At 45.8% G+C, this 72,089-nt stretch overlaps 1 protein-coding gene across 1 annotated transcript; it reads right to left on the bottom strand.

Annotated features, from left to right (window-relative positions):
• Nucleotides 1–42,831: 42,831 nt before the first annotated feature.
• Nucleotides 42,832–68,610, bottom strand: VDAC2 (voltage dependent anion channel 2). The gene is made up of 8 exons (XM_073581032.1): nt 68,464–68,610; nt 67,758–67,807; nt 53,644–53,796; nt 51,510–51,562; nt 49,021–49,248; nt 47,418–47,568; nt 46,885–46,942; nt 42,832–43,425 (listed from the first exon to the last, which is right to left on the bottom strand). Exons 1-8 carry the CDS (start codon nt 68,582–68,584, stop codon nt 43,334–43,336), a joined length of 906 nt encoding a protein of 301 aa, XP_073437133.1. The 5' UTR covers nt 68,585–68,610; the 3' UTR covers nt 42,832–43,333.
• Nucleotides 68,611–72,089: the final 3,479 nt, after the last annotated feature.

Genomic DNA, 72,089 nt, shown 5'->3' with positions numbered 1-72,089 from the left:
CTCCTTTTGTAACAGAGAGGAACCCTCCTGCAAGAACATATATTTAAGGAGATGGGAGACCGACCTTGGGACTGTTGTTAAGATTGAGCAATGGGACATCACCATAAATACGTATAAATCTACCATATCAATGACTCTTCACGAGTAGTGTTGAGCATTCCGATACCGCAAGTATCGGGTATCGGCCGATATTAGCGGTATCGGAATTCCGATACTGACTTCCGATACTTTTGTCATATCGGATACCGGAATCGGAATCGGAAGTTCCCATCATGCTATGAGCCTGCTTGCTTTGATTAAGCCAATGGGAATCCTCCGAAGTGTGGGCACATCCTGTTAGGCATGTAGGCATGTTAACTATTGGCATGGCTGTGATTGGCTGCTGAAATGATGTCATGATGCACTATAAAAGCCACCGCAGCCGCCATTTCTGGTTCACTCTGCTGTGAATTCAGTTAGGGACAGGCTGCTGTAGAAGACTGTGAGGGACAGTTAGAAATAGCGATTCCACCAAACATCTAGTGCTTTACCCAGGCTACATAAACCACCACTGTAGCCTTCTTTGCCCTAGCAGCAGTGTTCACAGCTGTCTGCAAGGGCTGTGTGAGTGCAGCTCACGCTGTGGAGTGGGTCCTGCAGCCACGTCAGGTTGTAGGCTGCCCAGCGTGCCTCACTGCTGCCTCATACATCTTTTAATTTTTGAGCTGCATTTTTTACATAATTTCAATCTAGTGTGCTTCCATCCATATCCATATACGTTGGTTGCAAACACTAGTAGTAGACAGCGGAGCCTTTCTGCAGCCTTTCAGTGCTAGTGTCCACTTTGCTGCACTGTTCACGGCTGTCTGAGAGGTCTCTGACTGTGTGTGAGTGCAGCTCACGCTGAGTAGTGTGTCCTGCAGCTACGTCTGGTTGTAGGACGCTCAGCGTGTCACTGCCTCACACATTTTTCTTTTATTGCAGCTCATTTTTTCTTCTATTAGTGTGCATCCATCCGTCTCCATCTACGGTGGTTGCAAACACTATATAGGAGTACACAGCGGAGCCTTTCTGCAGCCTGTCAGTGCCAGTGCCCACTTAGCTGCACTGTTCACGGCTGTCTGAGAGGTCTCTGACTGTGTGTGAGTGCAGCTCACGCAGAGTAGAGTGTCCTGCAGCTACGTCTGGTTGTAGGACGCTCAACGTGCGTCACTGCCTCACACATATTTGTCTTTGAGTGCAGCTCATTTTTTCTTCTCCTATTAGTGTGCATCCATCCGTATCCATCAACATTGGTTGGTTGCAAACACTATATAGGAGTAGATAGAGGAGCCTTTTTTTCTGGCTTCTGCCCTGCCGGCGCAGCCAGATTAGTATTACCCAATTTTTTTGGAGCCTCATCTTTTGCATTGTAGGTTACCTGCCTGCATTGTAATAGCTCCAAAAAGTTGGTGATACTATCAGTTTCAATTCTTTGTTCACATACTTTGAGTTTGTTTCCAACAAAGAAACCACAAAAAAAGTTCACCAAACACTACATTTGGAACTTGTGTAGGCCACATCAGCTCCTATTAAAGTGTAGTCCACACACACACACTTCATAAAATTAGTGTTTCTTGTACCTGTAACCAGCTGTTCAGGAATAAGCACACTAAGGCCCCCTTTGTACTTTTCTGCCTATCTTAAGCAGTCTTGCAAGATGAAGAAGGCAGGGAGTAAGGCGCGTGGGCGTGGACTTTCAGCAGGGAGAGGACGTGGGGATTCTGCAGGGAGAGGACATGGGGATTCTGCAGGTAGAGGACGTGGGGATTCTGGGCCTGCTGCGGGCACCAGTGGATCAGCATCCCCCAGTTTTAGCAGGCAACAGTCCTTTATGCGCAGCTTTGTAGGACCTCAACGTACCCCACTGCTGCGGGAGGAACAAATTGAAGCCGTTGTCGGATGGATGGCAGCTAACGCATCGACTTCAATTACTTCCACAGCCTCTCAGGACCAGAGCACCGAAGAGCAACCATCTGTCTCTTCACCACCTGCCAAAGTGCCCAGGCAGTCAGAGAGACATGGACAGGAGCCATCACAGTCTCTACTTCTGTTCTCGGAATCTGTTGGCTTGGAAAGAGGGGGCCAGCCAAGCAGCATTCCTGAATGTGAAGAAGAGGGAGTATGCAGTGATGCGCAACTTCTTTGTCCCTCTGAATCTGAAGAGGTGAGTGGGCCAGTGCCTATGGTCAGCACACCTCAGTACGAATCAGATGATGATGAGACTCAGTTGCCACTTTCTGGTGCGTACGGTGCTGGCGAGACAACCCTGGAGAAGCAGCTGTTTGAAGAGGGGAGGGAAGATGATGAGGTCCTTGACCCATCATGGCGTGAGGAACAGGAAGGTGGTGGGAGCAGCTCGGAGGAAGAGATTCCCCTACCGGCCAAAACAGGAGGCAGAGGGAGGGGGAAGACTTGGTTGCCTGTACCCTCCACTTCGGCACCCTTTAGGAGCATTCCTCATTCCAAAGGCAAAACGGGCGCTCCCAAGACTTGCAGTGCGTGGTCCTTTTTTGACACAGTTGCAGATGACATTTGCTTTGTCAAATGCAAGCTGTGTCATCAGATAGTCAAAAGAGGGAGAAATGTCAGCAACCTCAATACCACAAATATGTGGAAACATGGAAACCAAGCACGAGTTGGAGTTGGAGAGACACCCTGAAGACGTAGGCCAACGTACAGCACCACCTACCACCTCTTCAGTTCGTGTTGGGGCCTCTTCCTCCAGCTCACACACTGCTGGTTCGGCTTCCTCACAGGATCGCCAAGGAAGAACCTCTGCCACTGTTGTCCGGAGACCCTGTCAGATTCCACCCATAGCAGCATATTCCCATCCATCACAGCCATCGGTAGCACAGGCATGGGATAAAAGGCGCCCTTACTCGGCAAACCATCCCCGAGCACAGTCTCTGAATGCTGGCATTGCCAAACTTCTGGCAGTTGAAATGCTGTCATTCAGGCTGGTGGACACTGACACCTTTCGGGACTTAATGGCATTGGCAGTCCCCCAATACAACGTGCCCAGCCGCTTTTATTTCAGCAGGCGAGCCGTCCCTGCCCTGCAGAAACATGTTGAGGGCAAAATAAAACATGCGCTACTAAACGCCGTTAGTAGCAAGGTCCACCTGACCACCGATGCGTGGACCAGTAACCATGGACAGGGACGATACCTTTCCCTCACTGCCCACTGGGTCAATGTTGTGGAGCCGGGTACAGATCTGGAGAGTGGCGCTGTACGTGTTCTTCCAATGCCACGGATTGCAGGACTCCAGTCTGTACACATAGACTCCTCCTCCTACTCAAGTTCCTCAGAAACAGCAGAGCAGGAGCCTGTTACGACCGATATGAGCACAGCCGTGGCCAAACGTCAACAGGCTGTGCTCAAATTAATTTCTTTGGGGAATCGAAGCCACACAGCGCAGGAGCTCTGGAATGCTATCAAGCAGGAGAGCGATGTGTGGTTTGGGCCAGCGAATCTCCAGCCGGGCTTGGTAGTGTGTGACAATGGCCGAAATCTGGTGGCAGCTCTTGGCCTAGGCAACCTCACACACATCCCATGTCTGGCACATGTGCTTAACTTGGTCGTGCAGAGCTTTCTGAGGGACTAACCGGATCTTGATGCACTGTTGCACAAGGTCCGCATAGAGTGCGCTCACTTGCGGCGTTCCAGCACGGCAAGATCGCGCCTCGCTGCTCTGCAGCGACGATTTGGCCTTCCGGAACATCGCATCATATGTGACCTACCCACCCGGTGGAATTCAACGTTACATATGTTGGAGCGGTTGTGTGAGCAGCAGGCAGCAGTCATGGAGTACCAGCTGCATCAGGCGCAAACAAGTCGCACTGTGCGCCGTTCACACTTCAGCACCATTGAGTGGGCCTCTATGAAGGACATCTGCCTCGTTTTGCGTGCCTTCAATGAATCCACGCGGATGGCGAGTGCAGATGATGCACTAGTCAGCATGACTGTCCCCCTTATCTGCCTGCTTCAACAAACACTGCAAGCACTAAGGGATGAGGTTTCGGAAGAGGTGGAGGATGAGGAGTCCCAAATGCCATCTGCTTCTGGACAGTCTGCGCTACGTGTTTCCTCACAAAGGCCTAGGCAGGGGACACTTTGTGAGGAGGATGAGGAGGAGTCGATGGAGGAGGAAGACATCTCTCCAGAGGAGGGAGGTACACAAACCTCTACTCAGTATGTACAGCGAGGATGGGGTGATGCAGAGCAGGCCGAGGTCACGCCTCAAACAGGGGACAGCGGTTCTTTGACAGTTGGGAGTCTGCAGCACATGGTTGATTTCATGCTGCAGTGCCTGAGAAACGACCGCTGCATCGCCCACATTCTCGTCTCGGCTGATTATTGGGTGTACACCCTCCTAGATCCTCGCTACCGGGACAGCGTACAAAGGCTCAAAGACCAACGTTGAACCGGGAGCTTAAACTGCGGGAGTACGAAGAGTCACTGGTGCAGTCCATAATGTTTTCCATTCCACCCGACAGCATTGTTGCTAGTGCTTTACAAAGCAGCTCTGTGCGTCGAGGCAGTGGAGGAAACTTTGCACAAAGAGGGAGCAGAGGCAGTGCCGCAGCACAAGGCAAGACCACTATGGCCCAAATGTGGCAAAGTTTTGTGTGTCCACCACAATTGTCTACACCATCAGCGACGCCTCGAGTCAGCAGGAGGCAACGCTTCCGTCAGATGGTGTCAGACTACATGTCTTGCCCTGTCACTGTACTCCCAGATGGCTCTTCCCCCTTCAAGTTTTGGGTCTCTAAGCTGGATACATAGCCAGAGCTTAGCCAGTATGCATTGGAGGTGCTGGCTTGCCCTGCTGCCAGTGTATTATTGGAACGTGTCTTTAGTGCCTCAGGTGGTGTACTAACAGACCGTCGCACGCGACTATCTTCCGATAATGTTGACCGGCTGACTTTTCTGAAAATGAACAAGGCCTGGATCTCCAAAGACTTTGCCATTCCTCTTACACACTAAATTAGTGGTTGGCAACTGTATCCAGGTCTGCTGGTGTGTTCATTTTTCTACCACCTGAACTATAATCCCTGTGCTTCAACACAGCCAGTTGTCGCTCAGATGTGTCGTCTGCACAGAGAAACACACTAGCTCCTGTGTTAGTGGGGTTCAGTAACGCCAGCTGATCCCCTGCTGTGTGGACGGCAAAGTCACCAGCTCCATCAACATTCAAACCACTACTGATTTTTAACCGTGCCCAACTTAGGTCTCTGGCTCCACTGTCTCTACTATTTCCCCTGACCACCAACCCCGCCGTCTACATCTCTGAAGTGGCGTCAGCACAATCTACACTTGTTCCTGTGTTCCTGTGGCTCAGTCCCATCAGTTTATCCCCTGATGTGTGTCCGGCAAGGTCTCCTGCTCTGTCCACATTCCACTACACCAGTAGTGGGAATGAGGACAGAGCTGGTGAACTTGCCGGACAAACATCAGGGGATCAACTGACGGGACTGAGCACCAGTAACACAGGAACAAGTGTAGATTGTGCTGACGCCACTTCAGAGATGTAGCTGGCGGGGTTGGAGGCCAGGGTAAATAGTAGAGACAGTGGAGCCAGAGGCCTAAGTGGAGCATGGTTAGAATCAGTAGTAGTCAACAACCTCCATAAAAACCGCTGCCCATTGGCCTCTGCATGCGGCATGCGTAATCCTGGGCTCCAACAGTGTCAGTTGGTGTTCAGAAGTGTCGTCTCCACAGAGCCAAACACATTCGTTCAAGTGTTAGTGGGGTTCAGCACTGCCAGCTGTTCCCCTGCTGTGGAGATGGCAAGTCTCCTGCTGCCTACACCTGCCAAAATCCAGTAGGCCCCAGCCTGCTCCACGCCTGATCCTGGGCTCCAACAGCGTCAGTTGGTGTTCAGAAGTGTCATCTCCACAGAGCCAAACACATTCGTTCAAGTGTTAGTGGGGTTCAGCACTGCCAGCTGTTCCCCTGCTGTGGAGATGGCAAGTCTCCTGCTGCCTACACCTGCCAAAATCCAGTAGGCCCCAGCCTGCTCCACGCCTGATCCTGGGCTCCAACAGCGTCAGTTGGTGTTCAGAAGTGTCGTCTCCACAGAGCCAAACACATTCGTTCAAGTGTTAGTGGGGTTCAGCACTGCCAGCTGTTCCCCTGCTGTGGAGATGGCAAGTCTCCTGCTGCATTCACCTGCCAAAAGCAACAGGCCCCAGCCTGCTCCTCGTCTAATCCTGGGCTCCAACAGCGTCAGTTGGTGTTCAGAAGTGTCGTCTCCACAGAGCCAAACACATTCGTTCAAGTGTTAGTGGGGTTCAGCACTGCCAGCTGTTCCCCTGCTGTGGAGATGGCAAGTCTCCTGCTGCCTTCACCTGCCAAAAGCAACAGGCCCCAGCCTGCTCCTCGCCTAATCCTGGGCTCCAACAGCGTCAGTTGGTGTTCAGAAGTGTCGTCTCCACAGAGCCAAACACATTCGTTCAAGTGTTAGTGGGGTTCAGCACTGCCAGCTGTTCCCCTGCTGTGGAGATGGCAAGTCTCCTGCTGCCTTCACCTGCCAAAAGCAACAGGCCCCAGCCTGCTCCTCGCCTAATCCTGGGCTCCAACAGCATCAGTTGGTGTTCAGAAGTGTCATCTCCACAGAGCCAAACACATTCGTTCAAGTGTTAGTGGGGTTCAGCACTGCCAGCTGTTCCCCTGCTGTGGAGATGGCAAGTCTTCTGCTGCCTTCACCTGCCAAAAGCAACAGGCCCCAGCCTGCTCTTCGCCTAATCCTGGGCTCCAACAGCGTCAGTTGGTGTTCAGAAGTGTCGTCTTCACAGAGCCAAACACATTCGTTCAAGTGTTAGTGGGGTTCAGCACTGCCAGCTGTTCCCCTGCTGTGGAGATGGCAAGTCTCCTGCTGCCTTCACCTGCCAAAAGCAACAGGCCCCAGCCTGCTCCTCGCCTAATCCTGTGCTCCAACAGCGTCAGTTGGTGTTCAGAAGTGTCGTCTCCACAGAGCCAAACACATTCGTTCATGTGTTTGTGGGGTTCAGCACTGCCAGCTGTTCCCCTGCTGTGGAGATGGCAAGTCTCCTGCTGCCTTCACCTGCCAAAAGCAACAGGCCCCAGCCTGCTCCTCGCCTAATCCTGGGCTCCAACAGCGTCAGTTGGTGTTCAGAAGTGTCATCTCCACAGAGCCAAACACATTCGTTCAAGTGTTAGTGGGGTTCAGCACTGCCAGCTGTTCCCCTGCTGTGGAGATGGCAAGTCTTCTGCTGCCTTCACCTGCCAAAAGCAACAGGCCCCAGCCTGCTCCTCGCCTAATCCTGGGCTCCAACAGCGTCAGTTGGTGTTCAGAAGTGTCGTCTCCACAGAGCCAAACACATTCGTTCAAGTGTTAGTGGGGTTCAGCACTGCCAGCTGTTCCCCTGCTGTGGAGATGGCAAGTCTCCTGCTGCCTTCACCTGCCAAAAGCAACAGGCCCCAGCCTGCTCCTCGCCTAATCCTGTGCTCCAACAGCGTCAGTTGGTGTTCAGAAGTGTCGTCTCCACAGAGCCAAACACATTCGTTCATGTGTTTGTGGGGTTCAGCACTGACAGCTGTTCCCCTGCTGTGGAGATGGCAGTCTCTCCTGCTGTCTCCACATTCCAAATACAGTAGGCCTCTGCCTACACCCTCCTATTTCCTGGGCTTCAACACAGCCAGTTGTAGCTCGGAAGTGCCGTCCACACAGAAAGAGACACTTGCTCCCGTGTCTCAGTGGGGTTCAGTAACGTCAGCTGATCCCCTGCTGTGTGGATGGCAGTCTCTCCTGCGGTCACCACATTCCAAATACAGTAGGCCTTTGCCTACACCCTCCTATTTCCTGGGCTTCAACACAGCCAGTTGTAGCTCGGAAGTGCCATCCACACGGAAAGAGACACTTGCTCCCGTGTCTCAGTGGGGTTCAGTAACGTCAGCTGATCCCCTGCTGTGTGGATGGCAGTCTCTCCTGCTGTCTCCACATTCCAAATACAGTAGGCCTCTGCCTACACCCTCCTATTTCCTGGGCTTCAACACAGCCAGTTGTAGCTCGGAAGTGCCGTCCACACGGAAAGAGACACTTGCTCCCGTGTCTCAGTGGGGTTCAGTAACGTCAGCTGATCCCCTGCTGTGTGGATGGCAGTCTATCCTGCTGTCACCACATTCCAAATACAGTAGGCCTCTGCCTACACCCTCCTATTTCTTGGGCTTCAACACAGCCAGTTGTAGCTCGGAAGTGCCATCCACACGGAAAGAGACACTTGCTCCCGTGTCTCAGTGGGGTTCAGTAACGTCAGCTGATCCCCTGCTGTGTGGATGGCAGTCTCTCCTGCTGTCTCCACATTCCAAATACAGTAGGCCTCTGCCTACACCCTCCTATTTCCTGGGCTTCAACACAGCCAGTTGTAGCTCGGAAGTGCCGTCCACACGGAAAGAGACACTTGCTCCCGTGTCTCAGTGGGGTTCAGTAACGTCAGCTGATCCCCTGCTGTGTGGATGGCAGTCTATCCTGCTGTCACCACATTCCAAATACAGTAGGCCTCTGCCTACACCCTCCTATTTCCTGGGCTTCAACACAGCCAGTTGTAGCTCGGAAGTGCCGTCCACACGGAAAGAGACACTTGCTCCCTTGTCTCAGTGGGGTTCAGTAACGTCAGCTGATCCCCTGCTGTGTGGATGGCAGTCTCTCCTGCTGTCTCCACATTCCAAATACAGTAGGCCTCTGCCTACACCCTCCTATTTCCTGGGCTTCAACACAGCCAGTTGTAGCTCGGAAGTGCCGTCCACACGGAAAGAGACACTTGCTCCCGTGTCTCAGTGGGGTTCAGTAACGTCAGCTGATCCCCTGCTGTGTGGATGGCAGTCTCTCCTGCTGTCACCACATTCCAAATACAGTAGGCCTCTGCCTACACCCTCCTATTTCCTGGGCTTCAACACAGCCAATTGTAGCTCGGAAGTGCCATCCACACGGAAAGAGACACTTGCTCCCTTGTCTCAGTGGGGTTCAGTAACGTCAGCTGATCCCCTGCTGTGTGGATGGCAGTCTCTCCTGCTGTCTCCACATTCCAAATACAGTAGGCCTCTGCCTACACCCTCCTATTTCCTGGGCTTCAACACAGCCAGTTGTAGCTCGGAAGTGCCGTCCACACGGAAAGAGACACTTGCTCCCGTGTCTCAGTGGGGTTCAGTAACGTCAGCTGATCCCCTGCTGTGTGGATGGCAAAGTCTCCTGCTGCCTACACAGTCGTACTACTACTGATTTTTAACCGTGCTCCAATTAGGCCTGTGGCTCCACTGTCTCTCGTATTTCCCCTGTCCTCCAACCCTGCCAGTTACAGCTCCGAAGTGGCGTCTGCACAATCCACACTTGTTCCTGTGTTACAGGTGTTCAGTCCGGTCAGTTAATCCCCTGATGTGTGTCCAGCAATGTCGCCTCCTAGTTATGGGAATGTGGACAGAGGAGGCGACATTGCCGGACACACATCAGGGGATTAACTGACCGGACTGAACACCTGTAACACAGGAACAAGTGTGGATTGTGCAGACGCCACTTCGGAGCTGTAACTGGCGGGGTTGGAGGACAGGGGAAGTGCCGTCCACACGGAAAGAGACACTTGCTCCCGTGTCTCAGTGGGGTTCAGTAACGTCAGCTGATCCCCTGCTGTGTGGATGGCAAAGTCTCCTGCTGCCTACACAGTCGTACTACTACTGATTTTTAACCGTGCTCCAATTAGGCCTGTGGCTCCACTGTCTCTCGTATTTCCCCTGTCCTCCAACCCTGCCAGTTACAGCTCCGAAGTGGCGTCTGCACAATCCACACTTGTTCCTGTGTTACAGGTGTTCAGTCCGGTCAGTTAATCCCCTGATGTGTGTCCGGCAATGTCGCCTCCCTAGTTATGGGAATGTGGACAGAGGAGGCGACATTGCCGGACACACATCAGGGGATTAACTGACCGGACTGAACACCTGTAACACAGGAACAAGTGTGGATTGTGCAGACGCCACTTCGGAGCTGTAACTGGCGGGGTTGGAGGACAGGGGAAATACGAATATCAGTGAAGCCACAGGCCTAAGTGGAGCTTGGTTAAAATTAGTAGAAGTCTACAACCGATCTTAAAATTTCTTCAATGCAGCCTCAGCCTGCTCCGTGCTTGTCCCTGGGCTTCAACACAGCCAGTTGTTGCTCGGAAGTGCCGTCTTCACAGAGTAAAACACTAGCTCCTGTGTTTGTGGGGTTTAGTAACGTCAGCTGTTCCCCTGCTGTTTTGATGGCAATCTGTCCTGCTGCCTCCCAATTGACAGCACATCAGGCCTCAGTCTGCTAAGTGCTTGTCCCTGTGCTCCAACATCGCCAGTTGCTGCTCATAACTGACTTTGGCACGGGTACTCCCTCCTGCCCAGCTTGGTTCCAGCCCTGCCTGCTGTTTCCGGGAAGTGTCAATGTCAGTTTGCCACCCCAAGTTGCCATGTCGTGTTGCGGTTGGGTTAGCCGAGGCTAGGGTGCCAGCAGTTTAGGTGCTTCCTATGTGGACTGCGGGTTCTGGTAAGAAAGGCTTGTTCCGTAGTGCCAGTAGGACAAGCACCCCCTGTAGGACTGTGTGATTCGGTAACTGCGGCCAGCTTGCGGCATGCCAACTTTGCTTTTCAGGGGTAACTTCAGCTGCCCCTCCGGGTTCCAGCACCGTCAGCTGGTTCTCGTCAGCCTTTGGCCTAGGTGCCTCCATCTCGGTATCCGAGTTCCGGCAACGTCTGCTGGTCCTTGGTAGTGCTTTGTAGCACAGGTACCTCCTGCTTAGTAACCGGGTTCCAGCACCGTCAGCTGGTCCTCGGTTGTGCCATTGGCTCTTATTCCTTCTGCTGCCCCTCCGGGTGCCAGCACTGTCAGCTGGTCCTCGCTATTTCCATTTGCTCTTGCAGCTTATGCTACCCCTCCGGGTTCCAGCACCGTCAGCTGGTTCTCGTCAGAGCCTTTGGCCTAGGTGCCTCCATCTCGGTATCCGAGTTCCGGCAACGTCTGCTGGTCCTTGGTAGTGCTTTGTAGCACAGGTACCTCCTGCTTAGTAACCGGGTTCCAGCACCGTCAGCTGGTCCTCGGTTGTGCCATTGGCTCTTATTCCTTCTGCTGCCCCTCCGGGTGCCAGCACTGTCAGCTGGTCCTCGCTATTTCCATTTGCTCTTGCAGCTTATGCTACCCCTCCGGGTTCCAGCACCGTCAGCTGGTTCTCGTCAGAGCCTTTGGCCTAGGTGCCTCCATCTCGGTATCCGAGTTCCGGCAACGTCTGCTGGTCCTTGGTAGTGCTTTGTAGCACAGGTACCTCCTGCTTAGTAACCGGGTTCCAGCACCGTCAGCTGGTCGTCGGTAGTGCCATTGGCTCTTGTTCCTTCTGCTGCCCCTCCGGGTGCCAGTACCGTCAGCTGGTTCAAGAGGACAAAGAACAGGAAGACAACCACCAAGATGCAGAACAACAAGAGAGAGAAGACAAAGAAGCATAAAAAAACAAAGCAGAAGAACATTAAGCATAAGACTAATACTCTGAGCAAATGATATTATCTTATTTATAAGCAGAAGAAGACTAAGCAGTGTATGGGGGTGAGTCCGTTCCTCCTCGTGGTGCCCCTGGAAAAGGCCTGCTGCTGCAGGCCAAACTGAACGCGGACAAATCCTGTTGTAAATCTTTTGTGACAGGCAGAACGGAAGGTGTAAACTTCTAACTTTTCTAGATAACAACTAAAGGAATGCCTGACACAAACAAGAATATGATGAAGAAGAATAGGAAGAAGATGAAGTTGAATATGTAGAATAATAATTGTTGAATAAGAAGAATATGAAGAATGTAAGAAAAGGAAGAAGAAGAAGAATGTAAAAAAAGGAAGTAGAAGAATTTAAAAAAAGGAAGAAGAAGAAGAATGTAAAAAAAGGAATAAGAAGAAGAATGTAAAAAAAGGAAGTAGAAGAATGTAAAAAAAGGAAGAAAAAGAAGAAGAATGTAAAAAAAGGAATAATAATAAGAAGAAGAAGGTAAAAAAAGGAAGAAGAATAAGAAAGAAGAAGAAAGAAGAAAGAAGAAGAAGACATAAATGTCTGGCAAAATATAAATGAGGCTAACATAGTCAATATCTTTGTAACTCCTAACGTCTTTAAAAAAAAAGTTTAATTCCTGCTATTCCATTTGATTGGGCTAAACCTCTATGGCTTTAATGTCTCCTCCACCTCCCACAATACATTCTACATTATTCTTAGTTGTTTTTCTTCATGTAGAATTAACCTACAAGGAAAGAAGGGTTTTTTTTTAATTCCGATATTTTGGCCCCATTGACTTGCATTGGTTCCCGGTATCGGAATTGGCGATACCGATACTTTTTTTTAAGATCGGCCGATCCATTCCAATCCGATATTTTCAAGTATCGGCTGGTATCGCTCAACTCTATTCACGAGTCTTATTTCAAACTACTTACCAGGTGGTATTACACGCCTATCAGACTCTCCCACATTAACCAGGCCCACTCGCCCCATTGTTGGAGAGGATGCGGACAAGAGGGGAATCTTTTCCACATCTTTTGGTGTTGCCCGAAACTAAAACGTCTGTGGCTCCAGGTTTCTCGTCATATTGACTCATTTACAATTTTACCCTGACTCCCCAAAAAGCATTGCTTTATTTGGACTTGGATCAATTATACCCGTTGGTGAGAAAGGTAGTTATTCACATCCTTTTGGTAGTTAAATATAACTTGGCTTACTTTTGGAAGAAGCCTGACCCTCCTAAATTTTCAGATATCCTAGACAAAATCTACCAACATAATGCTTTCGAATGGAGGTTTGCAGTTAGTAACAATAATATTCTCACCTATACTAATAAGTGGAAGGTCTGGAACAGTAAATTTAGATGAGTTTAAATTTCCCTCATGCACCTCCTTAAGTGGTTGGACTAGACTGCCTTCTTGTATCTCCTCCTTAAAGGTTCAGCATTATTGTTCCTCTTATTGACATTATTATTTTGTATACTTATTAATGTATGCTTTGTTACAAGGGTTCTCTATTTTTATGACCCTTACCCTTCCTATGTACATTTACCCTTTTCCCCTCCCTTTTTCTTGTTCCCCCTCCCTATCCACCTCCCAGCTTTATAAAAACTTTAATAAAAATATTTAAATACAAAAAAAAAAAGATGGATGCTGCTTTATAATAGGCCAGTCTCTCCATCTGCCTCATTATAGTGAGTGTTATGTTGGGGGTTCCGCCTAAATCGCATATTTCAGAGATCTACAAGGAAACTCGACACAAGGTAAATGTGATCCAATGTTTACTGCAATCTTTAGAAGGCAGTATGAAAAAATCAACAGTAGGTCAATAATTTTTATCGTTCCTTTGTTTGGCGGCTGTCACACACTAAAAGCTTTATTTAAAAAAAAAAGTTTGCATCATCATTTTTTTGAGTGGGTAATGGCATCCGCAATCCAGAACAGTCAAATCTGCGCTACGATATAGCGCTTCTTCCCTTATGAGCTTTCTACTGTGCCTGAAAAGTAGTGCGCCAATAATACCCTACATTTAATCGGGAACTAAGGAGAAATTGCACAAACGGGAGGTCCGTTTTTTCCACCATCCGCCTTTATAAAATTTACAAACTTGGTACCAAAACTAAGTTTTAGTTGTAAAAATGTAACTATTCTCTTTCTTCACCACCTAATGGTATAAAATTCTATGAGGCACATGTGGTGTCAACACGCTCATTGCACCCCTAGATGAATTCATTGAGAGGTGTAGTTTGTAAAATTGGGTCACTTTTGGAGGGGTTTTGCCTATGTAACATGGTACCCTCAAACCATTTCAGAAAAATCTGAACTCCAATATGCAACTACAAAAGCAATTTTCAACCACATATGGGGTAATTGTGTACTCAGGAGAATTTGTACAGTTCATTTTCTCCTATTATCCCTTTTGAAAATTGAAAGCTTGGGGCCAAAGCAACATTTTAGTGGGAAAAAATTAGGGATTAGTCCTACTGGTAATTATATTTCCAGGAGTACATCATGACAGCACGTTAGGACATAGTCCTACTCATCCTCTAGGGACAGGAAACACAAAAAATTAAAATTCCCACCACCCCCTCCACATCACCCTCAATGTCTTTACCAATCAACACAGCAGGATGGATGCAACTCTATTTTATTGAATTCTTACATAACAGATGTTAATCTCACATAGTTTTCTGAATTCAGGGGAGGGAACGTAATGGTGTTGTCATGATGGACTCCTGGAAATATAAATACCAATAGCACTAATTCATAATTTCCCAGGATGTCCCTCGTGAGAGTACATCAGGAGGAATACCAAATCAATGGAATCTCAGGGCAGGATAACTGCCTGAAGGACTTTCTGTCCGTAAGCTAACTGTTGACCTGATATTACGTCTAGCTTGTAATGTTTACAGAATGGTGTTATATTTGACCAAGTTGCGGCACTGCAAATTTGGTCTATGGATGCTTATGCTCTCAGCCCAGGATGCTGAAATGCTTTTCTCAGATTCAAAAGTCAGGGAAATGGCTGAAGTTATCAATCTGGCTATTGTTGATTTTGAGTCTTTCTTGCCTTTATGCTTTCCTGAATGCTGTACAAACAGATTTGAGTCTAGTCTCCAAGCCTCAGTAGTTTACGCATTATGGATCTCCTTATGTCCAGAGTATGAAAAAGTCTCTCTTTATCATTGCCAAGATGTTGACAGAACAATGGGAAGACAATCTCCTGGTTCAAGTTTGCCCTTGATACTACTTTTGACCAGAAAGAAGGGTCAAGCCTGAGTAGGAGACAATCCTCCAAGATTTGCAGATAAGTTTCTTTTACTGATAGTGTCTGGATCTCCCCTAATCGCTTTTTAGAGGTGACTGCTTTCAGGAAAACAGTTTTCATTGACAGAAACCTAATGCTAGCCTTCTCCTATAGTTCAAAGGGTGATTTACATAAGGCACTCAGCACTAGATTCAGGTCCCATGGTGGACTTGTCTTCCTGATCGTGGGTCTCAACCTGGTAACTGCTCTAATAAATCTTGTACCCCATGGGTTATTTGCTGAGCCCTTAAAGGGGTTGTCCACTAGTTTAAATTAACCCCCCAATGTATCCCCCCGGGGCCCCTAATGAATTTTTTAAATACCTCATGTTGCCTATACTACCTGTGAGCGGCGCTATCGCTGGCAGCTCACAGGCAGCATGTGACGCCCGGCTGCAGCCGGCTCTTGCTTCCGCTGACGTCCCTTCATGTTCTGGCAGCAGCCGGGGGTCCCTCTTTCTCCTTCAGTGCTGGCTGCCAGGCTGTGGGTGGGGTTATCCCGTGTCACACCCGGCATCCACCACACGCTCATTCATTGAGAAAGCGCACGGTGGATGCTGGGTGTGATGCGGGGGGTAACCCTGCCTACAACCCAGCAGCCATCGTGGGGACCCAGCTCTGAGTCACGCCTTACTTGATGTGACGTTAGTGCTGGGTCACGTGCTGCCTGTGAGCAGCGCTATCCATGGCAACATATATAGGCAACATAAGGTATTTACAAAATTCATTAGGGGTCCCAGGGGGATACATTGGGGGGTTAATTTAAAGTAGTGGACAACCCCTTTAATGTGCTGGGTTTCAAACCCATATCAAAACCTATCTGGAGTAACTCTAGGATCTGAGGAATTTATTGACAGGATGATTCTGTGATGGATTCTCCCATATATATGAGCAGAATTACTTCCATATTTTGGAATAGATGGCTGACGTTACAGTTTCCTGCTTGCTTGCATAATTGTTATTACCCTAATAACCTTAGGATCTGCCTCTCAGGATCCAGGCTGCTAGGTGTAGAAAGAGTGCATCCAGATGTAGAAGGGGACGCGGAGACGTCTGATCTGTCCGGTATGGGAACTGGATCTTTAACAGCGAAAACCAACTTTTCTTGGGGCCCCCTCCACCAATGTCACTGTGGCTTGGTCTTCTTGGATCTTTCTTAGGACTCTCGATATAAAAGGGAATGGGGAAATGCATAGAGAAGATCTGCTTCTCAACTTTGAGACAAGGTATCTACCACTTCTGAGATGTCCCTTGGGTTTATGGAAAAAAATATTGCTACTTTTGCATTCTTCCGTGTTGTGAACAGGTCTGTGCTTGGAACACCCCCATCACTTGTGTGAGCTGGAGAAATACATCTTGATTTAGTTCCCATTTGGAGGCCCAGAGCCTTTCCCTGCTGAGAAAGTCTTCCACTTTGAGCTGGAAAGACTCTCTGCCCATTTAAATATTTGTCTTGCCACAGCCTGTAGGAGTCGGCCTCTCAGACCTCCCTGGTGACACAGGAAGGACACCAGCTTGACACTGTCTGAAAATATTTTGATATGACAATTCCTAATCAGACCCTGATATTGTTGCAGAGCTTCCCATACTGCCTTCAACTCCCTGTAATTGGATGGTCTTTCTCGATCTTCCGGGAACCATGTATCCTGAAAGTATAGACCTTTCATCTTCCGTTCCCCAGGCTGTCTAGCTGGTGCCTTGAGTGGGCTTGGCTCCAGCGTACGCTGGTAATACAGGACGTCATCAGGCCTAAAATACCCATAGCTTATCTGCTGGAAACTACCCTCTTCCTCTGGAAGGTTCAGATCCTGTGCTTGACTTCCACCTGTTTTAAGGAGAGTAGGAAAGACATTCTGCGATGTGAATTGAAGAGGACTCTTGGATACACTTTCTGAGTATCTGGTCTCAAATCGGACTTCTCCGGGTTGATACACCAACCTACGGCCTTTATTGTGTTGATTGTATGGGCAAGCTGCTGCCTGAGGATGGTTGAGTCTGCTACTAACAGGATGTCGTCCAGATATGGAATAAATTCCCTTATGCCTTAGGAATACTGCCACCTCAGTCATTATCGTTGCAAAGATACGTGGTGCTGAGAAAAGGCTGAATGGTAGACACCTGTACTGGAAATGATGGACTAAACCGTGATGATCCCGCTCAAATCTCAGGAACTGCTGGTGGTTGGGCACGATAGTAAGTGTCTGAAATCTAGTGTACACATGGATGACTCTGTGCTTATTAGGGGGATACATGATTTTACTGTCTCCATTTTGAACCTCCTGTACCTGACCCATTGATTTAGGAGTATCAGATTTCTGCTGGTATGGTATTTGCCCGAAGGCTTTTTTTAATGGAAAAAAAGGGTAGAATAGTGACCCTGACCTATAATCAAATATTTTTATTAAAATTATTTTTATAATACAACAGTACAAAACAACAACCATAAATGGGTCCCAGTCCCTTTTCCATCTCCCCACAACTTGTCACCCGTTTAAACATAACATGTAAAGATAAATATTTCACAGTTCTGTCCACAGCACTGCACTATGAATAACCACTATCATAAATGGGAATTTTTAATCGTGCCAATGGCCTCACATATAATAATTCGATCCATGAAATAAATTCAGCAACCATACCAAATTTCTCCAAAACTACTCAAATATTCCCATTCAACAGAGTCAAACGCTTTAGCAGCGTCAAGCGAGCATATGACCCCATCTCCTACATTATGCACTGGTAGCTGGAGATTAAGAAATAATCTACAGATATTAATGGTTGTAGACCTATCAGGCATAAAAAGCCTGATTGATCACTACAGTTGTGCTCAAAAGTTTACATACGCCGGCAGAATTGTTTTCTTGGTCTACACTCATGGTTAGTGGTTGGGTGAAGCCATTTATTGTCAAACTACAGTGTTTTCTCCTTTTAAATCATAAAGACAACCCAAAACATACAAATGACCCTGATCAAAAGTTTACATACCCTGGTGATTTTGGCATGATAACATACACAGAAGTTGACACAAATGGGTTTGAATGGCTTCTAAAGGTAACATCCTCATCCTCACCTGTTTGCCTGTAATCAGTGTGTGTGCATAAAAACTGAGTGAGTTTCTGGGATCCAGACAGACTCTTGCACCTTTCATCCAGCCATTGGCGTTTCTGGTTTGTTAATCATGGAGAAAGCAAAACAATTGTTAGCGAATCTATGGGAAAAGGTAGTTGAATTGTATAAAACAGGAAAGGGATACAAAAATATATCCAAGGAATTGATAATGCCAGTCAGCAGCGTTCAAACTGTGATTAACAAATGGAAAATCAGGGGCTCTGTAAAAACAAAACCACGGTCAGGTAGACCAACAAAAACTTCGTCCACAACTGCCAGAAAAATTGATCGGCTGCAAAGTAAAACCCACAAATATCATCAGCTGAAATACTGGACTCTGAAAAGTCTTAGGTAACGGTATTTTTCGGAGTCCATGACAGCACCACCTGAGAGAGGGGATCCGCCCTTCAGGAACAGGAAATCCTACAGATACATAAGGGCGGCATCTCTCCCACGCATCAGTCGGTTTACAGAGCACAAAGAGGACCACCAAGGTTAATAGCATAATTTATGTACAATACTCTATTCAAATATTTATTACCAGTGTACATATAAGAGGAAGAAGTGCACACCCAAATTTAAACTAAAGCGAGGGAATATACGGGTGCTGTCTTGGACTTCGAAAAATACCATTAACTGGTGAGTAACTAAGACTTTATTCGGTCGTCCATGACAGCACCACCTGAGAGAATTACAGAGTAATAATTACTTAGGGAGGGACTACAGTCTGCAGAACCCTTACACCAAAGGAGAGGTCTGAGGAAGCACCCAGGTCTAGTCTATAATGGTTGTAAAAGGTGCTTGGAGAGGACCAAGTAGCTGCCTTACATATTTGGTCGATCGAGACTTCCGATCTCTCTGCCCATGAGGTTGCCAAGGCCCTGGTGGAATGCCCCCCCAGCTTGCCAGGAGCCGATCTGCTCTTTGAGGTGTATGCTAATGAAATGGCCTCCCTAATCCACCTCGCTAGAGAGCTTTTTGAAGCCCCAAGGCCCTTCCTAGTGCCTTGAAAAGAGATAAACAAGGCATAATCTTTTTTCCAGGGGTCGGTAACTGCCAGATACTCTAGGAGACGTCTAACGTCTAGAGTGTGTAGTTTCTTTTCCTTTTCGTTCGTTGGATTAGGGAGGAAAGATGGAAGGACTATCTCCTGTGTTCTATGGAAACTGGAGGCTACCTTAGGCAAGTATGCTGGATCGGGTGTAAGTATTACCCTGTCGTCCCTGAATTATATGTAAGGAGGAAGTCTAGATAACGCCTGGATGTCACTCTACGAGCTGATGTCAACGCTACCAGAAGAGCCACTTTGAGACAGATTTTTTTTGTAGAGGCTGATGAGATAGGCTCAAACAAGGCCTCTGTCATGGCCGTGAGGACTAGGTTTAGATCCCATGGCATAAATTTATTTCTTACTACCGGTCTGGACCTGCCTGTTGCCTTAATATATCTATTGATCGAATAGTTACTGGCGATGTTGCAGTTAAAAAGGGCCCCTAAGGCTGACACCTGTACTTTAAGGGTGCTGGTGGAAAGCCCCATGTCCAGACCTCTTTGTAAGAATTCTAGGATCTGCGCTATCGGTGTGGACTGCCCAGCTACTACCCCTGAAACCTGAAGGAATCTTTTCCAGATCCTAACGTAGATTCAGGTTGTAATTGGTTTTCTGCTCTTAAGCAGGGTGTTAATTAGGGCAGGGGAGAAACCTTTCTCCTTTAGTAGTGACCGTTCAAAATCCACGCCGTCAGATGTAGGCCAGCCACCTGAGGATGGTAAACTAGGCCCTGGGATAGGAGAACTGGGATGTCTGGTAGGACCCATGGGTCGGACACCGACATGGTCCTGAGGCATGAGAAGCATGCCCTCCTGGGCCAAAACGGGGCGATCAGTATAATCTTCGCCTTGTCCTTCCTGACTTTCCTCATCACCAAGGGTAGAAGAGACAGGGGAGGGAATGCTAGCCTGAAGTCCCATTTTATCAGAAGAGCATCTACTGCCAGAGGCCCTTCTCTGGGATTTAGAGAGCAAAACTGAGACACCTTCCTGTTCTCCCTGGTGGTGAAGAGGTCCACTTCTTGCTACCCCCATTTTTGTACAATCAGGTAGGAGATGGAGGTTTTCAAGGACCATTCCCCTTGTCTTAGAAGGTTGCGGCTTAGGAAGTCTGCTGTGGTGTTTTCTCTTCCTTTTATGAGTAGAGTTGTTAAAGACAGATGTTGCTCTGCCAATTGGAACAGCTGCTCTGCTACCTTCATCAGGGGTCTGGAACGAGTCCCACCTTGGTGATTGATGTAAGCCACTGTGACCTCATTGTCGGAGAATATTCGAACATGGTGACCCTGTAGATACTCAAGAAGGTTTTTAACTGCCTGCTCTACGGCTGTTAGCTCTTTCAGGTTGGAGGACATTTCCATCTGATGGTAATCCCATAGGTCCTGGATTAAGACCTCCCCCATGTGGGCCCCCCAACAAGTAGGGCTTGCGTCTGTGGTGACTACTCGGGTTGCGTTATATTTCCATGGCACCCCTCTGGCTAGATTGTTTTCTTCTAGCCACCAATCAAGGGATTTTATGGTATGTTAGGACAAAGTCAACTGGCCCTCTAGGTAACCCCCCAGGATTTTTTGATGAAGTAAAACCGCGCTCTGTAGAACCCTTGTATGGAACTGGGCCCACCGGACCGTGGGGATGCAGGACGAGAGAGGACCTAAGAGGGACATTGCTTTCCTAAGAGACATGGTGGGGTTATTGGAGGCGTTCAAGACCTGATGACGTAGGCAAACTAGTTTTTCGGGTGGCAGACGACACTCCTGATCCTGCGAATCTAGGATTAGGCTCAAGAACTGCTGAACTTTCATGGGCTGTAGACAGGACTTCTTAATGTTTAGTAGCCACCCTAACCGTTCCAGAGCCGATTTTGCTTTTTGCAACTGATCCTGACAATGGTCTGCTGTTTTGCCTACAATAAGGAAGTCATCCAGGCAGGGGATTACTAGGATATCTGCTTCGCGTAGATGGGCCATAACCTCCGCTATAACTTTAGTGAACACTCGGGGGGGCGACTGCAAAACCAAAAGGGAAGGGCGACATATTGGAAATGCTATACCGACCCCTCTAAATGAACCGTCACTCTGAGGAAATGCTGATGAGACGCATGGATGGGTATATGGTAGTAGGCGTCCTTTAAATCCAACACCACCATAAAGCAGTTTTCAAACAGTAACTTTATTGTGGAATTAATCGTTTCCATTTTAAATGGGCGAATGATCAGGAATTTATTGAGTGCCTTCAGGTTGATTATGGTCCTGTAAGAGCCATCCAGCTAACGGACCAGGATTAGACAGGAGTAGAAGCCTTTGTCCTTCACTGCCTCTGGTACCTTTATCTTTTTAAAGCATAGGTCACGGATTTCGGTCTTTAGGGCAGCTTGTTCCAATAGGGAAGACCTGAGCTGGGTGACCTTAAAACTGTTCTGGGGGGTACAGGAAAATTCTAGCCTTAGACCTGAGGCTACCAACCCCAGGATCCAGTTACTGATTGAAATCAGTGACCAGGCTTGGTAGAAGGCCAATAGTCTACCTCCCACTGGAGCCTCTAGTCATTGGGGAGGCTTCTTGGTCTCACGGGATGCTTCCTGGCGTCCCCCTCCAAACATAAACCCGGTACCTTTCTTCTTATCTTCCCATCTGCCTCGGTCTCTGGATGACCTTCTACGGAAAATTCTCTTCCTAGTGAAGGAACGTCTTTAGGAAGGGGCTGGCAGGGTAGGGAATTTCTTTTTATCGTCCCCGGCTTTCTCCAGAAGTTCATCTAGAACTGGACCGAAGAGATATACTCCCTCACACGGGATGGAGCAAAGCCGGGATCTAGCCTAGATATCTCCGGGCCAGCATTTCAGCAATATAGCCCTTCGGGCTGCTTTCGATAGACTTGCGGCTTTAGCCGCCATCCTTGTAGGATCTGCCGAAGCGTCGGCTAAAAAGGCTGCCACATTCTGGATGGTAGGCAGGGTCTTCAAGATAGAGGACAGACTCGAGAGAATCTAACTGTGACTCAAGCTGGTCCAGCCAGACCATCATAGATCTGGCTGTGCAGGCAACCGCTACTGCCGGCCTTAGGGCGCCAGCTGACATTTCCCATGTCCCTTTCAGGTAGGAGTCTGCCTTTTTATCTAGCGGATCTTTCAAGGAAGCCATGTCGTCAAAGGGAATAGCAGATTTTTTGGACGCTTCAGCCACTGCTGCGTTCAATTTCGGGGCTTTATCCCATCTGTTCACCAAGGGGTCCTCAAAGGGATATCGTCGCTTAAAAGGTGGTGGTAGGGAGCCTTTTCTTTCTGGTTTCTTCCATTCCCTACTGATCAGGTTTTGGACCTTGTTGTTTAATGGGAACGATTTACGTTTCCTGGGGTCTAAGCCGCCGAACATCAGGTCTTGCGCTGACCATTCTGGTTTTGCGTGTTACCCCCATGGTGGTCCTAACTGCCTTGACCAACTTATCCACCTGTTCTAGACTCAAGCAGAAACGACTGGAGTCCTCCTCTGAAAAGGACGCAGAAGAGGTTGAGGGCTCTGAGGAATCTACATTTCCTCTAGGGCCAGCTAAGGAGTCCGACCCTGAGAAACTCGCTTTCTTTTCTTAGATGATTCCCCTTGGGATATGGACATTAGAGCTTTAACTTCCGTCCTGATAATTTCCCTTAGACTCATAGCGAAGTCAGGGGTTTCTTCCGCTACCTGCAGAAGTGGGGAAAGTGTAAGGGAGTATTTATGGTAATTTTGGGACTACCCCTTTTTTTTTCCCACCCCTACGGTCTGCCGTATACATGACTGAGTTTTTAGGGTAGGCGTCTGGCAAGGGAGAACTGCAAAGGGCGCACTCCCTGTTTTTTGCTTTATCAGCGCACTTCTTCCCCTATAGGAGAAAAAAAAATATAAGGGGAACACTGCATCAGGGCACATTAATGAAGATCTCTAACCCGAGCAGTAGGAGTAGGTACCGGATCACGGGGGGGGGTGAGCTGGATCCTTCAGCCTGGAGGAACTTCTGTGGCTGGATTGTCCAGTTTGTTTTTTCTGCTGGGAGCTTGTCTGGGACCTCTCTGAGGTACATTCCTGCTCTTGGTCCAGCTGGGCCACGGGACCTTGCAGCTCATCCATTGCTGCAAATGGGCCCAAAGCAGCCCTGCAGCGTTTCTTTGGCCTTTTATGATCCTCCCCCTGGAAGTCCTCCGGACCCCACCCCCACCTGCTCCGCACACTGTTGTGGAGCCCTACCCGGACCCACCGTGGTGCTTCCAGGGACCCCGCACTGACCGAGGTAGGAGACCCCCCTGCTACCTGAGTCGGACAGCCGGCCTGGGGATTCCTCATCCATGATGATACAATCTGTAGGGAATCCTGTCCTTCAGGAACAAGAAATCAACTAATGCGTGGGAGAGGTGCCGCCCTTATGTATCTGTAGGATTTCCTGTTCCTGAAGGGCGCATCCCCTCTCTCGGGTGGTGCTGTCATGGGACGACCGAATAAAATAGTGGTGTGGCTGTATCAAGATAAACAATAAGGAGGCACTTTAAGAAAAAATGGGCTGCATGGTCGAGATGCCAGAAGAAAGCCATTACTGCGCAAATTCCACAAAGTATCATACGTGCAATATGCAAAACAGCACAGAGACAAACCTGAAAACTTCTAGAACAAGGTAATTTGGAGTAAGGAGACCAAAATTTAACTTTTTGGTCTCAACCATAAACGTTACACTTGGAGAGCGGTCAACAAGGCCTATGATGAAAGGAACACCATTCCTACTGTAATGCACGGAGGTGGATTGCTGATGTTTTGGGGATGTGTGAGCTACAAAGGCACAGGAAAATTGGTCAAAGCTGAAGTAAAGATGAATGCAGCACATTATCAGCAAATACTGGAGGCAAACTTACTATAATCAGAATAGAAGCTGCGCAATGGACGTACTTGGACTTTTCAACATGACAACGATCCAAAGCACAAGGCCAAGTTGACCAGTCATTGGCTACAGCAGACAAAAGTGAAGGTTCTGGAGTGGCCATCTCAGTCTCCTGACCTCAATATAATTGAGCCACTCTCGGGAGATCTCAAGCTCACAGTTCATGCTTGACAGCCCAGGATTTTACAGGAACTGGAGGCTTTTTGCTAAGAAGAGTGGGCAGCTTTACCATCTAAGAAAATAAAGAACCTCATCCACAACTATCACAAAAGACTTCAGGATGTCATAGATGTTAGAGGGGGCAATACATGGTATTAAGAAATGGGGTATGTAAACTTTTGAACAAGGTCACTTGGATGTTTTGGGTTGTCATTATGATTTAAAAACAGAAAACATAATAGTTTGACAATAAATGGCTTCACCTAACCACTACCCATGAGTGGAGAAAACATTTTGGTGTTATTCATATTCTGTGAAAAAAGGCCAAGAAAGCGAAAATTCTGACAGGGGTATGTAAACTATTGAGCACAACTGTATGTATGACATTAGATATGTTATTTAACCTGGAGGCCAGAACTTTTGCTATAATTTTAACATCCATAGGAAGCAAAGATATAGGCCTATAGGAATCAGGAAGCAATGGATCCTTGCCCAGTTTGGGTATAACGACAGTGACTTCTCTCATTGATAGGGGCAGATTGCCCTCCTTGGCTGCTTCCTGAAGGGTGCACAACAATTGAGGTAGTAATACATCCCCGAATTTGTTGTATATTTCCACAGGGAACCCAACCAACCCCGGTGATTTATTATTTGCCATTGATGCTGTGGCCATTTGCAACTCCTCTAATTGCAGGGGACTATTCAGGTATTTTTGATCTGCCTCAATGATAGTTGGAAGATCAATCCCCTCCAGGTAAGTCAGGATTTGTTCTCTGTTAAACTGTATTTTGGTTCCGTTTAAGTCCTGATAAAATTCCCTAAAATATTTGAGATTTGATCGGGCTAATTAACCATTGCACCTCCCTTGTCTTCTAAAGCTCCAATAAAGGATGTCCCTATTTGAGCCCTTGCGATCAAAGCCAATAAATGCCCTGCCTTTTCTTCATAGATATGTATCTGGGAAAATAATCGCTTATTCTTGGCCTTCTCCCTAAAGTGTGTTGGGTATGCCTCTTTCACCTCTTTCCAAGTCAATAGGTAGTGATCTGACAATACTCTGGGGACGTGCTCCATCTTTTCCACTAAAGGGAGAATATGTTCTGTTCCCAATGCTAATCCATGCGCGAGAGAATATTATGTGATTTAGAGTAGCAGGAGAACTGTTGTATTTTGGGATATTTAAGACACCATGTATCAGTCAAGGATAACCAACAGAAGCTCACCAAACTTGGTAATGGGGGGTGACCTCTGTTGCTGTATCTGATCTAAATCTATCCCATTATGGTTGTATAATATTGTTAAAATTTCCCATGCATAGCACAGGGACTCCGGGTATTTTGTCTATAATTGATGCAATCTCCTTCATAATGGTATTATAGGGAGGTGGGATGTAGACGTCCACAAGTAGGAATTCTTTTGCAAATATTCTACAATGAGTGTCAATGAATGTTCCCTCCCCTTCCACCTTAGTGGATATCAATTCAAAAGGGATAGATTAATGTATTAAAATACCGACACCCCTCGAGTAACTCGAAAAGGTAGAATGCAGGTTGTGACCGATTCACAAATGCTTCAGGGTCGCTATATTTTTTTTTTCTGGATGCAGGCATATTACTGCTGTTGAATTTCCTCGTATATACTCCATGCAGCCGCCCTCTTTAAGGGGTCTCCCAACCCTCTTACATTCCAAGAGATGAATTTTACTTGGTTAGCCATTAGGATATTGCACATAGGGGATGGACAGGATATGTATGGCAAGCATTATCATGACTCCAGTTCCCAAATGCAAGGCAACATTAATACCCCATTTTCCATGCAAGATTACTGTAATTCATACAAGTAGCAGAACTGAGCAGCACATTCTATAAGCATTCAACTTAAAAAAAAAAAAAAAAATTACAGATCCATCCATAAGAGCCAGATGTATGGGGGTACCAGTTCAACTCCCTTCGGTACATAATGCAAGCAAGCAACCTAGAAAAAGAGAAAAATAAACATTTCTTGGGAGCCAGTCAATATAGGATAAAGGACAAAATATCGATTTTTCCACTGGGTTCACGCGATAGGAAATATAACTCCAACAGTCACAGATATTTTCTGATGGCACATGACTTAATTTATATTTAATCTTTCAGCGCTGTAAATTCTGGTGAAGTCGCTGCTCATTCAGATCGAGAAGTGCTTCCTTAGGATTTTCAAAAAAAAAGGAGGTCCCTCCCAGGGCGGCCACTGAGTTTCACGTTGTAGAGCATAGAATATGCTATTTGTAGCTGGCATAAACGATGTTTCACATCCACAAATTGTGCTCTGCATTTTGATACTTCAATGGAGTAGTCAGCAAAGAAAGGACACCTTTTGGCCATTGACTGATATGTTCCCTTCATCATGAGCTGCCTTAAGGATGTGGTCACGGTCCTTAGAATGAATCAGCCTCATTAGGACTGGGCCGGAGGGGCTCCCGGTGGTAGTGGTTGAGTAGGTACTCTGTGCGCCCTCTCCACAGCAAAGAGGGGTCAAGTGTTCTGCCGCAAACAGGGAATGCAGCAATTTCTCAAAATAATCAGTAGGATCGCTGCTCTTAGTTTTTTCATTTCAATTACCCTTTTCAATTTTCTTTTTTTTTTGATCAAATAGATTTTTATTAATCAGAATTCAAAATACAGAATATACAGTAAATCTTCCACAAACAATAGATTTACAAATTGAACATCCCTGTCCCCCCCTCCCACCCCCCCATGTAGACAGCATAACGCTTTTCTCCATAAGATTTCTCTTACGCCGTAATTTACCATTATTCATCCTCTTTACCCATATTGTCAATCAAACCATACAAAACAGAAATGTTCCTATGTCCGGGTATTAATGGTTTATCCACAACACCAGCATTGTAAAACAGAGCACATTCCCATCAGTTAACTGTACCGTATTGTAACCAGGGATTCCACAACCTCTCATAGGTTTTAGAATTACCGGTACCTCTTTTAGTATATATCCTTTCCTCCAGCTGGGTGATACAAGACACCTGTTTCACAAACTCTCTCCCAGAAGGTGGTCCTTCCTGACCCAGTCCCTCACAATCAGCTTCCTTGCTACATATAGTAGTCTGGCTATAGCAAGCTTTGCACTATTAACTATTTCAATTTCCTCCACATATCCCAGTATGCAGACCAGTGGGTTTTTGGGTATAACACTTCCATAAGCCCCTTCTATTCTGTTAATGACATTAAACCAGAACGCAGATAGCCTGGGACAAGTCCACATCATATGAAGGATTCCGGCATCAGACCCCCCACATCTTGGGACAGTCAAAGTTGTCCCTCAGCCCCATTTTAAACATCAGAAGGGGGGTACGGTACACACGATGGATCACAAAGATGGATCAACCTAGTTGGTTCACTCATAGTGAGTTTGGGGACATATTCTAGGACGCTGTCCCATACCTCGTCAGTCATCACCCCAATCTCTCCCTCCCATTTGGATCTTGCTTTAAGTGGGAACCCCATTAAATGTGTATGCAATATATCTTTGTAGGTGTTAGAAATTACCCCTTTCGTAAGTCCAGCACCACCACATATATAGTCCAACACTATGTCAGATTGTATCTGCAGGTTTCTGGAAAGTTTTTGAGCCGTAATGGCATGCCGTACCTGACAGTAGTGGTACCATTCAGAATTCGGCAACTGAAACTCACTCTGTAATTGCACAAACGGTCTCAGCTCCCCGTTATCCATAATTTGAGACATTAATGTCAGCCCCCTACGTTTCCAGCCTTCCAAGTTTCCGAATCTCTGAGAGGTAACTATTATCCCATATAACTGTGAATCTAGTCAACCCGGTCACCCCTCTCACCCTCTTTAGTCTGTTCCACAGGTCTTGTAAGAGTCGCAGAGTGGGACACCCGTCTCCCATTACACCCATCTTCCCGGCCAAGTATCAACGGGCTTCTATTTAGTACGTATTCCAGCACTCCTCTGATGACGCCTGCCTTCTCCTGATTAGACCACCCTGAGATGTTGACTTTGGGCAGCTAAAAAATACAGTTCTGGATTCTGGTAGTGCCAGTCCCCCCTCATCCTTTGGTCTTTGCAAGGTTTCAAGCCTTATTCTAGGTTGTTTCTTACCCCATACCAAGGCCCTAAGCAGTGAATTCACCACTCCGAACCTTTTCTGCGGTATCCAGATTGGGGAGTTGTGAAATATATATATAAAAGCTTGGGCATTAAAACCATTTTAAGTAGATTAATCCTTCCCACCACCGACAAGTGTAATGTGTTCCAAGTATCCACCTTAGTTCTTAGAATTGCCAGTAGGGGTACTAGATTAGTATTAAGGTACTCAGTCACCGGTAGGGAAACCTGTATCCCCAAATATTTAAACATTTCCACACATTGTAGTGTGTTGGCCCCATGTCTTCCTGAGTCCATACCACCTCCTTGTCCACTTTAAATAGGCTTGATTTAGACCAATTTATGGTCAGTCCTGAGATATCACCGAACCCCTCAATGGTCTGCACAGCATGATCCAATGAAGCCGAGGGGTCCCCTAGGAATAACAAAAGGTCATTCGCATACAGGGCCACCTTTTCCTCCAAATCGCCATATTGAAACCCCTTTATTGCCTTGTTGAGTCTAATAGCAGCCGCCGATGGCTCTATATCGCAATAGCGAACAGAAGCGGCGACAGTGGACAGCCTTGCCTCGTTCCTCTATGCAGCTGTATTCCCGCAGACATTACCCCCTTAATCTTAACTCTAGCTGTGGGTTGAGTATACAATAGCTGAATCCACGCTGTAAATTGAGGACCAAAGCCCATACTATGCAGCACTCTCCACAGGTATGACCATTCTGCAGTCAAAGGCTTTATGGGCATCAAGTGAGGCTATCACCCTCCCACCTGGGTTATCGACTGGCAACTGCAGATTGAGATATAGTTTCCGTATATTGACTGCTGTTGATCTGTTGGGCATAAACCCCGACTGATCCATATGGATCAATGTATCAACAACACCAGTTAGTCGGTTCACCAGCACTTTAGCCAGTATTTTCACATCAGCAGTCAGCAAGGATATTGGCCTGTATGAATCTGGAATTCCTGGATTTTTACCATCCTTAGGAATCACCACTATCACCGCCTCCCGCATAGACGCAGGCAAAATCCCTTCTTTCATAGCCTTCTCAAACACTATTAATAGCTTGGGTAGCAGAATTTCTTCTGTTTGTATATTTCCGCAGGAAGACCGTCTGCTCCCGGGGCCCTCGCATTAGTCATGCTATGCAGAGCCATCTCCAACTCCTCTACTGTGATAGGAGACTCCCAACTTATCCCTATCTTCCATAGATAGTGTCGGAAGCAGTCCCACTCCTAGAAATGCCTCCGCCCCCCCTTCCCCTCCCATTCTACTCGATGAATAGAGGTTCTGGTGAAAACCTGCGAAGACCTCCAGAATTTCGGGCGTCTCAGTGACCCTTGTCCCCTTTGCAGTATCCATACTATGTATAAATGAGCTGCCTCTCTGGGCTGCAGCTATAATCGACAATAGATGACCAACTTTTTTCCCCTTCTTCGTAGAATCTAATCTTCTGAAAAGCCTGCTTCTTAGTTGCTTTATCTAGTAGTAACCTATTGACTCTTTCATGTGCCTGCCTAAGTGTCAGTTGAGTGTCGGGTGTAGCGTGCTGTGCCATTTCTATTTCCGCCCTAGTTAGGGCTTCCAGACTATCCACCTCATCTCGCTTAGTTTGTGTCTTTCTCCTACATATATCCCTGTATAGAATTCCCCGGAGATATGCCTTCATGACGTCCCATACCACCAGAGGATGAGCACTATCATCATTATGGACAAAGAATTCCCCCAATCTCCCGCATGATGCCCTGCATATTTATATGTTGTATCCAGGCCGGATGTAACTTCCACTCTCCCCTTATCCCCTCTCAAACGCTCCCGTTTAATGGACACAAGGATGGGACTGTGGTCAGAGATCACTCTCGGTAAGTACTGCACATCCCCCACCACTGCATTCATCAACTCATTAGCTAATGCCATGTCGATGCGAGATAGGGTATTATAAGAATCTGAATAGCAGGAGAAGCACTGTTTCCAGTCATTTCTTACCCTCCAAATGTCCATCAAACCCATTTCCCGAACTAAATTGCCAAATGAGGTTATAGTGTCACTCAATACTCCCAACGGCCTCCTATTCCTGTCCCAATAAGAGTCTATTACATTATTATAGTCCCCACTATCAAAAGAGGCAATACTCCCCCTCTTCCTGAGAATTCCCAAGTCTCCCTCAGCTTAGTACTCGAGTAGGGGGGTGGAATATAAATAGCACATAAGGTGGCCAAATAATTTACATTTGATGACTACACACTGCCCATCCGGGTCAATATGTACCTCTATTTCCTCATATTGTATTGAAGTATGAATTAGTACAGATACCCCCCTTGCGTAGCTAGAAAAAGTAGAGTGATAGGCCCTCTGTATCCATCGTCTATTCAAGAGTCTCGTTCTGTCCGGTAAAAGATGAATCTCCAGGAGGCATACCATCGATGGGCCCTGGTCTTGTATATATTTGAATATAGCCGCCCTCTTAGTTTTGTCAGATAAACCCCTAACATTCCAACTTAGTACCTTAATTTCCCCCCCTCCATAGTGTTGATAACGAATTATTAATCGGTGTAGTTTTCCCCTTTGCTGTCTGAACCCATCCCTCCTCCCTCACCCTCCCCTTCACCCATCCCCCCCTCCTCTCCCCTCCTCTTCTCCCCCTTCCAAGTGCATATACTCTCAAAGAGAGCTGGGTGAGCTGGGTAATCTGGTCCCTGGCCCCCCTCCCCTCCCGCCTCCCCCACCACTATGCTTCTACATTCATCTAATTGCATACGCAGAGCAACTATCTTCCCAGCTCCCCCCCCCCAGTCCTGTTGTGCAGGATAGAAGATCCCATTGTATAACATCATCAATAATATAATAAAACATATAAACAATTCAAATTTTGGAAACTATAACAATAGACACCCCCGCTGTGCCCAACATTGGGCAACCACCAAATCTCAATCATTTCGCCCCGCCAAACCCTCAATCTCAACCATATGCCAGTGGATCTAAATAAGATCATATTCAGGAGATCAAGAGGCGTATAATAAAAGGGCAAAAAAAAAAAAACACAGGAAAACCAGGAACAAGGCCGAAGCCTACCAAAAATCAGTTCTTCGACAGGAAAAAACCGGTTAAGAATTCCTTGCGAGACACTGAAAGATGTAATATGTCCTCAGCCGACCATCTCAGGCATAGTCCTCTTGACTAATCAATCAATTCCAGCTCATGTCTTCCCCCCGGAGTTTATGCGCATTAATGTCAATTAGTTTAGCCGGGAAAATCATGGCGTACTGCACTCCCAGCTCTCTAAGACGCTTCTTCACTCCTCCAAATTGCATACGCTGTTTTTGGACTGCAATAGAAAAGTCTGGGTAGATAGCTATGTCACTGGGTCCTTCTCTGGTATCACACAATCAACAGAGCAAGCGAAGAGTGAACAATTCCAAGACCTTTATTCAGGCAAAAATACAAAAAGGTCCATATTCAGTCCACCACACAAAGGATAAGATAGTCCAGAATAAGAATGCAGTCCAGTATCAGGATAAAATGTCCAGGGAAACAAGATTCCACAACTCTAGCACCAGAGGATAAAAATGGGTCCTTCTCTCTGAAATGCAGCCTTTTCACCATCTTGTCTCTACCGGAACTGACTTGTCCAGCTGCCGTTCTTCCCCCCACCCCCTTCCTTGTCCAGGGGTAGTCAAACAAGTTGCCTCCCAGAAGAGAACAAAGGGCCTTAGGGATTAATGCACTACAGGGGGTCATCAAGACACAGATACAGTGAGGCTGTAGACTTACAATGTAATAAGAAAAACACTATGAAAGTAACTGGAATTGTTAAAAATAGGAATATACAAAAAATGACATCCACATAACATATCACACCATCACAAGCTACTTTTTCATCATTCATGGCAAGATCCCCCATCGCTCTCACCCTCCTTAGAATTATGTCTCCACCCCTATAATGGAGAAGTGGAGAAGCTTAGCAAGCATAGTGTGTGGTCCCCTACCCGGTGGTTGTGGCTGCATGGGAACTCTGTGTGCACGCTCCACAGCAAAAAAAACTTGGTCAGAGTATCTGCGCCAAATTTCTCCCTGAGCCACTCTTCCATAAATTCTGTGGGGTTTCTCCCTTCGGATTTTTCCGGGAGGCCAACAATCCTTATATTGTTATGCCTAGAGCGATTCTCTAGATCATTATTTTTGCCCACTATTTCAGAGATTTGCTGAGCGAATCTTTTTTCTGCTTTCTGGAGTTTAGTGATGTGGTCCTCTGCTTGCCCCACTCTCTTTTCTACCTCTTCTGTTCTGGTATCAGCTTTTTTCATATCTTTTTTTAAACCAGCCACTTCAGATTGAATTCCCAGAACCTGCTGTGTCAGCATGGTTAAGGCATTCTTACAGGAGACCGCAGCAAATATGTCCTTCAGTGTGGGATTCTTCTCATGATCCTCCCCTGCCTTCTGGGTCTCACCTGCCCCCACCACAGCGCCTCCATTTTGTGGCTGCTCCTCTTCCTCCCCCTTCTCTCCTGGGGAATCCTCTGAATCATTCTCCTCCTCCTCCCCTTGTTTACCTCCAGATCGCAGGGAATCCTCCTCAGTTCTAGCAAACTTCTTCAGCTTAGCTGCAGCCCCCATACGTCTCTGACATTCAGTGTTGGCTCTCTCCGCCTCCTTCCTCGCCTCAGCTCCATCTTGTGAGCCGAGTACATCTCCCCTTCCTGCATCTTTGTCTCCGGCGGGTCATGGTTCCTCACCAGGGCTTCAGAATGCAGCTGCAGATAGTCTCCCCCCTTATCTATCTGATCGTCCAGCCGAGGATATCAGTGGTGTCAGCGGGGCTGCGAATTACTCCAGGCACTAGAGGGAGAAACAGACCCTGCATCCTTTCACATTGCCTGCCAGGCCACGCCCCCCACCCTTTTCAATTTCCCTTATATTATACCGCCTAAGTCTGTTCTCCAAATCGTCCGTTTTAGCCAGCAAGGCCAGGATCTGTTGATCAGGTCTGCGGTTGTTACTGATAATTTGAGGCTGTTTATCCTCCAGGTCACTAATTCTCTCTTCAGATGCTGTAGTGCGGTCCTTTACTTTTTGCAGCCCCTGCCTCATATAGGAAAGTTCTTCCTTAATCTCACCCATCTGGTTACTAAGGCTAGGTTCACATTTGCGTTCAGGAGGGCTGTGGATGGCTGCCTACTTCCTCCCTGGAGCTCCGCTGTCTTCTGTATGTGTACCTATCTTTAATGTGAAGCAAAAAAAGAATATGCAGCACTCACCAATGTAGCTGAAAAACTGTGAGTCTTTATTTCACATATTTTCCATCAAATGTGCGGACATGCAGGACGTGGAGGAATGCTAGGGGAGGGAGGTGCCGGACAACGGCCGTTTCGAGATTACTCGCTTCTACGGGTCCAGAAGCGAGTAATTGCGAAACGGCCATTGTCCGGCACCTCCCTTCCCTAGCATTCCTCCACGTCCTGCATGTCCACACATTTGATGGAAAATATGTGAAATAAAGACACAGTTTTTCAGCTACATTGGTGAGTGCTGCATATTTCTTCTTTTTTTTGCTTCACATTGAAATATTCATGTTTTTTCATGCAAGCACCTCCATTTTTTGTCTGAATCATATGCCGCAATACTTCAGATAAATAGCTCCGTCTGTTAATGTGGTGATTTGTGTGCCCTAGTTTGCCGTTCATCTGTTTGCTCTTTGCTGGTACCTATCTTTAACATTGGGAACGCAGGGGCATGCGTTGTATGAGGATGCGTTTTATGCAGATGCGTCCGCATGCGTCGATTTGACGTGTGCAGCGACCGCATGAAAACGCAAAATTTATCAGGGGCATCCTCACACTTGCAGAGAAGCAATTAGCCAGTCCTTTCATGTGTGCCTGTCCTATTACTGATGGAAGCCCCTCTGGATGTCATGGCATAACTGGCCAGTATCGGGGCGTGGCCTGGATCGCTTGTGGGGAGGACGTGTGTCGCTGTTGCTCCCGCTGCCAGCCACGAAGTGAGCCCTAATTTGACCCTATCGGGGGTGTCTGTGTGCCCCCCGGAGAGAGCAGGAACAGGAGAGAGTGGTGGAGGTCCGTGTGGAGGAAACCGCGGTCCCCTGGGAGGAGAGCGGCCGCAGGGAACGAGTCTTGGCGCCGGAGGTGGCCAGGCGCCATCTTGGCCGCATCTTCCTGCTCCTTTCTGAGCGGCGTGGGCCAGAAGACTGCGGAGAGCCGTTGGAGGAGGTGGAGGGCCGCGGTTTATGCGGGAGGGGAGACCGCCGACCGCTACAGGAGGGAAGGAGAAGGAAGAAGGTCTGCTTACCGGAGAGAGGTGAGCTGGACGCAGAAGCCTGGCTGGTGAACAGAGGGTGGCCGCAATGCTGGGTGCTCCTGGTGGCTGGGTCGGGCGCTCCTGCTGTATATAGTGACTGGGGGTTTTGGAGATACTGATTCCCCTTTCCAAAGACGCCGGGACCGACCTGATCACCTACCATAGCAGTGAGAAGCACTCTATATAGGGCACCATATCAGGGCCTTATTTACTAATGCCAGCTCTCTACCCTTCAAGACGCATGAGGTCATCTCCACCTCTGAACATGAATCAATAGACTTTCCCTAAATGCACGAGGAGTGACTTTAAATGCACGCTTTAATTCAACATTATGGTCAAATCTAATAAAGAGCGTGCAAAACCGCTGGATACTGGGGTGCGTCAGGGCGAAATGGAGAAATTTTTGAAAAATAAACCTGGGTCGGCTAGGCCCACACCAAAAAAGCTACATACAAATGCTGAGGTAGAGGAGCGGGTCGAGGACTCGGACTCAAGTGAAGATGTCTCAGGCAGTGACATTCCCCATTCAGACTCTGGGAAGTTCTCTAGATCAATATTTAAAAAACTTCTGACCCAAGCATTAAAACCTTTGGTTACAGAGATATCTGGTATGAGAGCTGATCTGTCACATATTGGTAACAGAGTGGAGTCCCTTGAGACATCTCAGTCCTCTCTCATTAGCCACTCGAATGCCATGAGGGACCATTTGGATTACCACAGAGCACAGCTTAATAACTCTCTTCTGGCCTTGGAAGATCAAGAGAACAGAAGCCGCAGAAAAAACATTAGGATTAAAGGATTGCCTGAATGTGTTTCTGCAGAAATATTGGAAAAATCCACGAAAGAAATTTTTGCCCTCCTAATTCCGCAAGAAAAATGCGACCAAATTGTGATCGAGAGGGTTCATCGATCGCTCAGACCCAGGCCTAAGCCCTCTGAACCCCCGAGGGATGTGATCTGCGGCTTGTTGAGTTATGTGGACACCAATGTTATTTTGTCTGCTTCAAGGGATATTAAAAATCTCGCTTACGAAGGATCTGCTATACAACTCTACCAGGACATTGCGCCGTCGACCCTTGCAAAGAGAAGAATCCTGAGGCCCTTATTGGAAATACTACGCTCGCGTAAAATCCTCTACAAATGGCTGTTTCCGTTTGGAATATCGGTAAATGGAGACGGCAAACAAGTAACAGTGAGAAGTCCCGAAGACTTAAGCAAAATATGGGACACTTTTGACATTGCTCCTATTGATATCCCTTCATGGCTACCTTTGGATATGGATCTTCGCACGCCTCCTCCTATCAACGCTTATACATGAGGTCAGGGGGAATGGGCTTCAGTGAAGAGACGCATGCCCCCTAAACGAGGGAAATCTGGGGCAAGAAAAGAGATGCCTCCCTGAATATTGTTTTATTGGGTCTAGTCGCATTTTCTCACGTTGGGACCCAATAGTTTTTGGTTTAACTTTGCAATGTCTTTGATCGCTTTGGTTTGCCCTGATTGGCACCTGCCTAGGTGTTGACGCTTTCTTTTAACTGCTGTATAAGCTAACATGTACTGCTCGTGTGTTGGGGATGGGATTCTCGGATTACTCATGGGGGGCATGTTAGTCCCCTGCTCCTGCCGTAGGCAGGCAGTTGGTTATTGTTTACTGTTATTTTACCTTGCATTTTGTATTTTTTGTGGTCTGTCAGCATGGGACACTTTATTATTTATTTTTTATTTATTTTTTCTTTTGCTATATCTAACTTACTATGGGTGACAAGGAAAAATTTGCCACTATAGTAGTGGCTTCGTATAATGTAAAGGGGCTACGCTCCCCGTGTAAGAGAAACCAGGTATTGAACCTTTTGCATACAAAAAAGGCTAGTGTGATCTTTCTACAGGAGACACATTTTAAAGCGGGGAGAGTGCCAGACATGTCCAGATCACGTTATCCGACCTGGTATCATAGTACAGTTGGGTCGGCATCTAGAGGAGTGAGTATTGCTATTAAAAAAAAAATGTTCCTTTTGTCTTGCACGATTGCCTTTCAGATTCTGAAGGAAGATATATTATGCTGAAGGGCCTTATTGCTAACACCAAAGTTACTTTATGTAACTTATATGCCCCAAATAAGAATCAGATTGGATGGCTATGTAGGACAATGAATACCTTAAAACTATTTACTGAAGGTTTATTGCTGATGGGGGGAGATTTTAACGTACCATTCAATCCATCTTTGGATACTTCCACGGGCAAGTCTTCCCTTTCCCAAAAGGCACTGAGAAAATTACATCTCTCTTTCCAAAAATTACACTTGATAGACCCCTGGAGGACACGCTCTCCTTCGGGCAGAGACTACACTTTTTATTCCCATCCGTTTGGCAGCTACCATAGAATTGATTATAGATTGACACAGACAACCAACCTCTCATTAGTCAAAAGTGCGACCATAGACGCTATCACACTATCGGACCATGCTCCTATTTTTCTCGATATTGGCATAGAAACCCTTCCGCGATCAGCCAGGTCCTGGTCGCTTAATGAGACATTATTAGATTCAGATTCCCACATTACGAGACTGACCGGCACTCTGGAATTCTTTTTTCAGACAAATCTGCACTCTGGCCCATCCATACCTGTGGTGTGGGAGTCACATAAAGCGGTAATGAGGGGTGAATCTATAGCTTTGAGTTCCCATCTCAAAAAAGAAAGGACAAAGCAGGTTGTGTCTATTTTGCACCAAATTAATTCCTTGGAAAGATTGCATAAGAGATCTCAAGTAAATAAGACATTAACTGAACTGACCGACCTAAGAAATTCGTTAAAAAATCTCTTAAATATCCAATCGGCCAAAACCTATATGAGATGTAAACAAAGGTTCTATCTCCATGGCAATAAAAGTAGCAAGCTTATGTCTTCATTGCTTAAAAAGCAGCAAGAAAGGACGTTCATTAGGCAGCTCAAAACTCTGGATGGCTCCTCAATTTTCGAGACCGCTGATATTGCTGAGGAGTTTAGATCCTTTTATGACGGCTTATATAATCTAAACATACCAGATAGCATGCAAGACCCAACGAAAGCTATAGAAAAAAAATGAGAGTTCCTGACCCCGTTAGTTTTACCTAAAATAACCCCGGAGGGCCAAACTTTGTTAACCGCTCCGGTTACCCCTAAAGAAATTTTGGATATTCTTTCCACTATCCCAAATGGAAAGGCCCCGGGCCCGGATGGTCTCCCTATTATATATTATAAAAAGTTTATAAAACCACTCTTACCTCAACTGGTGACCTTGTTTAATTCCTATTTGAAGGGCCAGCTTCCCCCTAAGCAATCATTAGAGGCTTATATTACGGTTCTCCCGAAGGAGGGTAAGGACCCAAACTTGTGCGCCAGCTATAGACCAATTTCATTACTTAATACGGACGTAAAGTTGTGGGCTAAAATACTAGCGGGTAGAATAAGCAATCTTTTACCCAAATTGATTCATGCAGATCAGGCGGGCTTTGTGAGGGGTAGGGAAGGGAAAGATAACTCCACTAGGGTCATACAGTCTATAATGTTTGCCAAATCCCGACGGGTCCCCTTGGTACTCTTGTCAACGGACGCCGAGAAGGCTTTTGACAGAGTGTGTTGGAGATTTATGGAACAGGTGTTAATTAAATTTGGTTTTCCCCCTCAATATATAACAGCAGTCCTCTCTCTCTACTCCCAACCGACGGCCAGGGTCAGGATAAATGGCACTCTATCAAAAAGTTTGGAGATTCACAATGGGACTAGGCAGGGATGCCCTCTGTCCCCATCTTTGTTCATTTTGGTCATAGAAACTTTGATACAAAGCATCAGACAAGAACAACGCATAGAGGGGTTGACGGTGGGACCGGGGACATTTAAAACGCTAGCTTTCGCAGATGACTTGCTTTTTCTCATATCCAATCCATCTCAGGCATCCCCGATCATCCTCCGAATTTTTCAACAGTTTGGTTCCCTCTCCAATTTTAAAATTAACTTAGCCAAATCTGAAGCGTTAAATATCACTCTCCCCCACTCCCAACTTTCCATTCTTCGTACGCAGACTCCCTTTTCTTGGGCTAATGGCTCTATCAAATACCTAGGTATATTCATAACTAGGGACCCCACTAACTTATTTCAAAGTAATTTCATACCCTTATTGAAGAAAGTTACTAATTTGATGCATAAATATAACCTACCCACTTTATCTTGGTTGGGTCGCATAAACGTGTTTAAGGCATATATCATGCCTATCATTTTGTATACCATGAATATGGTACCGATTCAGATACCCCTGACCTTTTTTGGGTCATTAAAGTCACTAATAGGAAAATTCATCTGGAAATCTAAACCGGCTAGGTTGCCTTATAGGCTTCTTACTTACCCGGTCGCCTCTGGTGGATTGGGAGTTCCAGACCCCCTGGTGTATTATAAGGCAATCCACCTTGGCAGATGGTTAAAAGTAGTGTCTTGCACTGAGGGAGGGGAGGGAGCTTGTGTCGACCTGGCTTTGCTGGGTCCGAGGGGTTTGCCTTATCTGTGGACTAGGACCAAACCACCGGCTACTCTTAGACTGGATGAGATAACATCTACTACATTACGTACCAAAAGAATGGTGTTGGGGGAATTACCGGAGGACACTTTTCCTTCGACATTAACGCCGATTAGCTCAATACCGTTTTTATTGGATTCTGATTTTCAGGATCCTTATAATCTGTGGTTTACCCTCCCTAGAGATACATTGAATAGCTTTTATGGTAATAAAATATTACAGGGAGGAGTTTGGCCATTAAATGCAATGAATCAACCAACTAATTTTCTTCAGTGCCAACATATTCGACGTACGCTTTTACAGTTTAGGAAGAAATTCCCGACCAGGTCAAACTGGTCCTGGTTAGATATCATGATCAAACTTCCGCTTCCACGGCTAAAAATCCTGTCTCGTATTTACTCACATCTGATCTCTCCGGGAATACATTTTAAGCCCTCATTTATTTATTCCTGGGAAATGAAACTTAATACTACGTTCACAGAGAAACAAATATCTAGAATGCTATCTGGTGCACGGGGATTCTCCAGGTGTGTTCTTTTGCAAGAAAATTCTTAAAAAATTTTGACCAGGTGGCATTGGACTCCCGCGAAGCTCTTTCAGAGGGGTCTTGCTGATAATGATGTTTGTTGGAGATGCCTCAACCCTGGAGGACATCACACACACATATTTTGGGATTGTCCCAAATTGAGACATTTTTGGGACGGTGTCGAGCTAGTTCGCAAGAACTTACAGCTAATAAAAGCCAATCTCAGGGCTACGGAGGTTCTTCTTTCGTGCCCTTCAAAAGATTTCTTACCAAGAAAACATGGCCTACTCCCATTGATGCTAAGTGCTGCAAAACAGCTGATAGCTGTTCATTGGAAAGATGTCGCTCCCCCTACATTGGAGGAGTGGCGTGATAAGATAAATCAGATTTCTCGTCTGGAAGAGCTGTCTAGCTGGGAGGTGTTCAACCACAAATCTTATGTGTTGACTTGGGCCCCGTGGACTAGATATTTGGGGGATAATCCTCGAGGAGAGAGATCAGTTGATGTACGAATCTCACTTAGACTTGATGGCCTGGTTTTTGGGGTAGCGGGTTCCAAGGTTACTTATAAAACTGTTCACCCATTCTATTTTTATAATACACTCATTTATTGCTAGTGTCGATGCCGACGACTGCTTTGTTTTGATGTTTTTGTGATTGCTGGTTATTATGCATCCCTCTTTTCCCTTCCTTTCTTCTTCTCCCTTTTTCCCACCCACTTCCCCCCCCCCCTTGTTTTGCCCCCCCTTTTATTATTTTTTACCACCTTGGATGGACGTTTGAGCAATCTGTACCCATCTGTATTTGTAATAAGTTGTTCTGTCTTATGGTGTGGTTGAAAATTGAAAATAAAGAATTTCTAAAAAAAAAAAAAAAAAAAAAAAAAATATAACTGGCCAGTATCTTCTCCTGTAGCTGACTCATACTGCCACCTCTCAGCTTCCCCTGCCATGGATCCCATCAGGAGCTCAGAGAGGGATGATAGTGCTGATTTTAAAGTTGTTCAGGGCCCCTGCGGAGTCTCTTATAGCTTATATGTCTGGGAGCTAATCTCTCCTGCGACTGCTATTTGTGAAAGAGGTTCTAGACAGACTGCTCTAATTTTAGGAGATCCCTTGATGTCTACACCCCCCCCCCCCCAGTGCCTTTTTGACGCAGAAAGTGACAGAGCTGGTGATGTGAAACTGTTGACTAAGGAGTGATGGCCTGCCATTGGTCAGAAAATTCCGTAGTCTACACCCCCCCCCAACCTTTTTGGCATTAGGGTCTTCCCGCTGGGTCGGAAGAAAACTGGGTTGATCTACCCGTACCTCCCTTGGGGTAACTCCACCTTCCAGTCTTCCCCTTGTTAGTCCTGTTTATGGGATTGATATGGGATATGTTGCCTACGAACGGAATATCTTTTTGATTTTCCTCTGGGAACCCTTTATCGTCAGAGGCCCTCTTTTATCCTCTCGTGTGTTTCATGTCCCAAGAAGATGAGTAGGACTACTTGCTGACGTGCTGTTACGAGGGACATCCAGAGAAAGTGACCGTTTTCCATCTACTAAACCAAATGTAATATAATCTTGTGAATTGCCTGAGTGTTCAAAAATTTATATAGGGGTGTGGTATTTTTAAGAGGTGCTGTTTCCAAAATTGGATCACTTGTAGGGATTTGTGTTTCGGCATGTCTGGGGCTCTTCAAATGTGATGTGGCAATCTATTTAAGCCAAAAATTATGCTTCAGAATTCAATTGGCGCTCCTTCACTTCCGAGTGCCGAAACAGTAGTTTTCCACCATATATGGGGTATGAGCATACTCAGAAGGGGAGGGGTGGAAGGGGAAAACACATTTTGGGGCCTATTTCCTCTTATTACCATTGTGACAGTTAAAATAAAATTAGGGCTATGGCAACATTTTTTGAGGGAAAAATTTTTTTTTCATTGTTTAACAAAATTCTGTGAAGCATCTTGGGTTGAAGTTGCTCACACATCTAAATAAGTTACTTGAGGGGTGTAATTCCAAAATGGGGTCACTTCAGGGGTTCTGCAAAAGCAACACGGCGTCTATCAAATCCAGCCAATTTTTTGTTCCAAAAGTCAAATTGTGCTCCTTCCCTCCCAAGTCCTGCCATCCCCTCAAATAGTACTTTTCCACCACATGAGGTAACTGCGTACTTAGGAGAAACTGCACAACAAATTGTATGGTCCATTTTCTGCTGCCAACCTTTTGAAAATGCAAAATTTGTACCCTATTCAACAATGTTAGGAAAAAAGTTTTCATTTTGTCCTTCCACATTGCCTTCATTACTGTGAAGCCCATAAAGAGGTTAATACATTTTAGATATGGTAGTTTTTAAAATGGTGTGAATTTTAGGTATTTTCTGTTACACAGGCCCCTCAAATGCACTTCAAGTGGTCCATACAAAAAAAAAAAAAAAAAGGATCTGTAAAAATTGCTGGAAAAAGCTGAAATTGCTGATAAACTTAACCCTTCAAACTAACAAAAAATATATATTTTTCAAAAAGAATGCTGATTTAAAGTAAAGTAGAGATGTGAGAAATGTTATTAACCATTGTGTGTTATAGCCATCTGGTTTAATTAGGCATATGGCCATCTAAGATTGTTGAAATGCATCAGTGGATTTTGTTCTCATCTGGTTTAAAAGGGCATGAAAAAAATGCTAACATTTTCATGTCACATTTCCGAGGTTTTCATAATTAAACCCAAATCATAACGACCAAAATTTTCCACTAACATGAACACCACATCATGAAAAAAAAAATATTTCAGAATCACTGGGATATGTTGAAGCGTTCGAGTTATTGCCTCAAAGTGAAGCTTGTCAGAACCAGGGTTGTGGAGTTGGAGTCCATTTTGGTTTAGTCGGTATATAATGGACTGACTCCGAAAATATAATAAATTGGTACAGTATTACAATTTTGTATGTGATGTAAATTGTTTCATAAGCATTTGGGAAAGTTATGAAATGTCTGTTCTGTCCCTGATCTCGGCTTTTAGTTGAGATGAATCTCTGCTGCACTTTATGTACTTGCTCAGTAGTGATGTTGGAGTCTGAAGTCAGGAAAACTGACAAGCCAGAGGTTTGACTTACCAACTCCACAGCCCTGGTCAGGATTTAAAAAAAAAAAAAATTTGGCCTGGTCAGGAAAGTGAAAACCGGGCCTAACCTGACATTTTACGATTCATATAAATGCATCACCATATTTATTTTATCATTATTCTCTAACATTTGAAATTGTAAAGTAAGACACTGGCACAAGTTTTACACGTAACTTATGTTTTTATTTTCCTTTTTTGGGATATCAAAAAAAAACCCTCACAAAATAAAAGTGATTTACTCAAAAATGCTGTCTCTGGCTGATCTGATCTATGGCTCTGATGCTTGTGTCAGACTTAGTTATCAAATGTTAAAAAGGAACATAAAAAGCTAACATGCATACACATGTACATTTTGTGTTTCCTCTTTTCAGAGGTCTGTGTGAACCATGGTCAGAAGTACTGCCCAATAGTTACATACACATGTAAATCACATGTAAGGGAGTGCTTCTCTGTAGGATCCCAAGAGGGGAAGTAATGGCTAATTTAAATAAGCTCATCCAGAGAGCATTCTACCTCATTGTAGCTCATGTCCTATGAAATAGGTAAGGGAGGACAAAGAAAGGCAAAATAGAAGCTTTGCTGGTTATGAGTAAGAACAAATATATAGGTAAGGCCGAGTTTCCTGGATATCCCTTGGTAGTTGCAAATGAAAGGGAGAAAAGCCTATGCCTCCAATTCTAGACCTAATCCCAGTTTGTGACCACCAGCATTTATGTTCTTCCCATCTACCAATGCAGATAGTGTGAGTTTCACTCCTGAGGGGAAAAAACAAAAACACCAAATTTAACACAGTAGTTAAATAAATCAGTACAGTTACTGCAAGTTCTACAAAAAAAAGAAAAAAAAAAAAATATATGCCTGGCCAAAAAAACAATTGTTGCACATGCAAATTGAAAAGCATCATTATGAGGTATTTTACTCAATAAAAGGACTCCTTTAAAGGGGTGGTCCCAAAGTAAAACCTATTTTAATCCTTTATGCTATCCTATTGTAATTTATCTAAATCACTTTTCTAATACACTTTTTAAAAACATTTCCTCTGATGACGTTTTGTGACTCCCAGTTTATGCTGGGATAGTCAAATGAGTCATCTGGGGGCAGAGGCTGAGTCACTGACCAGGTCACCATTCCTTCCCTCCATGTCTGGAATGCTGTTACTGACAGCTCAGTCATCCAGTCTGGTGGAGGGGCGTGCTTAGCGGTCAGTGTTGATTGACAGCTTGGCCATCCAATCTGAGACTGGGAGTCACTGGCTGTCTCCAAGTGTTCATTATCCCAGGTGATTACCAGGCTACTTAACTGGGCTGTTATTCCAAGACCTGTGCCTTAAGGCCCCGTCACACATAGCGATCTCGCTAGTGAGATCGCTGCCGAGTCACAAGTTTTGTGACACAACAGCGATCTCACCAGCGAGATCGCGGTGTGTGACAGCGATCAGCGACCGGCCCCCGGTATCGCTGATCGCTGCAGGAAAGGCCAGGACTTTTTTTTTTTGGTCGCTGGTCTCCCGCTGGCCACCACGCATCGCTGCGTGACAGGTGGGAGACCAGCAATCTGCTGGTAACTAACGTACACATCGGGTATCTAGGGACGCACGTCCCTTGGATACCCGATGTGTACGTTAGTTACCAGCTTCCTGCATCAGCGCGCTGGTTACCAACGTGCACAGCGACGCCGGGCGTCGCTGTGCTGATTGCTGGTGAAGCTGTCTGTTTGACAGCTCACCAGCGATCACATAGCGATTCACCAGCGATCCTGGCACATTGATATCGTTGTCAGGATCGCTGGTGAGTCGCTATGTGTGACTCCAGCCTTACCTTCTGTTTGAAGATCTTTTGTTGCCTGACCTTGGACTTCATTCTGACCATTCATCTGTCTGTTTAACATCAGAATGCTGCCTAACTACACCTCTGTCTCGTCCTTTTGTTTATGACGAACTTTCTTGGCAACCTATTGGGTGGAGACGGCGGATGTCTCTATAGAGGAGATCTGCAAGGTTGCTACCTGGTCCTCTCCATCTACATTCAGATTAGAGATGGGTGTTTCTGCTGATCTCAACTTTGGAAGAAGGGTGCTTCAGAGGCTGTAGTCCCTTTCAAGATTATAATTTGTTTTGGCCTCTGTAATTTTCTTGTGGTGCTGTTGTGAGTGATCGAATAAAGTCCTTACTTACCAATAATGGGATTTTTCGAAACCCATGACAGCACTCTTCTTTTCCCTCCTGTCATATTTGGGCGAGCACTGCCTTTTATAAAAGTTCTTATAGTGCCATCTATAATTTCCTGCGAAGGCTGGGGGTACTGTCATGGTTCCAGCCCTAAGTGTGTCTAGGATGCCGAGCTGACCATGTGTTGATTGACAGCTCGGCCAGCCAATCTAAAGGCCCTGTCACACTTAGCGATGCACCAGCGATCCTGACCAGCGATATGACGCGGTCAGGATCGCTAGTGCATCGCTAAGTGGTCGCTAGTGAGCTGCCACACAGGCAGATCTCACCAGCAACATAGCGGCGGTCGCTACTTGCCTGTCAGACGAGGCGATCCTGACGTCCTCCCGCCCGCGTCCACGCGTCGCTCGTCGGCGCCACAGGAAGCAGACAACGAGAAACTGCCCAGGCCGTTCTCACGCGATCAGCGATAACCAGCGGGGGAGCCGGTCGGAGGTAAGTATCAGACATAGCGATATCGCTAGCAATATCGCTATAACGTCACAAAACCAGTGACGCTATAGCGATATTGCTAGCGATATCGCTTAGTGTGACAGTGCCTTAAGACTGGAAGCCACTGGCTGTCTGCAGGTGTTCATTGTCTCCGGTGATTGCCAGGCCACTTATCTAGGTTGTTAGTCCCAGCCTCTGCCAGACATACATTCAGCTATTGTGTGGTTTGCCTCTCTGGCCTTTGCATTCTGTTTGTAGATCTTTCGTTGCCTGACCTTGTTCTGACCATCCGTCTGTTTAACTACTTCTGCTCTGATCCTCCATCTTCCTGGTATTCTGAACGTGGAACATTACGCAACTACGCCTCTGTCTCTTCCTTCTGTTTAGGACGTACCTTCCTGGCTTTTGATCTGTGACTCCTTGACTATCCAGCCTCATGGCTTGGTCATGAGAAGTGACTCAGCATCACACAGCCTCTGCCTTCTGACTGAAATGAGTCATCAGAAACCTGTTTGAGGGGCTTGGCTAGTCTCTGCTATGAGCATGCCTTTTATCAATTCCTAAGTGTGATCAGTAGATTGTCACCTCAATTGACTTCAATTAATTTTGAATTGTTCAAGTCCTCATTCGACTTAAGGCCCCTTTACATTTAGCGATGCACCAGCGATCCGACCCGGTCAGGATCGCTGGTGCATCACTAAATGATCGCTAGTGAGCTGTCACACAGGCAGACCTCACAGCGATGCAGCAGCGACGCAGCGCACGATACTCACCTTTCACACACAGCGATCCTGACATCCTCCCGCCCGCCTCCACGCGTCGCCAGCAGGAAGCACCCGACGAGAAATGGAGCCGGACATTCTCGCGCTATCAGCGATGGACAGCGGGGGAGCCGGTCGGAAGCAAGTATCACACATAGCGATATCGCTATAACGTCACAAAATCCGTGACGTTATAGCGATATCGCTATGTGTAAAACCCCCTTTAGATTCTCCAATTCTGCCAATGTGCAATATGAACAGTGATGGCACACTCCCTGCCGACTGAGCAGAAGTAAAGAGCCAGCAAGAGACAATGGTCAATGCATGTTACAAGATTGCAGGAAAAACAGAGACCAGTGGGGGCGGTGCAAATGCAAACCGATTGAAGACAGCTGGGGTAACCGTACTAGTGGTGACCGCAGCCTGTGCTCCCTGATGACCACTCCATCTGCTGTTAAGCAGTTAAATGGCGCTTTCTATCTCCAACGGAAGCAATGCGCCACAGCCTCCACAACGCAGGGAGCCGATGGCTTTCTACGGCAGCTGAAGGTCTGCTGAAGTAGCATTAGTTTGGTATTACTGCATATAGTAAAAGCGATTCAAGTTCAAGTCCTCCAAGGGGGACCAATAAATATAGTAATAATTTAAAGAAAAAACATGCTCGTTTGGCATTTCCATAACTGTACTGACCTGACTATCATTGTCAGGTCATTTTTACTGCATAGATTAAACACTGTAAAAGGGTAACTGCAAAGAACGTCAAAAAGGCATTTGATTATATATGTGGCACTCACCTGGCCTGAGAGTCTGGGTGTAACCTACTCCAACAAGACTTGCATTGTTCACCTTTGCCTAATTGAAAGACATTTTAAAAATCAATTTCAATAATTTTTCATTACAATAAGGTTTTATTTTTACAAATGTGAAAATAGGAAAATGGTCACTGCTTCCTTGTAATATAACCTTACTAAATAGGTAAATATACAATTATGCACTATAAATAGAACCCATTTGTTATTAGCATGTTTTGGGTATATTTTAGAGAAATGAGATCTGCAGATGCTTTGATAAAAGTATACAGATGCTACACAGACCAAAAACCTGGCAGTGTGTGGTATTCAAACGTAGACTGCATTCACTCATTTATAGTTCAGAAAATCAAGTGTATCCTCCTAATGTTTGTCCAAATGTGATATTCCGTGCTAGTACAATATGACACAGTCACTGGATATCCTAGGCAGACGGCCAGAGTTTCAGGATTATTGGCATTCACAGATGGTGAACAACATGGTGCACAAACAGCCAGCGGTGATTATTCCATACTCACAGAGAGAGATGCATTAGAGTCCAACTGGTACTTAGCAGCAATGCCAAAGCGGGTACTGTTGTTTCCAGATGTCCAAGCAAGGTTAACTGCTGTCTCCAATTTATCACTAACTTTCTGATAGATGGAGCCAGCAAATTCAGATCCATCATTGCTGACAAAAAAAAAAAAAGTAAAGAGTACGGTTCAATCAACACACAAATACCATTTAAGGCTGGTTTCACATTTGCGTTTTTTTTCGCGGTATTTTAGCGCTAAATAGCGCATGCGTTTTTTTTCCTATACTTTGCATGGGATGCGCTTATGTGCGCATACACATGCGTTTGTACGCGTTTTACCGCGCATGCGTTTTTTTGCGGTATGCGCTCGGGCGCACAAAATGCAACCTGTTGCATTTTTTGAGCGTCCGACTTGCCTCAAAAAAACGCATGCGCGCAATGCGTTTTTTTACAGCAAGACACCCATTATAAGTCTATGGTGAGCATATGTGCGCATTGGCATGCTTATGTATGCGTTTTTTTGCACATGCGTTTTTTTTTTTACCATTAGTTTAGACAATGGAATTTAGGGGTTTGGGTTAGAGTTAGGGTTAGTTAAGGGGGGTCAGGGTCAGGGTTAGGGTCAGTAAAGTCATGGTTTGGGTTAGTGTGAGGGGCCACCTAATGTTGGAAAAAACCGCAAACGCGGTAAAAACGCACTAAAAACACATACAAACGCATAAAAACGCTGCGTTTTTTTCATGCATGCTCATAAAAATGCTTGAAAAAAACGTAGCAGTTGTATGCTTTTGTATGCGTTTTTTCAATGCGTTTTTTTGCGGGAAAAACGCGCTGCAAAAAAAAGCAAGTGTGAAACTAGCCTAAAAACATGAAAATATTAGAATATTGATTAAGCCTTGTGCTAAAAAAACCCTGTGCGCCTTTAACAATGACCAAACCAGACACGTACATTGCGGACATTTCAGCCATGCTCTAGTTTTAGGGAGTTCTATCAGTATGGTGGGTTCTCCTCTTATAGTTGCCAGTGAAACTTTCCTTACAGATCTCCTGTACATAAAATGCCCGGTGGAAAAGCATGTGACCAGATCTGTTCATCCGCCTCCTACAATAGAAAAAACAGCTTTCCCTGTGAGGCTATTTACAATTAGGGGAGGCTGATGGACAGATCTGGTGACTGCTCCTCCACCAGCAACCATTGTGTGGTCAGTGTGTGAGGAAAGCTGCACTAACATGTACAGGTGCAGAGAACCAATCATACTTCTAGAATACATTTACACAAAATCATGGCCTCTATATGTTCATTAGTTTGTATAAGAAAATTCTGCTAAATTTAACCGCGATTTGTCTTAATGAGTCCAATATTCCAACATCTGCCATACATGGACAGTATATGTAGTGTGTGGGTGTATGGGGTGGACTCAGGAGCTGAGCCTGCATCATACATGGCAGATGCCAGCTGTGTTTAGATAGCCGATATCTGCCTGCAACAGCAGCAATCAGAGGCTCCATAACCGAACCTGAGAAACCAAGGGGAGGCGATTTATCAGTTGAGAAACACTCAGACACAGAAGACATTTCTTTACCAAGCAATCATGAAATATACTCACACGTTGGTGTGGAGCTGGAAGTCTCCTGTCTTGTAACCAACTGCAAAGTTATTCTTGGTCAGCTTGGATTTGGCACTATCAAAGGTCATTTGATAACCAGCAAGCCAGCCTTCATAGCCCACAACAGCTGCTCCATGGATGGCAGGACCAGCAAAATCAAAGTCCACATCACAGCCAAGATTCACATACTCCCGCTTGTAGGCAGCTTTAACCTTACCACTCTTCTTGCTGATTAAATTAAAGCCAGAAAGAAAATTTAGGTTAACCAATATCCAACATAATTTGCACCTTTAATATTTTTGAAGGATGTTGTGCACTACACATTTTCCAGTGAGCCCCTTCTGTTTTAACTCGCAGTCATTTAAGAGCGACAACTTATTTTTTCATCCATAGCTGTGTGAGGATTTGCTTTTTGGAGGAACAAGTTGTACTTTTGAATGACACCATTTATTTTTTCATGTGGTGCACTGGAAAGCAGGAAAAAAAAAATGTAAGTGCACTGAAAGAATACAAATTTTCTCTTTTTACCATGTTCACTATATATGATAAAACTGACCTGGCAATATGACTCGTGGTCAGTACAATTATGCAAAAAGCAAACGTGCAGCATTAGGGTTTTGCTTTTTAAAAGCGATGAAAAAAAAATACGCAAATTTATTCTTTCAAGACACGCAACATTTCCAATTTCAGGATATGAGGCTGTGTGAGGGCTTTTTTTGCATCTTGAGCTGTTTTTACAGATACCATTTTGGGGAACATATACATTTTCTGAATGCATCAACATTGCAGTAAGAGACAAAAATTCTGCTGCTTTGATTTCTTCTTCCTTGTTAAGCAGTTTACCAATCAGGTTAATTTTCGAATGATAGATCGGATTTTACAAATCAGCAATTTTTTTTTTTTTTTAAAGAGGAATCTTTTATTTACTAAAAATGATAAAATGATGTATGCTTTGATTACAGCTCCTTCCAAAAGCACTCTCCTGTTAAACTGTCAAATACACACACCCTTTTGCCATAGGTCCCTCACACACATCCATTTAAACTAATGCCGCATTCACGCAGCCATGTGTCATGGGGCACAATGCATTAATTGTCATCGGGTCTCCTGGCCAGGTAAGGCGAGGCTGGGGAGCAGAAATCGTAAAGTAATCAGAGTGCTTTGCTTTCCCAATCACAGCTGCTCATGCAGAGTGCAGAAGTTATGCTGAATTTCTCTTGTGGTTGCGATTCTCAACATAGACGGCATCTGAGATCATAAAGCAATCAGTGTAATGTCATCTCGGGCCACTGCTTGTGTCCAGAGAACCAAACAGGTGTCAAACTGATCACAACTGCTGCACTTTGCTTTGTCTTCTAAATCTCTGTTGCTTTATTCAATAAAAAATTTCCCAATTCCCAAAGTTGTGGGAAGTGAGGTGGGATGAAGGTGACATTGGAAGAGATCAGCAACCAGAGAGCTGTGGAAAAAGACTGACATGAAGGAGGAGAAAGGGGAAGGTGATTCAGTAAAGCATTCAGCAAGTGCTTTGCCTTCTCAATCACTGTTGCCAAGGTAGAAAACAACAGAAGTAATGAGCTTGTCATCTGATTGCTGTGGTCGATAGAGGCAGTGAACCAGATGACAAAACCAACAAAAGCCCTTTTGTAATCTCAAATGAAGCCTATGTAGAGTGCAGCAACCAGATGAAAAACTTGTCACAATTGCTGCGCTCTGTACTAAAGGTAGTGATTGGAAGAAAAAAAAAAAAAAAAAAGGGAGGTGGGAGGTGCAATAGCGTCAGACACTTCCAGATTTCCATCTGCCAAGTGAGGCAGAAAGATCCTTCCGCATGGCCAAAAGAGCCATTTCAAAGGGAGAGGGAAGAAGGCATGTTCAGCCACTTCTAGAAAGGCTTTGATGGAATGACATTAGCTGCCATTAACACCAACAAGGTGCACGATGCTAAGCCTAACAAGGGAACCCTATAACCGGTTTTATTTTTGCTTTATAAACCATACCCCATCACCTTAAAAATACAAATGAAGTTCGCGCGCCGCTTAGTAACCCGATATTTACCTTAGAGACCAGCGTCCTCGCTGGTGCTGATCGCTGGTGTAGCTGCCTGTTCGGCAGCTCACCAGTGATCCTGACAAGGTCGTATCGTTGTCGGGATCGCTGGTGCATCTTTATGTGTGACGGGCCTTTAGTGTCGCGCCCTGAGGACGTCTGGTTCCAGAAGGGGCAATAGACACTAGAGAGAGTACAGCCCCAGCCTCCTGTGTGAGACTCATAAGAAAATGTCACAAGAAGTGAAGCAAAACACCAAAATTAGCAGGATCAGGACTTTTTTTTTGGTACTGGACCAACCCTTTAACGCTTATTAGTCAAGCTTCATCCTGGTTAATCACTTAACCACAAGAAATCAGCTCTCGTCTGAGAGAAAAGCAGTACACAAGGCATTTCAAGATTTCATTGTATTTTTAAGACTATACACTAAATACACTCACCCTGTGTTCGGTGAAAATGTTGTGTCAAATGTCAACTTCAAGCCTTTAGCTAGCTGTTTAAAAAAAAAAAAAAAAAAAAAAAAGTATCCTTTACACGATGAGAGAAATTAACCACATCAGCCTTTCATGATGTTTAAGATTTTGGTAACAATTTAAAGGGGTTAGCCAGGACTTATTTTTCCCCTATTGGCCCAGAACTTCCAGGCAGGTAGTTGCCAACTACCTGCTTGTTTTGCGCAGCAGTAATATACGGTTCTTTTGTCCTCACTTTACCGGGCATCGCCTTCTCTTCCGGTCTGCTGTGACGATTGGACATCCACTGACGACGTCATGCTGATTGACAGCTGGCTCCCCATAACTAGGCATTGGGTGCTGGCTGTCAATCAGAACAATGATGTCATCAGAAGTAGGGACATCGACGGCAGGAGCGTTCTGTGACCGATCTGAGCTGGCAGAGTTTGTAGTCAGGCAGAATAGGCAGGTTAAAGTTAGCAACTACCAGCCTGTATGCTCTTAGCCGAATAAGGAAAAATAACCAAATGTACCAGGATAACTCTTTTAAAGGGAACCTGTCAGCAGGATTGTGCTGGGTAACCAACAGAGTGTCAGGTTGGCGCCGTTATACTGATTAAAATGGTACCTAGGTTGATGAAATCCATCTTGTGGTAGTTGTTTAATCTTTCAGTTTTGAGTTAATACGCTTGTGCTCCAGGGCAGCCTGTAGGGGGTGAGGGTTTACATGTGGTGCTCCGAATAGGTATTCATTAGTATGTAGTACGGCAGCACGGTGGCTTTCCTCCGGATGGTGGGTTTTCTTCGGTTTCCTCCCACATTCCAAAGACATACTGATAGAGATTTTAGATTGTGAGCCTAATTGGGGACAGTGATGATAATGTCTGTAAAACGCTGTGAAATTAATGGCGCTGTATAAATGAGTAAGATAAAATAAATAAATATGGCTTCTGACAGGTCTCTGTTTCCTTAGTGACCTGCCCCCTATTTTATATAATGAATACCTAATCAGACCACCACATGAATACCCCCCTTCCCCCCCAGACTGCCCCGGAGCACGAGCATATTATTAATCTTTATTTTCAGTTTTGAGGTAAACAACCACAAGACACATTTCATCAACCAAGGTATCATTTTAATCAGTATAACGGCACCAACATGACACTGTCTGTAGGTTACTGAACACAATCCTGCTGAGAAGTTCCCTTTAACATTCTTGACACCGGCAATTCCACTTGTCCAGTCTGCAGACTTAAACATTCATAGCCCTTTGAGTATAGCAAGAAGTTTGTGTTATGGAATTGAATACATAGCGAGGCTTATTTGCATCAGCCTCTATGAGACTCAGGGTGCGAGAGGAGGCACAGAATAGCTCCACAACAAAACAGCCCCCCACTTAATACAGAGGGAGAAAAAAATGACATGTAAAGCAAAAGACCTAAAAAATGCAGGAACACTTCAGTCTGATCGAGATAAATTATACACATATGGCTACAGCCACCCATGAACTGATTAGCAATTGGTGAGTAAAGTTCCATGTACAGACTAAGGCTGGTTTCACATTTGCGCTTTTGTGCGCAGCGCATCATGCGCACCTATATTTAAAATGACGTGCGCATGGTCTTGCGCACACTTGCGTTTTCGTGCGCATGCGTTTTTTTGTCTTTTGCGCCAGGCGCGCCAGACGCAACATGTTGGATTTTTTGGTGCGCCCTGTCTCGTCAAAAAAACGCATGCGCACGCTTGAGCACGGAATGCGCAAAAACGACACATTGAAGTCTATGGTAACGCATGCGTGCGCATGGTCTTGCGCACGGTTGCGTTTTTTTGCGCATGCGTTTTTGAGTGAAACAAGTCTAGAATGTTCTCTAGACAATGGAAAAAATGTCACACCTAAAAACGCATGTGCATAAAAAAACGCAAACGCATGCAAAAACGCATGTAAAACGCTGCGTTTTTTTGACGCATCAGCGTGCGCATGACGTTAAAAAAACGCGCGTTTGTTTTGCGTTTATCTTTGCGTTTTTTATGCGCCCGATGCGCTGCGCAAAAAAACGCTAATGTGAAACTAGCCTAATACTATCATATAGCCCTAATGACTCGCATACATATGTTTTCTTACCTGGTCTTCAATAGTAATTTCTGTCCCCAATGTATTATCTGTGTTCCATTTCTCTGTAAAAGTCAGTCCATACTCTCCCCACTTGTATTTGGTCTCTAAGCTGCCATTCACTTTCCCAGAATCTGTGTTTGATGAACCAGATGTTGCAAATTCCTGAAAAATAAATAAAAAGAACAGAAGCTTAACCTCAATTTCTTAGGCTGAGTGCAGACGGAGTTTTGAGCCCTGCGGATTTTTCCGTGCAGAATGGAAGAAAACCGCAGGTCAAATGACCTGCATTTTTCCTGCGGATTTCTTCCATTTTTCACGCGGTTTTCCATTGCGGTCTTCCCCCTGCGGATTTGGTAACAGGGGAGATAGAAAACCGCACAAAAGAAGTAACATGCTGCGGATTTTGTACCGCAGGAAAACCGCGCGGAAAAATCCGCAGCGTCTGCACAGCGTTTTTTCCATTCATTTTAAAGGTACTGTACATCACAATGCGGATATGCAACGTTTCTGCGCGGTAAAATCCGCTGCGGAAACGCTGCAAATCTGCATCGTGTGCACATGGCCTTAACAGGCAAAGAAAACAGTCTTAGCTGATAATTACTGTGCAGTTGAAAAAGTCAACAGATTACTGCTTTTAGCCATTCCAACTCTTGGAAGGTTCTGACTTTCCTAGTTTTGCCAATATCCCCAATTAATATCAAGGCTATTTAACTCCTTATTGGTTAAGCCATTTTTCACCTGACAGTCCCATTTTTCAAATCTGACATGTGTAACTTTATGTGGTAGTAACACTGAACACTTACATATCCCTCTCAGACTTATTTTAGAACATAATGTGCTTTGTTAGTGATGAATTTAGGTCAATAAAATTTGCATTTATGAAAACATTTGAAGTTTGGGCAAAATTAGAAAAACTTAAAATTTAACCCCTTAATGTCCAATGACGGACACAGACATCTCCCCTGCTTTGATGAGGGTTCCGGTGCTGAGCCCGCATCAAAGCCGGGACATATCAATCAAATTTATTATCGCCAAGTACATATTACATATATACAAGGAATTCTTTGTGGCAAAGAGGCAACATAATATATAACAGATACAACAAGTAACATCCAACAAGACAGATACAGTATATAGTCTACACATGACGATTTAATTGAACAGAGTGGATAGAAGCTGTTCATATGGCGGTTGGTGCTGCATTTGGGGACTCTGAAGAGACGTCCTGAAGGGAGTAGTTGGAATGAGGAGTGTCCCGGGTGAGAGGGATCGGATGAAATTTTCAATGCGTGGGATCGAATACTCTTATCATAAAGATCCTGGATTTTAGGCAGGGGGGAACCTATAATTCTCTCTGCTGTTCTGAAAGTCCTTTGTAAGCGGAGTTTGTCATGCGCAGTGGCTCCCCCATACCAGACTATCAGAGAGGAACAAATCACAGATCTGATGACAGCATTAAAGAATAAGATCAGCAGATTCTTAGACAAACCATATCTTTTTAGCTGACGCAGGAACATCCTCTGTTGTGCTTTTCTTATAACAGCATCCACGTTTTTCCCCCATTTAAGATCATGAGAGATGATAACACCAAAGGAATTTGGTCTCTGTGACCATAAGAACCACTTCGTTATGGATGTAGATTGGAAGTATCTCATGTTGATCTTTCCTAAAATCCACAACCATCTCAGCAGTTTTTTTAGTGTTGAGTACAAGATTATTGGCTTTACACCAGTCACATTCTTTTCACCTCACTCCGATACAAGTCTTCAGCATTTCCCCTGATGAGACCAATCAGTGTCATATCATCGGCAAATTTCAAGATTTTTACTGAGCCTGCTGAAGAGATGCAATCATTCGTATAGAGAGAAAACAGTAACGGGGACAAAACACACCCCTGAGGTGCCCCGATGTTTGTGACCAAGGTGTCCGAAGTGAATAGTCCAACTTTTACACTCTGTATCCTGGCTGTCAGGAAGTTATAAATCCACAAGCAAAAGTTGAGAGGGACTCCAAGAGCTACCATTTTCTTATGAAGTAAATTCGGATCAATGGTATTGAACGCTGAGCTAAAGTCCATGAAAAGAATCCGGACATATGAGTGCAGTTCATCTGTATGATCCAAAATGTACTTCAGTGCCAGATTGACAGTGTCGTTTGCCGAACGATTCTCCTTATAGGCAAACTGAAGCGGGTCCCATAGCTTCTGCGTGAATTTTATCAGGTGGTACATCATAAATCTTTCGAAGACTTTCATAGCTACAGATGTGAGTGCTACTGGTCTATAGTCGTTCAACTCAGAGGATCCCACTTTCTTGGGGACAGGGATAATTGTGGAACTTTTCCAACACTGAGGTACAACGCACTCTTTCAGTGACACATTGTATATATTTGTCAGTATAGGGGCAAGCTGGGTAGCACATACTTTCAGACACATTGGAGATACACCATCAGGGCCAGGTACCTTTTTGACCTTAAGTCCCTTCAGGATGCGTATCACCTCTGCCTCGGAGATCACTACTTGGGTGTTGCACAATGAGTGATCTTTATATGAACAGACTGAGGAGCTTAGAGATGAATAGCCACTGTGTGTAGAGCTTGCCTCAAATCTGCAGTAGAATTCATTTAACTCTGCTGCCAGACTTCTGCTGGGGTTCACTATAGTGGGGTGGCTTTTATAATTGGTGACCTCTCTTAATCCTCTCCATGCAGATCTAGTATCTTTTAATGAGAACCTTTCCTCCAGAATCTTTGCATAATCGTGTTTGGCTAACTTGATCTCTTTAGATAACGAGTTCCTAAGTTTCTTGAATTCAGTAATATCGCCTGCTTTATAAGCCTCCTCTTTTCTCTTATGGATCAACCTGACTTTATTTGTAAACCACAGCTTGTTGTTTCCCCGAAAGTGGACAGATTTGGATGGAATAAACGTGACTTCACAAAAACGATTATATGAGGACACTGCATCAACCCATTCATCCAGACCCGAGCATGTTTCCTGGAATACCTCCTAGTCCGTGCATTCAAAGCATGCTTGTAGTTGCAATTTTGCCTCCTCAGACAATGTCTTCTTTGTATAAACTGTAGGTTTGGATGTTTTCAACCTTTGCCTGTAGGCTGGAATTAAATGAATTAGACAATGATCTGAAAAGCCCACTGCTGCTCTCCTCACTGCCCTGTAGGCCCCTTTTATGACTGTATAGCAGTGATCAAGCGTATTGTTCTCTCTCGTGAAGCAGTTTATATGTTGAGTAAATTTGGGGAGATCCAGGTTGAGTTTTCCTTTGTTAAAGTCCCCCATTACGATCACAAATGCTTCTGGAGATCCTTTCTCCCATTCTGATATTTTGCAAGCTAATTCACCAATAGCAGCTTTAACAGATGCTTGAGGGGGAATATATACTGCAACCAGAACCATAGATGAAAACTCTCTTGGAGAGTAAAATGGTCTACAATTGAGTGCAAGGTACTCTAGATCTTGAGAGCAACCTTTTCCCAGTATGTTAACATCACAGCACCATCTAGTGTTGATGTAGAGACATACCCCACCCCCCCTTAGTTTACCTGAAGCTACAATATCATGGTCAGCTCTGTAGATAACAAAACCAGGTAGATCCAGACTGCAATCAGGGATGGTCTCATTCAACCAGGTCTCAGTAAAACAAAGAGCAGCTGAATTGGCCATATCAGATCTCATGTTACAAAGTAAGCTCAGATCCTCCATTTTGCTAGATAAGGAACGGACATTAGCCAAGTGGAGTGAAGGAAGAGCTGTTCTGAACCCTCTCCTCCGAAGGCGTGCCAGGACGCCTCCTCTCCTGCCTCTCTTGCAGTACACCTCCACAGGTTTCACAGAAGTAATGGATTTTATGTACTCAATTGTTGAATTAGCAATCATGCTCCAAGAAGGGGAGTCAATGAGAAATTGCGGATGATTCCAGAATAATAAATCGTCCCTTGAAATCATAAGAGTAGGTTTACAGAGTGCAGTGGCCATGATTACACTCAGCTTGTAGCTATAAAGACTGAACAGTCACAGCTTAGCCGAGTTAAATGTACAACTTTCCATAAAGGGTGCTCCCAGCACTGCTGGGGGGGGAGGGCATGGATGCAACAAGACAGGGACATCAGGGGACACGCCAACAGTCAGTCCAAACCTGCCCAGCTCACCCCTTCAGCTCCACCTGGACCACAAGATCTCCAGAACATCTCCAGCACCGCACACTCCACCAGTATTCCTATCCCGGGATCATCTGCTTGCTGGAAATGGGTACAAGTTGTAGGAAAGTTGGCAGGCAGCCAGCAGCTTCACTCTCTCCGAGCTGGATCCAGGCACGGAGCTCCACGAGGACAGAAAGACACCGGTCCTAGCTGATCGCAGTCTCCACCCTACTCCCAGCTCTGCCGAATCCTGTAGCTACGCAATGGTGAGTGAACCAAAGGGAGAATTAACAATTAAACGGGGAAAAAAAAAAACTAAAAAAAAACTCAGGCGCCTCATGCCAGAGCAGCCATCTCTCGGCGCTCCTCCTCCGCCTCCTGTTTGGAACAGCTGACATGTGCCCGCAATAGGCGCGAGCGGAACCGCCGTCCGCCCGCGCCTATTAACTAGTTAAATCCCGCTGTCAAAGCTGACAGCGGGCATTTAAATAGCATTTCCGGCCGCCGGGCCGGAAGTGAGCTCATCGCCGACCCCCGTGACGTGATCGGGGGTTGGCGTCATGTTGCCTGGACAACCAGAGGTCTCACAGAGACCACTATGGTTGTTCCAGGCTGATGGCTTTTAGCGCCACCCGGTGGTCGGCGCTGAAAGCACAGGAGTAAGTCTGCTACATATGGGCGATCTGCTCGTCGCCCATATGTAGCAGAGCCAATCGAGTTGTGCATGCTTCAAGCCTCCTATGGAGGCTATTGAAGCATGCCAAAAGTAAAGAAAAAAAAAAAATAGGTATTAGACCTACCAGTAAGGAGGTTTCCAAGAGTCCATCCTGACAACACCATGGAGGACGTCCTCCTCCTTACAGGGACAGGAAAGCACACGAGAGGTTAAAAGGCCCCGTCCCACCCCTTTCCCTCAGTGATTTAACAAGTACCACAGCGTGGATAATGCCATAACTCTTTTAATGATAACCATCATATTACATCATATGACATAACAAAACAGGGAGGGAAATACTCGTGCTGTCAGGAGGGACTCCTGGAAACATCATTACTGGTAGGTCTAATACTTCTTTTTCAGGACGTCCACCTGACAGCACCATGGAGAGTACCAAAGCACCTCCTCAGGGTGGGATCACCGCCTGGCCAACATACCGCCAACTCCCAAATGCGGTATGTTGGCCTGATAGCACGTCAAGTTTGTAGTGCTTGCAAAATGTATTCAGGCTGGCCTAAGTTGCCGCTCTACAAATCTGCTCGACTGAGGCGCCTGCGCGTTCGGCCCAGGAGGCTGAAACTGCCCTAGTAGAGTGGGCCCTTAAGGTATCTGGTGGGCTGTCGTCTTCAATTACTGAGGTGATCCATCTTGCGATGGACGCCTTAGAGGCTTTTCTCCCCCTATTTTTTTACCCCCGAAGAGGATGAACAGGTTTGAGTCAATACGCCAGTCATTGGTGGCCTCTAAATAGCTTATAACTGCCTGTCTTACGTCTAGAGAGTAGAGACACTGTTCTTTCTCATTGCGGGGATTGCTGCAGAAGGATGGTAGCACTATCTCCTGATTTATATTCTGGTAAGAGGCTACCTTGGGGATAAATGCCAGATCTAATCTTAAGGTTAGATGATCATCTCTGATCTGGAGATATGGATCTTTGGTGGACAGGGCCTGGATTTCCCCTATTCTTTTGGCCGTGGTAATGGCTACCAGGAAAGCAGTCTTCCGAGAGAGAGTTGAAATGGTCTTTCACTAGGCGTGTAGGGGTCCCTACATAAGGATCTCAGTACCAGGCCGAGGTCCCAGGGCGCGGTGAGCTGCCTAATTGTGGGGCGAAGACGCTGCGTGGCCTTTATGAATCTTACCACCCAAGGATGGGAGGCTAAAGGGTAGTCGAAGAAGGCGCTCAAAGCCAAAATCTGGACCTTTAACGTGCTGGGTTTAAGGCCTTTATTATATCCTGACTGTAGGAAGTCAAGGACACTAGGGAGGTCGGGGGTACCTGCCGAGAGGTCGGACCTGCCACCTTCCAGGCAGAATGTCTTCCATATTTTTCTGTAGATTGCAGATGTTACCGGTTTCCTGCTGGCGAGTAGAGTGGATATGACCTGCTCGGATAAGCCCTTTGCTCTCAGGATGTCCCTTTCAGGATCCAGGCCGAGAGGTGTAGCCTTGCTGGGTCTGGATGGCGAATCAGACCCTGGTGGATAACGTCTCCCTTCAGGGGTAGCTCGACTGGGTTTCCTACTGCCATTGCTCCTAGCAGCGGAAACCAGCTTCTCTTTGGCCAGTATGGCACTATTAATATCACTGACGCGCGGTCCTCGCGGATCTTCCTGAGTACCGCCGGTATCAGCGCCAGTGGTGGGAATGCATACAAGAGGGGTTCCCTCCAGGCCTGGCTCAGGGCATCCACTCCGTCCAGGTGGTCCGCCGGGTTCAAGGAGTAGAATCTGGCGACCTTTGAGTTCTTCCGGTTTGCAAACAGGTCTATACTGGGGGTCCCCCAAACGCTGACATAGCTGATGGAAGATTTCTTCGTTTAGTTCCCACTCTGTTGGGCTGACCTGCTGTCTGCTTAGATAGTCTGCTACTACGTTCTGAGAACCATCCAGGTGGATTGCCGTTATGGAGAGGACCACCTCTTCTGCCCAGGCGAATATTCGTCCTGTAAGTGCCTGGAGTGGTCGATGTCTCGGACCTCCCTGGTGCCTTAGGAATGAGACTGCCGTTGTGTTGTCGGACATGTCGATTTCTCACTACCGACCGGTTCTGACGCAGGGCTTCCCAGACCGCATAGAGCTCCCTGAAGTTGGAGATCTGTTTCTGATGCTGAACGGCCATCTTCCCTGGAAAATTCTCCCTTCTACGTGAGCTCCCCATCCCCACGTACTGGCGTCTGTGGTGATTACCACGTACGGCGAGGTTGTCCATAGCACGCCCACCTGTAAGTTCTGGGGCTGTATCCACCACCGTAGGGATCTTTTTACCGTGTCTGGTAAGGATATGGGCCTGTCGAGAGAATCCTGACGCCTGTTCCATCCTGCGAGGATTTCCTTTTGCAGGGGCCTCGAATGGGACTGGGCCCATCTGATGCATGGAATGCAAGCCGTCATCAGACCCAGGACTTCCATTGCACCTCTTATGAAGGAGCGATGTTTCAGTAGTCCCCTGACTCTGTCTTGAATTATCTGCTGCTTTTTTCTCGGTAGCCGGGATATTCTGTCTCTTGAACCTAGAAGGACTCCCAGGAAGATTTTCCTGCTTTAGGTCTGACTTCTGTTCGTTGATCAGCCAGCCGAGATACTCCAGTGTTCTGATCATTCGGCTCCTGTCCTGAATGAGCCTTTCTTCTGATCCTGCGACTACGAGAAAGTCATCTAGATACGGTATTATAATGACTCCCTGATTTCTCGAGTAGGCTACCACCTCCGCTACCAGCTTTGTGAATATTCAGGGGGCCGCAGCCAGCCCGAACGGAAGGCACTGGAACTGGAAGTGGCAGGTCCGGGACGGTAGACTGATTGCGAATCTTAGTAAGCTTTGAGATGAGGGATGGATGGGGACCTGATAGTATGCACTCTTCAGGTCCAGAGTACACATGACGGCATTCCTGTCTATAAGTCTATAAGTTGAATTGCCGAACGTATTGATTCCATTCAAAACCTTTTGTATACCACCCAAGCATTTAGGGGTTTTAAGTTTGATCGTTCTGGCCTCGCCAGATGGTTTTGTAATGGAGAATAGGGAAGAGTAATGACCCTTTCCCCTCTCCTGCTGCGGAACTGGCACTATGACCTGAGCAGGTCCTGTAGATCTGCCCACATGGTAGAGTCTTCCGGGACTACGGTGGGGGCGATGTATCTGTCGGGGGGAGGGGAATAACATTCTATGCTGTACCCTTCTGTGATGGTTCCGAGGACCCACTGGTTCTGGGTTACCTGGCGCCACATTGCTGCGAATCGTCGCAGTCTTCCCCCGACACCTATGGCGTCATTGCCTTCTAGACCTGGAGGATGACGTGAAAAGAGGGGCTTTGCTTCTCCTTCCCTGGCTCTGAGTGTTTCTAAAGGAGCCCCTGTTGGATCTACCCTGGCTCCTAAAGTCGGTCTGTCGCCTGAAAAAGGACCCTCTACAAAAGGACTGGGGATGCTTGGGTTTTTCTTCTGGAAACCCCTTGTTTTTTGTCAGACACCTGCTCTAGGATGCTATCTAGAGCTGGCCTGAACACCCTTGAGCCTGAAAAGGGGATGGAGCAAAGCTTTGCCTTTGAAGCATTATCCCCAGACAAAGACTTCAGCCAAACCGCTCGCCTAGCTGCATTGGAAAGGGAGCTGTTTCTGGGTGCGAATCTTACTGACTCGGCCGACGTATCTGAAAGGAACGCAGTGGCTGATTTCATCAGAGGGAGGGAAGCTAGGATCTCAGATCTAGGGGTCTTATTGGATAAATGCTCTTCCAACTGCCCCACCCATAGGAACATGGACCTGGCCATCGAGGTGGCTGCTATGTTAACCTTAGTAAGGGCAGCTGCCGTTTCCCATGTTCGCTATAATAGAACATCCGCCTTCCGGTCCATCGGGTCTCTGAGACTTGAGTCCTCGAAGAGGATGGCAGTCTTTTTGGTCACCTTAGCTACAAGAACATTGATTTTAGGAATTTCCTCCCACAATCGTGTTTCCTCTGGGTCAAAGGGCAGTCGGCTCTTAAAGTCCCGAGACAGTACGAGTCGAAGTTCTGCCTCTTTCCATTCTTCTAGGACTAATGTGTTCGCTTACGGGGAACACCGTTTGTTTCCGAGCGACCAGTCCCCCAAACATCAGGTCCTGTCGGGACTGCGGTTTTGGAACATCCTCGATCTGCATGGTGTTCCTTACCTTACCGCCTGCACCAAGTCATCAGTGTCCTCTAACTTAAACAGGTATTTCCTGCCTTGGTCCCTCCTGTCAGTCGGGATCTCCCCCTCCTCCTCGGGATCCGAGTCCCAGGGGTCTGACCCCTCAGGCGAGCTTGTCTCCGAGGCTAGCTCCATCTCCCACCTCGGCCGCTTCCGGCTTGGCCCCGGACTAGGGGACTGCTACCGTGAGAGACTGGATCTGGAGGCCTGTACTTCCTCCTGAATCAAGGATCACATCTCGGCAAGGAGGGACGGCTGCTCTTCTCTTACAACCCTTCAAGTGCAGGGTCCGCAGAGAGTCTTGATATAGGGGTCTGGAAGCTTCACCCTGCAAACCGGGCATCTGACAGATTTAGATATGGCCTTTGCCGATTCCTTAACCTCTGTCGGGGGGGGGGCTGGGGTACCCTTCTCCTGTACGATACAGAACAGGGATAGTAAGGTCAGTTGTCCTGTGCTGCGGGGAAGGCCGTGTGGGGGTTGGATTGCGCCAGGTGCACTTACCCCTCTGTCGGCTGGCACCTCTGGGTCCATACCACCGAAGCAGCTGTTGCGTGCGGTGAGCCGCTGGCGTGCGGTGAGCCCGTTGACGTGCACTGAGCTTGCTGGCGTGCCCAGGCTGCTGGCGCGCTGATTTCAAGTCGGCGCGTGACGTCATCGCCGCGCTGCGGGTCCTCCCGCGATGACTGAGACTGCACTTCCGCTTCCTGCCCAGCTCTGAAGCCCCGCCCGCCGGGCATCCGGCTTACCGCGGCACTGCGGTCCAGCCTGGAGCCGAGAGCCTCCCACCGGGAGGAGCGGCTCCCTCCAGGAGCGTCGTCCTGCTCCTGGCTTTGGGGCAGAGGGACTCCCACAGGGAAGTGTCGGCCCTGGGCATACTGACAGGGGGAAGGATTGGACTGGCCGCCCAATCCCCCTGCGCCCTCCGGTAAGCTTCCTGCTCTTCCTCTCGTATGTCCCTCCATGCAGGGACAGGAAAGACACTGAGGGAAAGGGGTGGGACGGGGCCTTTTAACCTCTCGTGTGCTTTCCTGTCCCTGTAAGGAGGAGGACGACGTCCTCCATGGTGCTGTCAGGTGGACGTCCTGGAAAAATGTTTAAAAATAAAAAAACCTAAAAGTTCAAATAACCCCCCCTTTCGCCCCAATCAAAATAAAACAGTATTAAAAAAACCCACATACACATATTAGGTATCGCCGCGTTCAGAATCGCCTGATCAATTAAAAAAAAAAAAAAAAAGTATTACCCCGACCGCTAAACGGCGTAGCGAGAAAAAAAGTCAAAACCCCAGAATTACTTTTGATCTCTGTGACAATGCATTAAAATGCAATAACGGGCGATCAAAAGAACGTGTCTACATAAAAGTGGTATCATTAAAAACATCAGCTCGGCACACAAAAAATAAGCCCTCACCTAACCCCAGATCACGAAAAATGCTACGGGTCTCGGAAAATGGTGGTTTTTTTTTAGCAAACTTTGGAATTTTTTTTAAACCACTTAGATAAAAAAGAACCTAGACATTTTTGGTGTCTATGAACTCATAATGACCTGGCGAATCACAATGGTGGGTCAGTTTTAGCATTTAGTGAACCTAGCAAAAAAGCCAAGCAAAAAACAAGTGTGGGATTGCACTTTTTTTCGGCAATTTCACCGCACTGGGAATTTTTTTTCCCGTTTTGTAGTACACGACATGGTAAAAATCAATGGTGTTGTTCAAAAGTACAACTCGTCCCGCAAAAAATAAGCCCTCATATGGCCATATTGACAGAAAAATAAAAAAAGTTATGGCTCTGGGAAGAAAGGGAGCGAAAAACAAAACGCAAAAACGAAAATAACCCCGGTCATTAAGGGGTTAAAGGTATTGTCCGGTCTAAAATGAGAAGTCTGCAGTTACTGTGTGACTGCAGACTTTTGAATCTACCCAGCGCACAAACTGTCCAAATATTTCTGGACCTAACTGATTTTTTTTGTTTACAGAAAAGCAGTGTTTTAAGTTGCAAAACATTTTTACAAAATTATGTAATTTTTTTTTCCCACTTTCACTTGTTTGGGACCAGTGGAATTACTTCTGGGCTCAGAGAAACAACTAGGTCATCTTTTAAACACTTGGACTCCCCTCTTCTCAGAATTTATACTCTCCCCTCCTTCTTCCCTTCTTTGATGTTTGTGTTCTGTCTTTGTGTCTGTCTACAAAAGGTTATGTTCAAGACAACCTGTTTTGTGGTTTTGATTTATCAATGTTCGAAAACTGCTGGATATTTCAATGCTGGATATTTCTAATTAGGAAAGGTTGGACAATTTTCTGTTCTTGCTTTGCTCAATATAATAGGTTTTCATTGACCCATTTTAGCTCCTACATCTGAGTAATCTGTTACCCTACGGAATTCCCTCTTTTATTGTTCTCCACAATGCCTTGCCAATGTAATTCCTTTTATTTCCGGAAGCAGTAGCCAAGCCTCTAAACCAGACCCAGACAGGGTGTGAAAAGACTCACATTACTGGCAAGTAATTTTTTTTCCAGGACCCATGAGATCACCCATTGAGGTTTTGAGTCTCGGGGCTCTTTAGGGTGTGTGCACACAAGCGTTTTTTTCGCATTTATACCGACAAAAACGCTTAAAAAAAAGCATCCCATTCATTAATAAATTCTGCACTTTGTGCCTATTGATGAGTTTTTTTCCGCGAAAAAAACGCATCGCGCTCATTAATTTGCGGAAAAATCCGCATTTCTAGCTATTTTCTATGACACTGGGGATGCTCCGGAAAAAAAAAAAAAAAAAAAAAAAAAAAAAAAAAAAAAAAAAAAAAAAAAAAAAAAAAAAAAAAAAAAAAATCGCAGCAAAAACAGGCTGAAAAAAACCAAAATTCGCGTTTTCTGGGAAGGAGTTGTTTTTTTTTGTCAAGAATTTTCTGCATACGTGGGTACATAGCCTTACGTCAATAGCGGATGTAATTGCTTTAATCAGCCTGTCCATTTCTTCAACCGAAGAACATGGACATCATGCATTAATTTTTTTTCTCTTTTTTTGTAGTAAATGTCGGGGGGTGCGGGTTGCCCACTGGGGACCAGCACACTTATCCATCATTCCCACATAAGGTTCTAATTAAAGGCAATGCCTGGTTTCCTTTCCACTCCCCATACACAAGGCTGTTTTGGTAGAGTTAAGTCATTAGTAATAGTCACACTGATTGCAGACTTATGAATCCCCTCAGCGCATGTACTGTGCACTGAGAGGACTCACCGGTTTTTTGACCCAGGAATGGCGGTGATGCATATCACATGCATACTCCTGGGCAGAAACCAACTAGTGGGCGCAGCCTCGCCCCATACAAGTGTATTGGAACGGCCACGCCCACCGCCGTTCAAATTGTTTCAAATTCTTATGAAACAAGTTACAGCACATACTACATTGTACTACTGTACCCAAGTGTCCATTTTATAACGACGGGACAAAAACAGACACCGACTCAGACATCACCAGCGCACTTGTCATCAGGGCGCGCCTCCATGATTCAGTATGTCCTGGCAGGTCCTGGAAGATGCAGTGGCCTTTTAAACTCACACCAGCCATCTTCCCTCAAAGAATCATTGTTTCCAGGACAAACTTGCCCCAGCAGAACCTGATGGCTTAAAATGGTAACCAGGCCAGGGGTCTGGGCAAGTATTTGATTCAATGTCTGGAGTCAATCTTTCCTCTGGATGGACTGTGTAGGGTTCCTCTAAGTAAAGCAAACTAATTGATGCGCTGAAAAAGCTCCACCCTTTAAGTATGTAGGTTGCGTGTCCTTGAAGCGTGGATCATCTCCCTCTCTCTGAGAGCTGTCATGGGTTATAGGGAAAACAGTTTTTTTCCCCTTATTTTAAAACAAACTACGACCATGGGAAAGGGGTTTTCCGATTCATGGAAAACACTCTTAAAGGGAATCTGTCAGCAGGATCTTGCTAAGTAACCTACAGACAGGGTCAGGTTGGTGTTGTTAACACTGATTAAAAAGATACCTGTGGTGATGAAATCCATCTTGTGGTTCTTGTTTAACCAGTGTAGAGGTACTGTCACACTTAGCGAGCTGCCACACAGGCAGATCTCACCAGCGACATCGCTGGGGTCGGGGGTCGCTACTTACCTGTCACACCAGGCGATCCTGCGTCTTCCCGCCCGCGTCCACGCGTCGCTCGTCGTCACAGCTGGAAGCTGACGACGAGAAACAGTCCAGCCTGTTCTCGCGCGATCAGCGATAAGCAACGGGGGAGCGGGTTGTAGGTAAGCATCAGACACAGCGATATCGCTAGCAATATTGCTATAACGTCACAAGTTATAGCGATATTGCTAGCGATATCGCTTAGTGTGACAGTACCTTTAGAGGTTTCCAGCTAATGACATGCCTGTAGGCAGAGTCTTATCTTCCTGGTCTAAGCCATAGAATCCAAGGAAAGACCTGCCCACAGGCCGTGAAGAAGCACAAGTGTGTGTCTCTATGATGAGAACATGTTTGTGCCTTTGTGCTTCAGGGTGGCCTTTGGGCAGGTCTTTCCTTGGTTTCTCTAACCTAAAGCATCTCATTAGTTGAAAACCTGTAACACTGATTACACAAGATTGATTTCTTCACCCAGGTATCATTTGAATCAGTGTACCAGCAGCAACCTGACAATGCCTATAGTTTACTTAGCAAAATCCTGTTGACAGGTTTTCTTTAAGCATTGCCCACCCAATTCAAGGAAATAGAATGAACTGTGCTATGGAGCAAGGGTTGGGCATCTGCTTCATGTCGATAGAAAACTATAGAATGCAACATCATCCATATCAAATCACAGGCTAAGTGATGGATTGACAGGATTGCGGATGATGCAGAGCATGGTCTGGGTCCACCCATTGAACCATCTGGGGCCGATTTGCATACAACTATAAAGTGTCTATCAAGTATACTGGGCTATGGGTGTGAAATGAAGGCAGTTAAAAAGCTTTATAAAAGGAACCAACAACGCAGTGGCATGAAATATTAAAAGGAATATGTCACTGGATTTTTTTATGAAGAGAAGCTGTTCACACTACACATAAAATGCAGATATATGCTCACCACTCCACTTGCAGACTTTGTCTTAACATCAAGTTTCACCAGCCCAAAACCTGAACAAAAAAAAAATATATTTAGTTGAAGGTAATTGTCAGAAGGTTTTACTACCCCATCTGATAGCAGCATTATGTAAGGACAGAGACCCCAACTGCAGCGATGTATTATTGTCTTTCTACTACAAACCTAGCAGAACTTGGAATGCTGAGCACTGTGTAACCCTGCCTACAATACAGATTGGTAGCTTTCTGGGTACATTGAGAGAAAGCTGCCAATCTGTGATGAGGGTGGAGTTAGAATAGGAGTCAAGCGACACCTAGTCCATTGTAGTGATAATGATTGATTTTACTGAACCTACAGCAAAGAGCCTACTAAGTGATACATCACTGGAAGCAGTGTCTCAGCCCCTACAGCATGCTGCTGTCAGAATACAATGAAAAAAACTGCTGAGATTTGTTTTTTTTTTTTTAAAGGGGATGCATGCAAATATAAAATAAATTTCACCATTAAAAATATTTACATACAACTAACTTTGTAATTGCCTCTTCAATTTAATGAATTTCTGTTCTGGCATTTTCTGGTTCTCTGCAGCTACAGATTGGTGTGATAGGTGCCTCCGCACCATGTACCATGAATACTGCAGTTCATCAGTTCAGCGCAGTCAAGTTTCGAGACTACAGGAATCATGCTTTACACTACTTAAGAGTCTTACCATATCCTTTACTGAAGACGTCTCTAGAAGACTTGCCAAGGTCTGCGTAAGATGGTGGGACAGCCATTTTTACCTTAACAAAAGGGGAAAAAAAATTAAAACATCCAGAAATATTAAACATTTAAAAGGGAACCTGTCACCTCATTTTTCACATATAAGCTGCAGCCACCGCCATTTGGGGCTTATCTACAGCATTCTATAATGCTGTAGATAAGCCCCCTAATGTAACCTAAAAGATAAGAAAAACGAGTTCTATTATACTCACCCAGGGACGATCCAGGTCCAGTGCCTCCCATCTTCATGCGATGACGTCCTCTTCCTTGCTCTGTCTCGGCTGCTGCGCAGGACTACTGATCTGCCCTGTTGAGAGCAGAATAATGTACTGCAGTGCATAGGCGCTGGGCCTCTGACCTTTCCCGACGCCTGCGCACTGCAGTACTCTGCCCTCAACAGGGCAGATCTGTACGCCTGCGCAGGAGTCGCGACACAAAGCAAGGAGGAAAACATTTTCATCACATCCTGCATTGTACTACTGCACCCAATCTAATATATAAAACTGAATGTGTGTGTATGTATGTCCGGGATTGGCATCTGCACCATCGCTGCTACAGCCACAAAATTTTGCACAGTCGCATGTCTGGACCCCGAGAGCGTCATAGGCTATGTTGTGAGGCGAAATTTTAACTCCGCGCATTCCAATTCACCAAACAATTTTGCCCCTATCTACATAATGGCGAAAAAGTGAAAGAAAAAGTGTTGGAGGCAAATTGACAGCTGCCAGATGTGAACAAGGGGGACTTAAAGAATGAGAGCGATGGCGCCAAAGAGTATATACCGTACAGTTCCTAAGGTGGGGCCCTGACATGGGATACTCACCACACACGGGGATATGAACACACACACACAAAATGCGCCACACACTACCACGTGCTTCAACACATACACCAACCTCGCCACATAAAAGTCGAAACACAAAAGTCGCCACTGAAAACTCGCCACGCTGTCCCAGAGCTGTTTAAAAGATGAAAAATGAGCTGTGATTGGTTGCTATCAGCAACAGTTTTCTTTGTAGACAGTTGTGGTAACTGAGGCCCATTATTCTTACCATTTCTATGGTGTTATCGTCATTCTGTAAAGCTGGAAATAACACTTACCATGCCAACATAGACCACCCCTCTGACACAGACTGCAGGGGGAGCCCAGTATCACACAGGATAGGATTAGATACACAGCTCAGCACACAGTATCAAACAGAATAGTATTAGATACACGGCTGAGCAGTCAGTAACACCCATGCTAGGATTAGGTACACAGCTCAGCAGTCAGTATCAGACAGGATAGGGTTAGATACACGGCTCAGCAGTCAGTATCAGACAGGATAGGATTAGGTACACGGCTCAGAAACAGGATGTGCCAAAGGAGAGGACATTTTCATTCCAAGAATCCCACTCATTCCATCTGATTTGTTTTTTGATTTTAAAACGCCTCCAGTTTCCAGTTCAACTGCTATTTGCAATGTCCATTAACAATGCTCAGGGACAGTCCTTGAAAGTAGTAGGGATCGATTTGCAATCTCCATGCTTTTCTCATGGTCAACTTTACGTGATCTGTTCAAGAGTTGGAACTGCCAAAAATCTGTTCATCTTTGCACCGAAAGGAAAAACCAAAAATGTTGTTTATCAAAAGGCTCTTGAATGAGTTGAAAATAAAATACTATCAATACTTGGGTAATCGTTTAATTTGTGTTGCAAATCTGTAGTGTTGAATATATGATGTGAAATGTTTTTATGTGCAATATAATCATTATAATTTGTTATAACTAACCACAGTTGGTTAGTATGCCCAGGCAACGCCGGGCTCTTCAGCAAGTGTATTATATATTTTAGGAGTCAAAGTCACTCCATTTCATACTGACTCCAACTCCACCAAAATGGGCACCGACTCCACAGCCCTACTTAAAAAGGGGTTATCCTGGACTACTTATTTTTACATATGAGGCCAAGAACATACCAGGATTTAGTTGCTATCTACCTGTTTTCACAGCAACGATCTCTGCCAACTCAGACTGTAATTCTCCAACTCCATTTTACATCATGTTAACAGAGTGGGTATCCAAGTTTACTATTAATTGCTCTTCCAAGTAACAAAAAAAAAAAAAAAAAAAAAAAAGCAGGAGGGTCTTAAATAAAACTCTGAGACTATTATTTTTAAAAATATATACAAAACATATAGAAATAAGTTCCACATTAAACCAGGGAGTACAAGGCAAGAGGCTGAGAACAGCAGAGAATGAGAGTAAAGACACCAATCATGTAATAAGATCCATATGATACAGTAATCAGTCCACAGAGATTGTGGCGTACCTGTCTAGTATTGTCTTCCATATAAACCATACATAATTTATAGGCTAAACTTTAGTGCATCCATGGTCTCTGCTGTTTTCGGCCTCTTGCCTTGTGCTCCCTGGCGTAATATGGCACTTGTTATTTCTCTCCCCTCTGATGTTTTGCATATCTTTTTTGAAAAATAGTCTCAAAGATTGCTTTGTTTAAGATGCACCTGCTTCCTTCTCTCTTTTTTGGTTACTTGGAAGAGCAATCAATAGTACAAATTTTTTTTTTTTTTTGGATACCCACTCTGTTGACATGATGTTTTGTATATCTTTTAAAAAAAGAATTAAAGAATTGTCTGAATAAGTTCACACACGGCGTTTTTGCTGCTTTTATTTCTGCAGAAAAACCTGATTTCTTGGCAGGAAAGAAGCTGTGGCAAAAACGCAGGTTTAAGTGTGTTTTTTTCATGCGTTTTTTGTGTCTTTGTGCAAGCTAATAAAAGTTGAGTGCCCCCGGGGGGCGTGGCTAAGTAGCCGAGGAAGGAGGAAGCACGCTGTAAGAGCTCCCGATCATCCTGCTTGTTTCCTGTATCTGACGCCTTGCTACCGTGACATACTCGGCGGCGTTCGGTGCCTCTGGATACCGGGACCCCCCTGGGAGGACGCAGGACGGCTCTGGTGAGCTGGCGGCTGGAGAGGCCGGGGACGGGCGGCGGGGCCTGCACGAGGTGCCAGCCATCTTAGACGCACACTCCATCATTGAGAGCGGTGGCGTCCCGCTTCCATCGCTGCAGCGATACCGGGCGGTGATTTGCATCCTGAGGAATTGAGGGGATATGTGGTGAGTGCCCTGGAAAAATTGGGCCCCGCGTCCCCCCCTCCTATTGATAGACTCACTTTCCTGTTGGCGCCATTACTGTGTGGACTTCTGTCCCGTCACCGCTGTCGTCTCTGCGGGTGTTGTTTCTTTCAATCTGCCCCTCAAACATATGTAGTATTTTTTCAAAACAGCACACTCACTCCTCTAGAATAAGTGGAAAAAGTGGAATGAAAACATTGCTCAACCCATCGAGGACGCAAAGATTGAAGTCTATCCTTTGTCATGTGCGTTTCCTGCAAACATATCATCTCCGCCTGCGAAGATTTTGCATAATCAAGTACTGCTTTACGCTTAGTCGGCTCTTTCAGGCCACAGACATTCCACGTCAATATTTTAAGGTTTCAGGCCATAGTACCTACTTATGAGATATAAAAGCAATAGGACAGCGTGAGGAAGCCGCAATAACTCCATACA

The sequence above is a fragment of the Dendrobates tinctorius genome, unplaced genomic scaffold (genome assembly GCF_039654945.1).
Source record: "Dendrobates tinctorius isolate UK_male_01 unplaced genomic scaffold, ASM3965494v1 ptg000068l, whole genome shotgun sequence".
In the NCBI taxonomy this organism is placed as follows: domain Eukaryota; kingdom Metazoa; phylum Chordata; class Amphibia; order Anura; family Dendrobatidae; genus Dendrobates; species Dendrobates tinctorius.
This window is presented reverse-complemented; position numbering and strand designations above follow the sequence as displayed.

Coding starts and splice junctions, on each gene's coding strand:
- VDAC2 (XM_073581032.1), bottom strand. CDS start 68,584: ATGTTTAATATTTCTGGATGTTTTAATTTTTTTTCCCCTTTTGTTAAG. Junction 53,797..67,757: donor CAAAGTCTGCAAGTGGAGTG/GTGAGCATATAT, acceptor TTTATTTTTCAG/GAATTTGCAACATCTGGTTC. Junction 49,249..51,509: donor ACATTTTCACCGAACACAGG/GTGAGTGTATTT, acceptor TAATTTAATCAG/CAAGAAGAGTGGTAAGGTTA.